The following is a 69,753-nucleotide window of genomic DNA, read 5'->3' as shown; positions in this document are numbered from 1 at the left end:
TCTTTAAAAAAAACAGATTTCAGAACAAGGATCATTCCTGAGAATAAAACAGATAATTTAATAATAAAATGGATAATTTATCAGAAGTACATATTAATCCTAAATGTTTACATAGCTAACAATAAACTTTAAAGTACATGAAGAAAAAACTGATAGATATAAGAGAAAAATAGTCCAACCTACAATTATATTTGAGATTTCAGTATCCTTCTCTCACTAATTTATAGACCAAATAAATGGAAAACAAGGACATAGAAGATTTAACACAATCAACCACCTTGACCCTAATTAATAGTATAGGACATTTCAACCAACAACAGAATACATATTCCTTTTAAGGGCACAAAGAACATTTACCAAGATAGACCATATTCTGCCCTGGCTGGTATAGCTCAGTGGATTGAGCGCGGGCCTGCAAACCACACGACCGCAGTTCAATTCCCAGTCAGGGCACATGCCTGGGTTGCAGGCCAGTTCCTGGCAGGGGACACACCAGAGGCAACCATACATTGATATTTCTCTCTCTCCTTCCTTTCCTCTCTAAAAATAAATAAATAAAATCTTTAAAAAAAAGATAGACCATATTCTGAGCCATAAAAGAAGTCAATAAATGAAAAAGGACTTAAATAATACAAAATATGTCTTCTACCAAATGAAATGAAATTAAAAATCACAAAGATCCAGAAAATCCTCAAATATTTGGAAACTAAACAATGAACTTCTAAATAACCCATTAGATCAAAAGGGGAGAAATCAAACACACACACACACACACACACACACACACACACACAAACCCTCAGAAGAAAACCATTTTGAAGGGAAAGAACGGAAACCAGGCCTGCCAAATTTGTGGGCTCCTGCCAAACAGTGCTTGGAGGGAATGTGTAACATTAATTGCTCATGTTTGAAATGAAGAAAAGTCTCAAATAAATTACCTAACTTTCTTCCTCAATAAACTAGACCCGAAAAGCCAAGTAATCACAGAGTAAGCACAAGAGGAAATAAATGTAATAGCCAATAGCAATGAAATCAAATATAAGAATATACTAGAGAAAAGTTAATTAGACCAAAAGCTGATTCCTTGAGATTGATAAAATTCATAAACATTCAACCAAACTGATTGGGGAGGGGAAGACACATATCACTAATACCGGGAGTTAGAGTGGGGGTGTACCTCAAATTCTGTAGGTATAGAAAGCTATACAGAATCTACATGTGTGTATATATATATAGATATTATATGTGTGTAGGATATTATGAAAAGACTTATGCCAATAAACATGGGAATTTAATTGAAATGGGAAAATTCCTGAAAGACAAAAACTACCGCCATTCAATGAAGAGGCAGCAGGTACCCAAACAGTCCTACATCTATTAAAGTGAATGTATAGTTTAAAACCCTCCCACAAAGAAAACTCCATGCCTAGATATCTTCAGTGGTGGGTGCTGCCGAATATTTAAGGAGGAAATATTAGTAAGTCTCCAACCTTTCCCCAGAAACACAAAAAGGAAACGCTTCCCGCACGGGGCAGCATTTCTGACGCCCAGACCAGACAGACCAGACTACAAGAAAGCACGGTATCCTCATGAACTCAAACATAGAAAAATCTTAAACTTTTAGCAAATTGAGCCCAACGACATACAAGAAGGTTAATACGTCATTCCCAAATGGGGTTTACTTCATGAATACAAGTTTGGATGAACTTTTAAACATCACTCAATGTCATTCATATCAACAGAATAGAGAAAAAATAAATGCAGAAAAAGCATTTAATAAAATCTAATATTCATTCATTATAAACATCTTTCAGCAAATAAGCAATAGAAAGGAACTTAATAGGATGAAGTGCACCTCCAAAAACCTAAAACAATCATTCTACTTAATAATGAAAGAAATCAGCAGAAAATAGGAATTTGAAGGGGAAAAAATGGTGATTCAGAAACCCATGTTCTGGAGTGTGCAGGGATGAATTTTGCTCATGATTCCCCAAATCAACTATGTAAGTGACATTGTCACATTTTTTATCTTACATATGTTTGTGCTTGTAATTATCCTTAAAATCTTTTAGCTATAAAAATAAATTCACAAATTCTAAAACAATAACGACAGAAGAATTTAAATAATGGACTTAATAGATGGAGCGGAATTCCTACACCTGCAGAGAGCTGAAGAAATTATCCAAAGTGCAGCGCATAGAGACAGAGGTGGAAATATCTAATTAAAAAAAAAGAACTTGCCCTGGCTGGTGTAGCTCAGTGAATTGAGCATGGGCCGCAAACCAGAGAGGATGGAGGTTTGATTCCCAGTCAGGGCACATGCCTGGGTTGCAGTCCAGTTCCCGGCAGGGGACACACGAGAGGCAACCATACACTGATATTTCTCTCCCTCTCTTCTTCCCTTCCCCTCTAAAGATATTTAAAAGAAGAAGAAGAAGTAGTAAAGAAACAAAGAAGATAGAACGAGGTCTGAAGGTCTGACTTGCATCTGCAGCTCCCAGTGCCAGCCACTCGGGCTTGCTCTGGGAATCGGAAGAGAAGACGGGCAATAGAAGCCCACACACGCCACGTTCGCCCCGGGCCAAGGATGCCCTGTGTGGGGTTTCAGTTGGCACGACCACGCAAACAAACACGGGGAAGCTAGAGCACAAGGCAGGTCTGTGAGAAGTGAGATCAGGTGACCCTCCGGATCCCGCGTTCACGGGCGAGTGCGTGCCGAGCAGGTGGGACAGGTGGGCCTGTTTACGGGAGCGTGACGCCAACAGAAGCCACCGCCCCTGCACAGGCGTCTGTGGGAAGGTAGGACGCGGGGACAGTCACTGCTCCACGGGGAAGCAGGGCAGGAAGTTAGACTGATGTCCCTGTGGACATGTCCTTTCTTTTAAGAGAGAAAGATCTGACGGCTGCCTCTCGCACATCCCCCAGCCAGCGACTGCACCCGCCCCCCACCCCCACCCCCACCCCAACATGCACCCTGACCCGGAATGGAACATGCAGCCTTTCCCTTAGTGGACCGAAGTCAGGGCATGGTCAGGGCATGCGTGCTTCTTTTCAGTTTGTGTTTTTAAATTTGTGTCTGCATGAAGTAATTAAAAAACTTTCCTAAAAGAAAATTTTGCCAAGCAGTGGGAAACAGCCACCAGAGCCACTGCATGTACACCAGGTGGGGTCCGTGTCCCCAGGGAAGCCCTGTCATTGATGATCAGGGACTCCAGGCCTCCGACAGCCTGGGCTCCTGGCCTGTGCTTCCCGGGGGGATGGGCGAGGCTGGGCGAGGCTGGGCGAGGCTGCGACCCAGACACACCCTCCTGCGGTGGAGAGGGAGCAAGACAGGCGCACCTCCTCCTCTTTCCCACGGAAGGGGATTAAGGTCATAAAAGAGGTGGCTTGTCATCACTCCAGAATGAGGATACATGATGCCGTAACCGTCGGCTGGGACAAAACCCAGGGACGGGCCCGCAGAAGCCTGCATGGAATGCAGAGCAGGAAGCCCAAGTGCATGGTGGGTGCCCCTTCTGGGAGACGGGGGTATCCCCCCTCCCAGCCCACCCCACCCCCCATTTCTGAGGAGCAGAGACTGGAAACAGGGGCCTAAGTACATTATTTAAAGCTAAAGACAGCAACTGGAAAAACTAAGAATGCCTTAGTTTCCCAAATTACCCAGGGGGAAGACATTACAGCCCAAAATAAAGAGTACAGAAAACTAGAAGGGAGCATAAAAAGGGGGATCGTGTGAAAAAGGCGAAAGTTAAGATCACAAATCCGGTTCGAAGGCCGGTGGCATAAATTCACTCAGGAAAAAACTCCTGTTTGCCAGAAGGATAAGTCCAACCACTCAGAAGTGACTCAGAGACGTCCAAAGTAAACACTTAAGATCTCAGAAAATATGCACTCTAAGAAAGCAAGGACATGATAGTTCACATCCAACTGAGCCTAATTTTGGTAAAAGCATGAAGCACAACCAAAGTTTTGTAAAGTTGAGGACTCCAGCCCCCACCGAGTATTCCACGACCCAGCCCCGACTGTGAACCGGGGCTACTCTCACACAGCTAGGGCCCAACACCGGCCCGTCGGAAATTTCTCACACTTGGTGACAGTGTCTTCGGTCATTACTTCCATCATTAAAAATGAAAATATTAGAATCTGGCACCATTAGGAACCTTCAGGAACAAACATAGAGCAAAATGCAAGGCAAGAAACTGAAACAAGACAGACATTAAAATGTGGTTGAATAACCACGCGTCTTCTTTCAGTCCCTAACCACGAGGTGGGGGGCGGGGCGGAAGATGTGACCGGAAGCAGCTCTCCTTGAACACCACCTTTAACAGCCGGGTCCCTCTCTGCCTCTGCCTGAATGACACCGCCCTCACTCCAGCCAGACAAGGCCTCCACCCCTCGCCCACCCCATCAGTCCCTCCCCGGCCCCTGTCCTTTTAACCTCCTAAGTGCCCTTGAGGGTCACCACTCCCCAAACCTGTGTGGAGAGACAGAATGGAAAACGTGCCTGGCTGACCTCCAGCACGTGGGCGTGTAATCCAACGACAGCCCCAGCTGCTGAGCCTGGCAAGCCACAGGCGTCTCCCAGCCGAGGGCATGAGAAACAGGGACACCAAGGCAGGCGGGTGCCTGGGAGGCCCAGGACTCCTCTGACGGCCAAGGGGGGGCTTGCGGATTCCTTGCCGCCTTGGCAAAAACTTCCTTAGGCAGCATGGCCGACTAGGGCGCTTCCCTCTGACTTTGACCTCTGCTCTCATCCACAGGTGTCATTACATCGCCGTCTGATGGCCCTCCCATCCTGAAGTGGCTCCCCTACTTTCTCTCACACAGGTGTTTCCCCCTTAAAAAGAAGCCTTGCACATTTAATCTCATCTTGGGGTGCTGCTTCTTGAAGGTCCTGGACCAAGAGGCAGCCTTCCGAAGGGACAGAACCTACAGAATGTGTGACATGTGTGAACGGGCAGAAAATAGAATCAGAAGAGTTTTTCTTCACGGTTTGGCGAGATTGGGGGAAATAATAAGTGATACGTATGCAGAACCAAACACACAGAAAATGAGGCACTTAACCAACTCCAGGAAAGAAAACATCGTGGTGGTGGGGGGACCACTCATTGCCTCAGCTGTGACGACAATAAGGGACATTGTCACAGTAAGGTCAACCCCGAATCCTGCCCAAGCCAGAAATGGTGACCCGACTGGACTGAGCTTGTGGAGGGAGAGGTGGTAGGAGAACGGGCTGGGGAAGGAATGCTAGCGTCTCACCCTTTTTAACTGGGACATGGACGTATAGAATCTAAGAGCTGTAAGAAAAAGAATAATATACATATATCAACACCAGCCCTCATTTAGTTTCAAAGAGCAAAAAGGAGTAAAGACTGGAAGAGTCTGGGGATGGGGGAGGCAGGGGACTGAGAGTTTTGTTACAGCCTTGCAATACTATTTAACCTTTACACATTGTAACTTAAGGAAAAATGAATATAAAATAAAAGCACTACATACCCAAACCTAAGAGTTGTGCTGATGAAATTTAAGATCCGCACACTTACACGGTCTGTTTGCTAGGAAAACATAAATTAGCAAAATCGATCCTAGAGAAGGCAGGAAAAAAGAACCAGGATAGACTCCCCACGTCTAGAACAAACAGAAAGTTAAAAAAATCTGCCCTTCGTGAAAGTACTCTGTATGAGATGATAAGGGTGGATACATGCTGTTATACATTCGTCCAAACCCACAGCATGTGCACCACCAAGAGTGCATGACCTTGGGGGGCGAAGAGGGAGAGAAGCATTAATGTGAGAGAGAAACATCAGTCTTGCCTCTCACACATGCCCTGACCGGTTGTGGGACTGAACCCACAACCCAGACATGGGCCCTGACCCAGAATCAAACCAGTGACCTCTTGCTTTGTGGAACAATGCACAACACACCAGTCAGGGCGAACAATTAATGTCTTAAAACTGAATTTTAAAAAATGACCTGCCCCTGTCCTTAAAAAATGGCATCTCTGAACAAGTGTCCAGTGTGAGGCTGCGGGGCAGCTGGAACCCTCTGACACAGTGGGCAGGAGGGGGAACGACGTGCAGCCGCTAGGGGGAGATGTTGGGCAGCAGCTACTGAGGGTCGCGCACCTTGAGACCAGCAGTTCCAGTCCCTGGCCTGCAACCAACGGAACTGAGCGCTTGTGTCCACCGTGTGGCGTGGGCAAGGACGTTCACATCAGCTTGATTTACAACACCCACGAAGGCTGGAAACAGCCCCCAAATCCAGCAACAGTAGAATGGGTAAATAGAGTGTGGCACGTTATTATTATTCTATTTACTGGAGAGAGAGAGAGAGAGAGAGAGAAACACCAATTTGCTTTTCCACCTGTACATGCATTCACTGGTTGGCTCTTGTATGTGGCCTGACCGGGGATCAAACCTGCAACCTTGCCATATTGCGATGACACTCTAACCAGCTAAGTTGCTGGCCAGGATTGTGGAATATTATTAAAATGACTATATAGCCATAAAGAAAGAATGAACTTCTGACCATAATTCAATATCGTGGGTAAATCTCAGAGACACATACACATGGAGTGAAGAGTTAGACTCCAGGGGGTTCATGACAAACCATCGTATTCTACGCACCTTGAACGCAGGCAGGACCAATCTGTGACAGTAGGGATGAGAATGGTGGTTACCTGGAAGGATCCCGAGCACTCAGGGGGCACAAGGGAGCCCTGGGGCACGCAGGGGATGTTCTAGATTCTCACCTGGATGCTGGTTATTCAAGCGTAGGCGTGTGCAAACACGCACAGAGCTGTATACTTCACATGTGTGGACCTTACAGGTTACGATTCATTTTTTTATGGAAAAATACAATATCAAGCCTAGATGGTTTTATTGAGAGTTCTTTAAAGAAATTCTATTGCTAAGTAAACGATTCCGGAGCACGTAAAAAGTTGGAAATAGCCTAACTCTTCTCCAATGATGACATAACCCTGACACCAGGACAGAATAAAAATATGGGAACTTTATAGATCCATCATACTCAAGAATACACATGCAAAAATCCTACTTGAATATTAGCAAGCTAATTATCGACAGAGCATAAAGACACCCCACAGAATGGAAGAAAATATTTACAAATTACATATCTGACTACAGGTTAATACCCAGAATATAGAAACAACTCTTATAGCTCAATTAAAAAAACACACCCAAAACCCAAGCCACCAAATTCAAAAATAAGCAAAGCACTTGAATAGGCATGTCTGCAAAGAAGATATACAAATGACCAATAAGCACATGAAAAGATGCTCAACATCCTTAGTTATTAAGTAAGTGCAAATCCAAACCATAATGATAAACCATGTCATACCCAACTATGATGGCTATTATTTTAAAAAACAAACAAAATAACCAGTGTTGGAGAGGATATAGGGAAATTGGAACCCTTGTACATTCTTGGTAGGAATGTAAAATGGTGCAGCCGCTATGGAAAACAGGATGGCGATTCCTCAAAAAGTTAAATATAGAATTGCTATATGATCCAGAAATTTTGCCTCTGGCTATAAACCCAAAAGAATGGAAAGCTGGGGTTAAAACAGATACTGGTACCCCCGTGTTCATGGCCGTGTTAGTCACAATACTGAAAAGGCAGAAACAAGCCAAAAAATCCAACAGATGAGCGAATAAACAAAATGGGTTATATGTCTCTAAAGAAATATTATTCAGCCCTAAAAAGGGAGGAAATTCTGAGACAAGCAACAATACGGATGAACCCTGAGGACATGATGCCAAGTGCAATAAACTGGTCACAAAAGGAGAAATGTTGGGTCATTACTTACAGGAGGTCCCCAGGCGTCAGCTGCGCAGCGATGGACCAAGGTGGGGCCGTTGCCAGGACCTAAGGGAGGAGGGATGGAGAGTTACTGTCAAACAGACGCAGACTTTCAGTCTGTGAAGAAGCGACAGAGCTGTAGGGGGGTGAGTGAGTAGCTGCTCGGTGATTTCCGTCCACAGAATTATCTATCACTGAAGTCCTCAGAAAAGTGGTTGAGATGATAAATATTACGTCACACATATTTATTACCACTCTGTTTTTTAAAAAAAGGAATTTGTGTAGACAGGCTGGCTGGCCCCCACCAGCAATCTCTCGTCTCTCTAGTGGGGGGGACTCTTGGGGGGTGGGAGCAGGGGTGGGGGAGGGGAGAGATCTTTCTGCTCAAGGGAGGCGCAGCCACTCGGTGGGAAGGCGGGAGCCGGGGTCAAACCCGCTACTGGGGCTGAGGCTCCTGCATCTGGTGGCCTTGTCCTGAGCTCCTTCTGCCCCTCCCAGCAAAGCCCTCTGCCTATTTAAACACAGCAGGAGAACACGCTCTTGTCTGTCACAACTGCTGAGACCCTCTGGGACTGAGGGTTCAAAAGCAAAAATAAATAGACAAAAAAAAAAGAGAGAGGGCGAGACAAACTGAACCAGAATGAATGAAACAGAACAAGAACTCAAAACATACATCGCGATGGCCCGCGAAGAGGTGGCCAGGTACAGCGGGGCCAGGCAGTTATGCTGAGAACTAAGTGGAACTTACTGCATATGGAAAGGGACCATAGATGAAATAAGAGAAGAGACAAAATAAATACTGTAATTGGACAACTGCACGGGGGAAATAGTAAAACAGAAGATTCTGGTTGAGAGCGTCCTCCCGAAGGCACTGGAAAATGAAGAGATAGGAAATGTAGGAGAAAATGCTAAGACATATGGAAGCCAGAAGCCGAATATCACCATCCATACAATAGTGCGTAAAAGGAAAAAATACACAAACCAAAAGATAAATGTTTCAATAAATACCATCCGAGGATGCTGTGAAATGAAAGCAAGCTCAAGGCAAAGTTTCCTTCGGTGATAAACAGGCTCCAGGACGAAAACCCCACCTCCGGGTGTGTTATGGTCAAACTTAAGAACACCGAGGGTAGGACTTCCGCCAAGATGGCGGCATAGGTGGAAACACTGTGCCTTCTCCCACAATCAAGTTTGAATACAACAAAGGTTTGGAGAAACAAAGACACAACCAAAGGACAGAAAATTGAATTAGACGGAAGCCCGACTACATCTAACCGTTCAACGGGACGGTAAGAGGGGCGGAGCCAGCAGCGAGCAGGGTCGGGCAGGACAGGGCCCCCGACCCAGGCGCGCAGGCAGACGGGAACCAGTTGGGGTGCGGGGCAGACCGCGGGCGCATATTCACGCACAGTGAGACAGACCACGCAGACCCCAGGGGGCGAGGGCTGACGGCGGTGGCACACTCGCGAGCGGTGGGGCGAAACGCGTGGGCCCAGTGACGGCAGCAACTGTGGCACCGGTGAGGGCCGTGGCGGCAGGCAGCAGACAGGACGCCATAGTCCCTCTTTGACCCCGCCCCCACATGCAACGTCACAACCCAGCGACTTAGTTGACCTGCAATACCAGTGAGAGCCATTGTCCCTCTTTGACCCCGCCCCCACATATAGCATCACAACCCAGCGACTTAGTTGCCCTGTTCTAGTGAACACTTTAGGGCTCTGATCCTGCTATGGAACAGGCACGAACAACCCGAAAGATGGCACAAGAAGAACTCAAAGTCCCAGAGCCAATAACTCTAAGCGACCAAGAAATTGCCAGCCTCTCAGATGCACAGTTCAAAACACTGTTTATCAGGATGCTCACAGAACTGGTTGATTATAGTCACAAATTAGAGGAACAACGTTACAAATTAGAGGAACATATGAAGGCTAAACTAATTGAAATGAAGGGAGATGCACAGGAAACCAATAGTGATGGAAAGGAAACTGGGACTCAAATCAATGGAATGGACCAGAAGTTAGAACAAAACATCCCACCAGAAAGGAATGAAGAAATGAGAATTCAAAACAATGAGGAGAGGCTTAGGAACCTCCAGGACATCTTTAAATGTTCCAACATCCGAATTATAGGGGTACCAGAAGGGGGAAAGAAACAGCCACGAGTGGAAAACGTATTTGAACAAATAATAAAGGAGAACTTCCCCAGTCTGGCAAAGGAAATAGACTTCCAGGAAATCCAGGAAGCTCAGAGAGTGCCAAAGAAGTTGGACCCAAGAAGGAACACACCAAGGCACATCATAATTACATTAGCCAAGACCAAAATGAAGGAGAGAATCCTAGAAGCAGCAAGGGATAAGGGGACAGTCACCTACAAAGGAGTACCCATCAGACTGTCAGCGGATTTCTCAAAAGAGACCTTACAGGCAAGAAGGGGCTGGAAAGAAGTATTCCAAGTCATGAAATCCAAAGACCTACAGCCAAGATTGCTTTATCCAGCAAAACTTTCATTTAGAATGGAAGGACAGATAAAGTGCTTCTCAGATAAGGTCAAGTTCAAGGAGTTCATCATCACCAAGCCCTTATTATATGAAATGCTAAAGGGACTTATATAAGAAAAAGAAGATGAAAAATATGAACAGTGAAAGGACAGCAAACACACAGTTATTAACAACCACACCTAAAACAAAAGCAAACCAAGAGTACAGCTAGATCAGGAGTGGAACCATAGAAATGAAGAACACATGGAGGGTTAGAAACAGGGGGGTGGGAGGGGGGGAAGGGGGGAGAAGGCACAGAAAATAGCATAGATGGTAGGCAGAAAATAGATAGGGGGGAGGGCGAGAATAGTGGGGGAAATATAGAATCCAAAGAACTTGAGACACGTGGTTATAAACTAAGGGGGGGAGAATGGTGGGGGAGGGAGGGTGCGGGTGGAGGGGATTAAAGGGGGGGAATAGAACAACTGTAATGGTATAATCAATAAAATATATTTAAAAAAAAAAGAACACCAAAGGTAAAGAGAGAAACAATGGAAGGCTTTTTAGAGATAACGAGCAGTTCACCAACAACGTGAAAGGAAAATAGGGTCCACATGAGACTCGTCCACAGTGACGTCAGGGGCAGGAAGACAAAGGCGTTCTGGGCTCTGAGAACATTTACTGCACAAAGGAGTCCCGTGAGAGCATCTCGGATGAAGTGGGGATGCAAATCAACCCTGGCAGGTGGGCGGATGGACGGGTGTGTGGGCAATGGGACAAGAAAACATCGGGCTGGCCAAACCGTTCGTTTAGTGTATTCATTTAGCTTAGTTGTTTTTAACTTCATTCAAAGCAATTTTGCTAGACTGCATTGGGTCCTATCAGCGCGCATGTTTTCAAAAAATATATCAAAATTGGGGAGCTTTTGTGCAGCCATTTTAACATTGAAGATGGAAGAAAGTACGCTACGTTTTCAACATACGATGCTTTCTTATTTAATACTTTGGTGGCCCCCTGTGACCGACAGGGAGGAAGAGAGAGTGGACGGGGAGGGGATATCCCTCACAGGCCTGAACCGAAACGATGAGGGTGAGTGTGGACTCACTCACTCCTCACAGGGCTCCTTCGGGGGTGGCGGGAACGTTTAGGGCCTGGGTAGCGGCAGTGACCCCACAACCCTGTCAACATACTCAATGCCACTGAATTGCGCTTTTCTCCCCAAGAAAAGTGGTTAAAATGGCCAATGTTATGGTATGGGCACCTGAAGTGCAATTTAAAAAATTCAGTAACAAAAAATATAGAGGAAAACCATGTTCGTCAGAGAATACGCTTCTAGATAACGGGTAAGTCAAAGGAGAAGAGCACAATGGAATTCAGAAAACTGAGTGGTAATGAAAAACACAATATATCAAAACTTATGAAATAAATCAAAAGCCATGCTTGGAGGGAAATCTATCACTTTAAACTTATTTATTAGGAAAAAAGGCTGAAAAACATCCATGAACATTCATCCCAAGAAGGCAGAAAAAGAACAGCAAACTGAATCCAGAAAGAAAGCAGAAGGAAACACAACTCTGAAATAAAATTCATTTGAAAACACAGTTCTGGGGAGGATAGGTACAGCTTCGTCATGGTAACAACACTGCATCGCACATTTGAAAGCTGCTAAGAGCCCTGGCTGGTGTAGCTCAGAGGATTGAGTGCGGGCCTGCAAACCACATGATCACGGTTCAATTCCCAGTCAGGACACATGCCTGGGTTGCAGGCCAGTCTCCAGCAGGGGACTCATGAGAGGCAACCATACATTGATATTTCTCTCCTTCCCTTCCCCTCTAAAGATAAATAAATAAAATATTTTTAAAAAAAGAAAGTTGCTAAGAGATCTTACAAGTTGTCCCAAGACAAAAATCCTGGACCTATGTGGGGTGATGGATGTTAACCAGACTTATTCTGGTGGTTATTTCACAATACTACCCCAATAAAGTGCGTCATGATCGTTTGCTACTGGAGGCTCTTACCTTCAATTTGTTAAAAATGCAATATCTGAGAGGCTAAGTCAAGGACGTGCAATGAAACGAGGTCCACCTGTATAATCAATATTGAATCACTAGGTTGTATACCTGAAACGAAGAATGTGTGTCAATTTTACCCCAATTTAAGGAATATTAAAAGCACAATGCTGAATGTCACTAAAGTCAAAAGTTCTCTTGAAAGACAAAAATAATTGATAAACCTCAGGTTGATTAAGAAAAAGATTAAATACTAATCATTGAAGTCAGGAATAAAATAAGGACTTCACGGCACTATCGTTGCCAGAAATGCACTGATCACATCTAATCACGGAGAAACGATGAGACTAATCTAACCTGAGGGACTGGACGCCTCAAATGTCAATGTCACAGCCAATAAATTCAGTCTCAGAAACTATCCTCAAGTAAAGGAAACAAGAGACCAAATAAATACAACATGGAAGCCTGGACCTTGAGAAAACATTGCTAAGGTCCTGGCTGCGGTGGTTTGGTGGGCTGGGCATCTTCCAAAAACCAAAAAATCGCTGGTTTGAGTCCCTGGTCAGGGTACCCATGTGCCCGGGTTTCGGGCCAGGTTCCCGAGTTGGGGGCATGTGAGAGGCGACCAATCCATGTTTCTTTCTCACATTGATGATTTCCCCCTCTTCTCCCTCCCTCCCCCTCTCTCTAAAAATAAATGAAACTTTTTTCAGAAAACATCTAAAAAATTGCTATGAAAGACATTGAGACGATTGGCCAATTGTCACCGAGGTCCATAGACAAGCAGTTTACCTCGGGTGAGCTTCCCAATTTGCGTGACCGTCCTGCTGGGTCAGTGACTGTCCTTCTTTGCTTTTTTGTTTGTTTTTTAAAGATTTTATTTATTTTTAGAGAGAGGGGAAGAGAGAGAAATATCAATGTGTGGTTGCCTCTCACATGGCCTCTACTACGGACTTGGCCCCACAACCCAGGCATGTGCCCTGACTGGGAATCGAACTGGAGACCCTTTGGTTTGCAGCCTGTGCTCAGTCCACTGAGCTACACCAGCCAGGGCTGTTTGTTTGTTTTTAAATTAACATGCTTTATCATGTGGATTATGCTTTATTATTTCAAGAAAGGTAAAAATGCAACGGAAATGCAAAAAAAGATTCGCGCAGTGAAGGAAGATTCTGTGACTGATCGGATGTTTCCAAAGTGCTTTGGGAATTTCCTTGGTCCTAGTGACATTTTGGCCAAATAATCCTTTGCTGTGGGTGGGGCTGTCTATACATTGGAAGATGTTTAGCAGCACCCCTGGCCTCTACCCACTAGAAGCCAATAGCCGGCGATAGCCAACATACTCAAAATACCCAAATCAATAAAGTTAGTGGTGCAAATGAAAAATGTGTCTGATTTTATGAAAAAAAACCACACAGATTTCTGGCCAAGCCAACATGCCAAAAATACTGCCTGTCTTCTTCCATCTTCAATTTTAAAACGACTTCGCAAAAATTCACCGATTTTGATATGTTTTTTTTAAAATGCATGCTGACGTGACAGCTGGCACAATACAGTCTAACAAAATCGTTTCGAATGAAGTTCAAGACCACTAACTAAGCGCTCCTAGGGCCGTCATAGAGAAAAAAACGTAACCAACTCTTTGGCCAACCCAGTATTTAGAAAACAAACTCTAAGCAGCTGGTGGGCTCCTTGCTATAGGGTGTTATTATTATTATTATTATTATTTCTTCTAGGCCTTTCCGAAGCACAGAGCAAGAAAATCCACCTGTGCTTTCAAGTCGAACTCGCCGCCACCAGGTCGGTGAGCGGTCTACGGGGAGGCTGCTGAGCTCCTCTCCAAGGCTATCAAGTTTCACAGTATCTCTGATTCTCCTTAAAGAGAACCTTCGGCGGGGGGGGGGGGGGGGGGGGGGGGGGGGGGGGNGACAAAAACTAAGGGGGGTGGGAATGGGAGGGAGGTGGGGAGCACTGGGGGGGTGAGCTGGGATGGGAGTAAAAGACAGAAAACTGTACTCGAACAACAATTAAAATAAATAAATTTTAAAAAAAGAAAGAAACCCTCCAAAACTGTATAAGCTTCAAGTCTCAGGAAAACTGTCTCTAGCCCTTGTCTCCCTGACACAGGGCCTTCCTCAGACTCCGTGGTCCCATTTTTAAAATCTGTGTTCTTCCACAGTGAGGGCTCCCACCCCACCCCCTCCTTCTCAAGGGGACCTGGGAATCAAGGGGAAGTTCACGACTCCCCGCTTTGTTTCTTCCTGGCATCCTCGTATACAACTGTCCCCTCACCCTCCTCTGGGCCCGCAGGCCTCATGGAGCCGCCGGTCAGGGACTCAGGCAGCGACAGGCCTTCATCTGCTCCCAGGTGAGGTGGGTCAAACCTGGCTGCTGCTGGGGAGAAGCCCTGAAGCCCATCCGGCTCCCTGCACCTTCTGCTGGCACCTAAGCCCAGGGCGGGGACAGGGACCCCCAGGAACCCCACAGAGGGTGTCAGCAAGGTGCTTACCTGGAGCAGGAGGAGGCACAGCCCTCGGCCTGCTGCCCTGGCTCTGCAGGACCTTTGGAGCCAAGTCCGACCACGACCACGGGGCAGCGTCTCATTCTCAAAGCTACCCCACCTGTGCACCACGCCCCACCCGGCCACCTCGTGAGCACCTGCCTGCAGGTGGTGGAAATGAGGTCCTCAATTCCCCTGAGGAGCTCCTCCTGCCCTGCAGGGCCCTCCGCCCTCCACGCCCCGCTCCAGGACTCTCAAGGCCAGGTGCTGGCCCAGAGTTTGTGCCAAGCGAGCCCCTTGCAAGGGAACCTTTGCTTAGGCGTGAGGGCACCGCCTGCTGGGGTCTCTGATCCTGCGGAGGTCAAGGCCAGCCTTGCAGCGTGCAGCCCTGAGGGGGTGGAGTGGGCAGCTGGAGGCTGGCGACCGGAGCCTCCTCCCGCTCCAGGTAAGCTGGGAGGTCTTAAGGGCTTCTCCCCAGGAGCAGCCAGGTTTGAGCCGCCTCACCTGGGAGCAGATAAAGGTGACTTCCTGAGTCCCCTGACTCCCTGAAGAGGGAATGTCCAGGTGGCTGCATGGGGCCCCCTGGCCCTGAGGAGGGTGAGGGAACAGGTGCAGGGCTGCAGCTGCCTTTGGGGCATTCTTTCAGGTATCGTGGAGCGGGAGGGGACTTTGAGGCTCAGAGGGAAGCAGAGGGAGCCCAAACTGAGCCTTAGTCCCAGGCAGGACATAGCCAGGTGGGAAGCAGCTCTCCCTGCTCAGGGCCAGGCCTCTCCTGGTCAGGTGGTCAGGTCTGCCGTCCTACCTTTTGGAAAGTTCCTGGGCCTTGAGGGGCCAATGACAGTAGCAAGCAGGGGCCACTCTGTGCCCCCAGGGCAAATGGCTGACCACAGAGGAGTCGGGGGTGTGTGTGGGGGGGAGGGTGATGAGAGGCGGCCGCACAGGGCCTGGCATGGAAACCCATACACGGTAATGGCCAGTGTTTGGTGCCCATTGGGTGGTGGCTTCACATGGGTCATCTCTCCGTTGTCTTCCCCTCCAGAGACCTCAGCAATGACAGGTGAGCCCCTACCCTTCCTGCTCCCGGAGGGCTGTGCCCACCTCCTTGGGAATCTGGGTTTGCTCTCCTTTTCTTGTTGTCCCTGCACTCACCTCGCTGGACCGCACAGATGAGGTGCGTGGGGTCCGGCTGCAGAGGCGCCGCGGAGCAAAGCCAGCCCTCAGGCAAGGGCCCTCACTCACAGACTCAGTGCTGGCCCGCTGTGCCCACTCAGAGAGTAAGCAAAACAGGCGTTTGAAGTCTCCATCTCCTCACATGGGGCTCTGAACCAGCTTTGCTCCTTCCCTGGGGCCTCCTCCCCAGCCCATCTGGCACCTGGACCCAGGCCCAGGCCCACTGGACCCAGCTCTTCACTTGTGTGACCTGGGTCAACCCTGCCTCCGACTGGAGCTCTGGGGCTCTCCCTGGGCAGACAGACCCCCTTGTTGCAGGGCCTGCAGTTGCACACGTGCACATGCACACACACACACTCACACAAAAGCGTGTCGAAAAGTCGACAAAAGGACCCCTTCCCCCGAGCAGCGCACAGACACAAGGCTCAAAGACAGGTATGCTTTATTACTCAGTTCCCACACTCGACTATCCCAAAGCCCAAACCAGACCAGCCAACAGTACATGTTGACATATCACAAAGAACATGTCACGGTGCTTCTAATGGCGCAGCCGCGGGCCTGAGAGAGCACAGCTTCTGCTACTCCGAGGCGTGTTCCTTCTTGCCCCAACCTCCTCCTCCTCCTCCTCCTCCTGGGCCCCCAGCCTCAGGGAAAAAAACAGACACCACCAAGACCCAGGCCCACTGGGTCTCTGGCTGAGCTCCAGGGCGCACGGGAGCAAGGGAGCCCCAAAGCATTCACTTAGCCCTTCCCATGGCCCTGATGAAGAAAATAAGGCACAGTTGTGAGGAGGGAGAGCAAGGCCAAGAAATGGAGCTGCAGGTGGGGGCCCTCAGGCACAGGTCACAGCGCTGGGTCACAGGTCACTGGGTGGGGTGGTGGTCCACCCGGCCGAGGGGCTCAGCTCTGGTAGCTCTTGAGCAGGTGCCCTGCGACGACCAGCCTCTGGATCTCGCTGGTGCCTTCGTAGATCTCGGTGATGCGGGAGTCACGGTAGTGCCGCTCAGCTGGCATCTCTGTCACGTAGCCCATGCCGCCCAGGACCTGGATGGCCTACGGTGAAAAGCAGGGGCTCAGGAGGGAGAAGAGCCCCTGATGTGGGGACAGACAGGGGGAGGATCGGCCGCATGAAAGGGTGGGCCGGGGGAGGGGTGGCTGGCACTTCTCCTCACCCCTGGGGCCTCGCCCGGGCACCCTGTCCGTGCACCAGGGACACTCACCTGGTGGCTGATGGCAGTTGCAGCCTCCGATGCAGCCAGCTTGGCCATCGCTGCCTCCTAACCACAGGGAACAGTGGGGTCAGAAGCTTTACTTTGGGGGGAGCCCCTAGCAGTAGCCCCGCCCAGACTGCTCCCTCAGTCCTCAGCCCACCAGAGGGCCCGTGCTGGGGGAGAGCCCTTCCTACAGGCACCTTGGTGAAAGGCTTCTTATTATCCTTCAACATGGCAGCGCGCCAGGTCAGCAGCCGCGCGCTCTCCAGGGCCAGGGCCATGTCCGCCAGCTTGAACTGCAACAACCAGGCCCCAAACCCCCAGTCAGTAGTTGCCCCTCCCTCCCTCAAGGGACACGAGGGAGGAGAGGCGAGTGTGGGAGCAGTGAAAGCCAGTGCCCTCCCTCCAGGGCCCAGGCTGGGCTGCTGAAGTCTCCATCTTGTTACCTGGATGCCCTGGAGCTTGGTGAGGGGCGCCCCAAAGGCCTTGCGGTTCTTGGCGTAGTTGACAGCACAGTCAAGGGCGGCCTGGGCAATGCCCAGAGCCTGGGAAGCGATGCCAATGCGGCCCATGTCCAGGGTTTGCTGTGGGGACCGCCCGGTCAGTGGCTGGCCAGCTGGGCCCCAGGGCCTCAACCCAGGGCCCCCACTCCCGCTGCCGGGCTCACCATGGCAATCTTGAAGCCCATCCCCAGCTCCCCCAGCAGGTTGTCCTTGGGTATTCGACAGTCCTCAAAAATGAGGTTGGCCGTGGACGAGGCCCGGATGCCCAGCTTGTCTTCCTTCTTTCCCAAGGACAGCCCAGGCGTTGGCATGGGAACCAGGAAGGCACTGATGCCCTGAAAGAGCAGAAAACCCAGGCAGTGATTTTCCCAGAGGCTGCTCCAGGCCACGCCCCTCACCAAACCACACCAGACACAAGCCCCAGCCCTTCCCGCCACTTCCCGAAGGCCGCCCTCTGCTGGCTCCTGCAGGAAGGTGCAGACACCAGCTCTAGGCCAAGGGCAGGGAAGAGAGGAAAAGGGAAACCCCAAAGTGCCCCAGAGCAGAAACTGCTCCATCAGGCCAGGGAGACTTGGACCTAGAAACTATGAAATGACTGTAGCCCAGAGGCCTCACTGGTTCCAGCTCCATCTCTGGGGTCCCCACCTTGTTATGCAAGGACCTGTCGGTGCTGGCAAAGACCACCGTGGCTGAGGCTTCCCAGGAATTGGTGATCCAGGCTTTGGTGCCATTCAGGACCCACGAGTCACCCTCTGCCCTGGCAGTGGTGGAGGCGGCTCCTGCGTCGCTGCCATTCCCTGCCCCATACGCAGATTCAGAATCCAGGGCCACCTCTACCCCCTGCCACCCAAGGGCACAGCTGCCAACTCAGCAGGGAACCCAGCCCCAGCCCCCCACTGGTGAGCACCGTCAGGCTCCAAAGAGTCAGGGTCTGCCCCCGAGAGGAAGCTCCAAGGCCACACCAGCTCCCTAAGCATTCAGAGCAAAGGCGGGGGGAGGGCGGTGTGCTGCAGCTGGGCAGCTTCAGGCCAAAGGGACCCCAGGGCCAAGCGTCCCTCCCAGCTTTGCTGAGGTGACCACCCAGGTCGGCACAGGCCCCAGCTCCTGCCTCTCCCCAGGGACAGCTTGACTCTGTCACCCCGATTCTGAGGGGAGGGGACCGGAGACGGCTGTCCTACTACTGCAGCACCTGGTTCACTGAGGGCAAAGCAGCCAATCTTGTCCCCACTGGTGAAAGGCGTGATCCACTTCTGCTTCTGCTCCTTGGAGCCAAACTTTAGGATGGGCCCCAAGTACAGGGACTGTGGGGACAGAGGGGAGCAGTCAGAGGCCTTCCAGCCCAGGCACACCTGCCCTCCCTCCTGTGGGCCCCACCGAGAGGCCTGCTCTCTCTGGAGCCTGAAGGACCCAGTCCAGAGGAGGCCAGAAGCTGGGAACCACGGTCCACATGTTGGGACGCGTGCCAGCCCCTCCCCGACCGCCTGCCCAAGGGCCCCAGGATTGGGGGGGGACTCACATTGTTGACACTCATGATGACGCCGGTGGAGGCACAGCCTCGGCTGATCTCCTCCATGGCGATGGCATAGGCCAGATAGTCGAGGCCAGCGCCACTCAGCTCCTCCGGCACGTCCATGGCCAGAAGCCCAAGCGCGCCCATCTTCTTCACCTGGTCTCAGGAAAGGATGTTGCAGCATTAGCAGCTGGCAGCCAGTGCCCGCCCTCAGAGCCCCAAACCCTCCTGCCCCTGAGCCAGTGCCTGTGGCCCCACCCACCCATCCCCCCCACGATCCCTGAATCCAGACCCTGAGACCCAGCCTCAGCTAAGGCATGAGTGACAGCACCATGCACTCGGGCCATCCTGTCCCCACACTTCGCACTAGCTCATCACCTCTGTCTGCAGCCACAGCCAGGGAGCAGGCAGAAGGCACAGGAAGCCTTCAGGAGCCTCCAAGGTGAAACGTATGGCAGCGTCATACCACAGTGATATTCTTTCAGTCCCTTCAGCACACTGCACACACTCCCTTCCCCACCACAGGGCCTTTGCTCATGCTGTTCCCTGGGGGTAATGACGTTTATCAACTAGGTGTTATCCACCTCAGCCCTCACTGAGTCAAATCCTGTCACCACACACTCGCTGTGCCCGCACCTCTCCTCTGCAATGCTTATGCAGCAGGAAGGTCACCTACTATTGTGCTCATTTTGTTTTGTCTTGTTTTTTTTTTTAAAGATTTTATTCATTTATCTTAGAGGGAAAGGGAAGGAGAGAGAGAGAAACATCTATGGTTGCCTCTCGTGCGCCCCCCGCTGGGAACCAGGAACTGGCCTGCAACCCAGGCATGTGCCCCAACCGGGAATTGAACCGAGATCGTGTGATTCGCAGGCCCACGCCCAATCCACTGAGCCACACCAGCCAGGGCATGTTTTGTCTTGTTTTTTAAATATATTTTATGGATTATACCATTCCAGTTGTTCTATTCCCCCCCTTCATTCCCCTCCACCCTGAACACCCCCTCCCCCACCACTCCCCCCTTTAGTTTATGACCATGTGTCTCAAGTTCTTTAGATTCTATATTTTCCCTACTATTCTCGCCCTCCCCCTATCTATTTTCTACCTACTGTCTATGCTACTTATTTTCTGTACCTTCTCCCCCCCTTCTCCTCCTCCCACTCCCCTGTTGCTAACCCTCCATGTGTTCTTCATTTCTATGGTTCCACTCCTGATCTAGCTGTCCTCTTGGTTTGCTTTTGTTTTAGGTGTGGTTGTTAATAACTGTGAGTTTGCTGTCCTTTCACTGTTCATATTTTTCATCTTCTCTTTCTAAGTCCCTTTAACATTTCATATAAGGGCTTGGTGATGATGAACTCCTTGAACTTGACCTTATCTGAGAAGCACTTTATCTGTCCTTCCATTTTAAATGAAAGCTTTGCTGGATAAAGCAATCTTGGATGTAGGTCTTTGGATTTCATGACTTGGAATACTTCTTTCCAGCCCCTTCTTGCCTGTCTCTTTTGAGAAATCCGCTGACGGTCTGATGGGCATTCCTTTGTAGGTGACTGTCCCCTTATCCCTTGATGCTTCTAGGATTCTCTCCTTCATTTTCTCTTTTTTAAAAAATATTTTATTTATTTATCTTTAGAGGGGAAGGGAAGGAGAGAGGAAGAGAAACATCAATGTATGTTTGCTTCTCGTGCATCCCCTGCTGGGAACCGGCCCCTGCAGAGAACTGGCCTGCAACCCAGCATGTACCCTGACTGGGAATCAAACCGCAATCATCTGGTTCGCAGGCCCGCGCTCAATCCACTGAGCTACACCAGCCAGGGCTCTCCTTCATTTTCATCTTGGCTAATGTCACTATGATGTGCCTTGGTGTGTTCCTTCTTGGGTCCAACTTCTTTAGGACTCTCTGAACTTCCTGGATTTCCTGGAAGTCTATTTCCTTTGCCAGACTGGGGAAGTTCTCTTTTATTATTTGTTCAAGTAAGTTTCCCACTTGTCGCTGTTTCTTTTCCCCTTCTGGTACCCCTATAATTCGGATGTTGGAACGTTTAAAGATGTCCTGGAGGTTCCTAAGCCTCTCCTCAATTTTTTGAATTCTTGTTTCTTCATTCTTTTCTGGTTGGATGTTTCGTTCTTCCTTCTGGTCCACTCCATTGATCTGAGTCCCAGTTTCCTTTCCATCACTATTGGTTTCCTGTGCATTTCCCTTCATTTCAATTAGTTTAGCCTTCATATGTTCCTCTAATTTGTGACTAAAATCAACCAGTTCTGTGAGCATCCTGATAAACAGTGTTTTGAACTGTGCATCTGAGAGGCTGGCTATTTCTTTTTCGCTTAGAGTTATCGGCTCTGGGGCTTTGAGTTCCTCTGGAGCCATAATTTGGACTGTTCGTGCCTGTTACGTATGGGAAGCAGAGCCCTAGGAGTTCACCAGGGCGGGGCCACTCAGTTGCTGGGTTGTGACGCTGAATGTGGGGGCGGGGTCAAAGGGGAGCAATGCGGTCCCCTCTGCCACCTCCCGCCACCTCCAGGCCACACAGTCCGTCCCACTGCTCGCGAATGTTCGTTCGACTTCGGTCCGCCCGTCGCCTTGTGTACTCACTGGTTTCGCCCACTGGGGCCTGCGTGGTCCGTCTCACCGCTCACCGCTCTGCTGGCTTATCTTCTGCGCGCGAATGTGTGACCGCCGCAGTCAGCCTGCCCTGCACCCTCACTGGGTCCACACTGCTGCCCCAGCCACTGGTGTGCCTGGGTCGGGGGATCCTTCCTGCCCGACTCCTCTCCGCTGCTGGCTCCGCCCCTCTTACCAGTCCCGGTTGAACGGTTTGTTGTTGTTGGACTTCCGTATAGTTCAATTTTCTATTCTTTGGCTGTGTCTTTGTTTACTAAACCTTTGTTGTATTCAAACTTGATTGTGGGAGAGGGCACAGTGTTTCCACCTATGCCTCCATCTTGGCAGAAGTCTCCCTATTGTGCTCATTTTGATGAAGGTCTTTCTCCCTGACCACGAGGGCAGACTGTGTGTCTTTGCTCACTGCTGTGTTCCCAAGGCAGTGAGAGAATGAACAAACAGTAAGAGCTTGGGATTTCTGATGTGGAGGAACGATAACAATAATGGTGAACCATCAAGTGCCTACAATGTGCCAAACTCTGCCTAAGTGCTTTGTACACTTCCGTGTCTCTCTGTGAGAATGGTGCTGAGTCAGCCTCCTGTCACAGGTGAGGAAAGCGGAGCTCAGAGCTTAACGTGATGCAGCTGGGACTGAAACCGAGCAATGACGCCAGGGTTTTAACCAGCTCAGCACACGGCCCAGCTCTGCCCTTCTGACCCAGAACAAATTCCTTACCCTCTGCGAGCCTGAGAAATATGTCGCATAGCAGAACCAACCTGGCTTCAAGAAGAAACAGCTGAAACCAACTGCCTCCAGGAAGCAGGGCTTGGGGGGAGAAAGTGGTGTTGATTTTCACTTGCCTTGATTACAGATTTAAGATGTTCCTGCTGGCGCTGGTGACAGAAATGCCAATCGGTTGCCTCTTGCACACTCCCAACCAGGGACCCAGCCTGCAACCCAGGCATATGCTCTAAGCAGGAATCAAACAGGCAACCTTTTGGTTTGTGGGATGATGCCCAACCCACTGGCTAATTCTCTTATGTGCCCTGATGGGGGATTGAACCCACCACCTTGGTGCACTAGGACAATGCTCTAACCAACTGAGCTGCCCAGCCAGGGCCAGCAGGGACATCTTAACCCTGCCATCCCAGATGGACTGACACAAATGGAGGACACACAATGGCAGGGGAGGGACAATCCTGACTGGGACCCTAGTCTAGCAGAAGATAGACTTGGATGCAAGCCCTAGCCCCGCAGCTCATTGGCTGCACGACCTTGGCCATGTTTTCTAGCCCCCTCACCAACCTGAGTTGCATCAACTGTTCCTTAGGGTACACAACAACAGCACCTTCACCTCGTGGGACGGCTCTGGGAAACATGGGCAGACATTTCCCAAGGCCCGAAGACAGTGCCTAGCACATGGCAAGAAGCTGACATTTTGAATATTATTATTAACACAATGCCTGCCATGGAGTAAGCATGTCAACCATTCACCATTATTATTGTTATTCCAGAAGTTCAGTCCTGCTACAGACCTCATTCTGGACAAGGGAAACTTCAGAGCATTTCCTGGGTCCCCAGACCTGCGTTAGGGTTCCCTGACTGGATCTCAGTGTCCCAGGCTGTCCCTGTCACCACTCACCCAGGAGCCACGGGCAGACCTCCATTGTGGGCGGGTGAGGTTGAGACTCTCACCTGAGCCGCAGGGAAGCGGTGCTCCTTGTCCACCTCGGCTGCAATGGGAACCAGCTCCTTCTCAGCAAAGTCCCGGCATGTCTGGCGCAGCATCTGGTATGTCTCGGGCAGCTCCACAGTCTGGTAGATGGTGTGCAACTGACGCCGGAGAGCTGCCGGCGGGAACAGTGGGGGTCCGAGGAAGGGGCACGCAAGGTCTTGCACAATTACGATAACAGTGATCCACTAACTCACTGGTCTGTCACCAGGGATGGTTTTGCCCCCCCACAAGGGACATTTGGTAATGTCTGGAGACATTTTTGGTTGTCACAGCTGCATGGGGAAATGGCATGGAGAGACTAGAGACCAGGGATGCTGCCAAACATTCTAACAATACACAGGACAGTCCCCATGACAAAAAATTATCAGCCCAAAATGCCAATCAACAGTGCTGCTGTTGAGAACCCCCACAGTAACTGTTTACAATGCTTGCTAAACACTTCACATACACCCTCCCAGTCAGTCTTCAGTACAATGTTGAGGAGAACAGTCAGAGTGCAGCTCTGTGACCTTAGGCAAGGGTTTTAATTTCACGGAACCTCAAACCTCGGGCTAACATTCAGCGTGGAGGACAACAGCTTTGAGTATCTGGGGATAGGAGGTTAAAAGATACTAACTGTAGCATTTAGCACAAGGCCTGGAATAGACAGTCTCAGTGAGGGTTCCCTTTCTTGTTATTGCCCAGGGCGACTGGGTCTGACCAGGCAAAGGAAGCCCTAGCCGTGGGTGTCACGGAAGCTCCAGCTGGAGAGAAATGGTAACATGGGAAAGGAGGTAACATTTACTGGGTGATGTTTTGTGCTGGGCACTGTATTTAGTGTTTTACATATCATGTGATCTAATCCTTACAACTCTGTAAAAATAGTAAGATATTACTGTGGTCATTTTACACAGGGGCCAACTGAGGCTGGTGGAGTCTGTGTGTCTTGCCCAAGGTCATAGATTCAGACTGTGGCTTCAATCCCAAGCTTGGCTCCGTTGGAAGGACGCACCCTGAATCTCTACTGGGGGGTGAAATGAGGGGAGAAAATGCAGCCGCAGCCCTGAGAACTGACTGGGCTGCGGGGTGGGCGTCTGAGCAACAGCTGCTGTCACTTTGGGGCCCGGCTGCGCAGGCGCGAGATGCAACCGAACTGGGGCAAAGGCCACGCATGTTTCAGTGGGGGCCCCGCCCACGTGGCCAGACTCGGGCCGCGGCGCCGCTGTACAGAGTCCGAAAACACTCACCTCTGCGGATGGGGCCGTAGGCCCGGACACGCAGCGCGGCGCAGGCCATGGAGGACGGGGAAGGCGCAGGGTTATCTCCTAGACTTCCCCCGCAGGCGGTTTCCGGCTGCTGGGGCGGGCCCTAGCGCGTCACGAGCCCCGCCCCTCAAGTTTAGGGGGCGGGGCCTGCCGCGGCCCCTCCCATGCCCCCCGCCTCGCTTCGTGGAGATAAAACCAACCAGTCTGGTGTCTGATGTCTGTGACGTCTCGGAGGTAAGATCCTCATAATTTTTTTTTGTTTGTTTTTTCTTTTCCTGAGATACTATGGGAAAGGCGAGCGGCAGCTGCAGGACAGCTAGCCGGTTAGAGCCTCTGGGCCTCTGTCATCCCCGTTCTCTTGGCTGGAATGTTCTTCCTTCAGATCCCATTCACCGAAGCCTGCTCTAATCCCAGGAGGCTAGTGTAGCTCCCACGCACTCTTTAGCCATGGTTGGCTTTTTTATATTCGTGACACTTAGCATGTGAAATCTTATCGAGTCCCCCAGTAGTCTGTGAACCCCAAGAGGGGCAAAGAGTTTTGTCTTGCTCTGGTGCTTGATATTTAGGCCTTGAGAATTGGGTTACTGGAAAGATTTCTTTCCCCCATAAGCTGTGAAGGTGGAGGGGCACTGCCACTTCCCTGTGCCACGGTAGTCCCATCTGTCTTAGTCCCAATCGTGGGACAGAGTAGCCTGGGAGCAGGGGACACTGCCTCATAGTGCCATGCATTTGGTCCTCAGCATCCTCTTCCGGATACCTTCACGCTGCCCAAGAAGCTATGGCAATTTCACTTGACAAAGGTTTTCCCCAGGCACAGGTGGGAGTCAGAATTCCAGACCCTCCCAGGCACCACACATCCCTCCCGCTGCCTTTCTCCCCCCATAACTCCCCCAGGCATCTTTTCCCAGCACTAACCCATAAGCCAGAAATGGTCTTCTGCCATCCTTCCACCATGTGAAGACACAGCAAGAAGACACCAGATTTGCTTGCATACCTTTCATATGAAATGTCCCAGCCTCTACAACTGAGAAGTAAATTTCTGTTGTTTATTAAAAAAAAATTTGTCTCCTGCCAAAACCTTCCTCTACCTCCTGGAGATGAGTCAAAAGATACAGCAAAGTCGTTTAATATGTTACCTCTCATTTAAAAGAAAGGCTTAACCTTGGCTGATGTGGTTAAGTGCTGGCCTGGGAACCAAAGGGTTGCCAGTTCGATTCCCAATCAGAGCACATGCCTGGGTTGCTGGCCAAGTCCCCAGTTGGGGCACGTGAGAGGCAACCACACATTGTTTCTCTCCCTCCTTCCCTCAAAAAAAAAAAAAAAGGCTTAAATTTAAAAGCCTCCTCTAGTCCACAGTACTGTAAAGCCAAACAAATAAGGTCTTCTCCACCTTTCCATCACCCCACAGGGCCATTGGCCCTGGGGAGAGGAAAGTGGGAAAGGAGTGAGTGGTATTTATGGACAGAAGCCAGTGTTCGCTGCAGGTGCCCCAGACCATTTAAACTAGACATATTTTAAAACTGAACTGTTGCCCTGGCCAGTGTGGCTCAGTTGGTTAAAGAACATCTCCTGTAACCGAAAGGCTGCAGGTCTGATTCCCAGTGAGAGCACATGCCTAAGCTGCAGGTTCAATCCCAGGTGCAGGTGGCCCTGGGATGGGCAGGACCCCTGATCCAGGCTGTGGACGGGAAGGACCAATCTGCTTCTTTCTCCCATTGATGTTTCTGTCTCTAAAAGCAATTAAGTCCTCAAATGACCATAGGGTTGTTTTCTTTTAATAAAACTGAATTATCTGTGACCTTAAACACTGACATACATTTCATATGAAAGGCATGCAAGTTCTCCAAGACAGATCCAACAAGGATTTTGAGGGGCTGGGGTGGAAGAACTGGCCAGACACCAGGGATTTGAGGGAACTTTTGGGGGTGACAGAAATGCCCTGTATCATGACCATGATGGGGGTAATAAAACTGTATGCCTTTGTCAACCCTCATCAAACCGTACTCTTAAACTAGGTGAATTTTACTGTAGTTAAAGCACAGCTTAAGGTTTTTTTTAAAAAAGATTTTATTTATTTTTAGAGAGAGGGAGAGAAACTTTGATGTGTGAGAGAAACATCCACAGGTTGCTTCTCGCGGGCCCCCAATCAGGGACCTGGCCCACAACCCAGGCTTGTGCAATGACTGGGAATCGAACCTGTAATTTTTCAGTTGGCAGGCTGGTGCTCAATCCACTTAGCCACACCAGCCAGGGCTTAACTTTTAGATATGTATAGAAATTTTTAATTCTCAAAGGCCCCCAGCAAAATAAAGCAAAAAAATTAAACCTAAAGCCCAATACTGTTCCCCAATCACCCTAAACCAGCCTTGTTCAAACTACCTGCAAAGAGGCCACCCTGTCCCACACCTGCTCCCCCAGCAACCAAAGGGCCCAGTCCGGATGTGACAAGAGTCACATACTGTGAAAATCTTTCTTTTATTTCTGTCTCTTGTGGCAAAATAGTTTTATACAAATAAGTCATCTAGTTTACTTTGGGCACAAAGACAGTGAAAACTGGAATGAGGGAGAAGGCTGCGCCACAGCAGTGTGGGCTGAGCCTCGCCAGCCCCTCCTCAGCAGACCTGCCGGCCAGTCAGCCAGCCCTGCTCCGCTGTTCCCACGTGCGCCCACAAGGCGGTGATCAAAAATGTCAATGTATCAGAGGAGAGGCAACAGGACTCCATGGAATGTGCTACTCAGGCACTGGAGAAATATAACGTAGAGAAGGGTGCCGCAGCCCACACTAAGCCACATGGGAAGCCCTCTCCCCTTCTTGTGTTGTCATCTTTCTCCTGTTTATTGAACTTATTGGGTGGCCCTGGGTAACAAATTACATAGGTTTCAGGCGCATAATTCCAAAACACATCATCTGTATACCCTGGCGTGTCTTCCTGCTCCTGGGCACCTTCCCATTGCCTTTCTCTCTCCTAAGGCCCTGCTTCAGCCTCTGGAACTTGTTTCCTGGGCTTCCACAGCCCAGCTGGCTCACTTCTACCACCTCTGTAACACTAAATAAACCTTCCGTAGTAATTTGGAAAAAAAGGGGGGAGTTTCACAAGAAGTACAACCCCGCCTGGCACAGCACCCTGGGGAGGAACTTTGGTAGTTACGTGACACATGAAACCGGACACTTCATCTACTTCTACCTGGGCCAAGTGGCCATTCTTCTGTTCAAATCTGGTTGAAGTGGACTGCACCACACCTGCAGTGGTCCATCCAAAAACGAGGACTGCAGCCTAAATTCCAAATACCAGAGACTGAAATCTTCAGCCCTGCCTAAAGGAGCACCTTGATCTTGAACTTTTATCGTGTTGTTTTGTCCAGGGCGTTCTCTGTACTCATTTGTTGGTTATAACCCAGTTAGCAAAACAGAAAAAAAACAACGAATGAGGTCCTTCGGTGAAACGGAAAGAGGAGGAGGGACAGATCGGGTCACTGACGTTTCTCGTCGTCTGTGAAAACAGATTTACAGGAAAAACAGACTTTCACATCTTCGGTGCCTCTACACGATCTTCTGTAAAACACGGGAAATCTGCCCGTGGCTCAGATGTTCCACAACACGGGGAGTCTGTGCTGTGATTCTGGGGACAGACGGTCCCCATTCCCCAGACCCAGTGACAATGACCCTCAGAAGAAAGTGTCTTTACAGAGGAAAAAAGAGAGCACCCTGGGAGCCAACCAGGGCGGGAGAACACACTACGGTAAGACTCGCCCTATCCGCACCTTTGGCACAGCCTGTTAAATCCACTCCACGGTGAGCTCCACTTCAACGGGAAAAAGACGTGGAAGGTTCCCCAGTGACTGCCGTTTCGAAAGTGACTAGTCTACGGTCAGACTCGAAGCACTGCCCGTATCCGGGAATCAGAGGCCGAAGATGGTGGGTGTCTTCAGGCTGCACCGCCTTCTCTGCAAGGCAACTTCGAGCAAATGCATGTTGTTGGTTCCTCTTGACTCTTTAGAACACAGAACAAAACAAACCGGGACTGTCTCTGGGGCAGCTGGGACGTCTTAGCCCAAAGGCTTCACAGGAAAAGAGCGGCTCTCCCCCAGGAGGTGCCAAGGCAGAGGGACAAGAGCAAAACAGGCAAGGAAGGGGCACAGGCAGCGGGCCCTGTGGGCTGGGCGGCCAGCCACCTGCTGGACTGTGCTCTCTCTGGGAGCTGCCTCTCGGATGCCAGCTCTGAAAAGAGGGTGTGGGCTCCTAAGCAGGGAGCTTTTTCCTCCCAACATATCACCCACGAAATAATGGCTACCAATAGTCCAATTCCTCACTAACACGGCTTCTGTTCTGATTCCACTGTTGACTGGTTTAGATACTTTCAGAGAAAGCTTCCGATTCTCTCTCTAGTTCAGGTACAAAATTTCAAACCCACCCTGGTTAACACCCCAGAGTGGTAATGCTTCTCGAGATTTCCTGAGTAGCTGGACACAAGGACCCAGAGTCGCAGGTAGAGACCACTAGACCTTCAGGCACAGAAGATGGCATAACCCTGTCATGCGGGGCAGTCTGAGCACTTGGCCTCAGAAAGGTCTCCAGGGAGACTAAGGCAAGCTGCAGGGGAAGAGGACACAGCACGACTCGAGCCTGCCCCTCTGCCCTGCTGGCCCTCCTCCGCACAAAGGCTAACACTGCCAGTAAGAGCCGTGGTACACTGGGCGCAGACTGCCCTGGGACACAGTTTCAAGACGCGCTACTGAGCAGAGCTCTGGGCAGCTCCAGAAACCACATCTGAGGTGCTTATTAAGGATCAAATAGAAGCCCCGATCAGGCTTCTGTACAGACAGAGGGGTTGTTCTGAAGCTCAACAGGAACAACGTGCTGGAGGAGCCCCAATGAGAAACAGCACGGGAGCAGTGCTGATGCCTGCCCACCAGTGGGGAGGGACGAGGGTGAAGCAGCCTTCCCCAGCAGCAGAGGGGACAGAGCCCCGTGTAAGGCACCTGGGTTTGCAGTCCGCTCCAGTTCTGAGATACCCCTGGTGTGCAGGGTGCCTGGGGTCTTCCTTCCCTCAGCGGCTGGATCCAGTGCCGGCACCCAGGGCTAATCTAGGGCTTTCTTGGAGAGAACGCCATTGGCATCTGGCACAGCCCAGACCCTGGCCTGGCACAAGGCACTGGGCCGAGGTTTAAAACCATCATACTCTAGAATCCAAACCACGAGTGACACTGGTCAGTGAATACAGGGGCTCTCTGGCCACATGCTGGCCCCTCTCCCTGGCCCCACACGGCCTTCCCCCCAAGCACTTTGGGAAACAGCTTTCCTGTAGCCGGGAGCTTCCTACAGTTATTGATACCTTCCTGTCAATGCTAAGTCCTGGCCACAGCAACAACCTTCAGGGACTCTGGGCGGACCATCTACGGCTACTGCACAGTCAGACGGCCGCAGGGAGGAGAGGAGAGTCTGTCCGACAAGGGCCTGGGGACGCAAGTGGTGGGCTGTGCAAGGAAGCTTTTCTGAGAACACATCTCTCTGACTCACACAGCTGAAACAGGCTGAGGGCCTCAGACCCCAAAAGTCTGAAGGATCAAATATGCATTATTCAGATCGACCTGCCAGGAGGGTTCTCTGAACTACTTCAGTAGAAAGGTAGATAGAAAAATCCCCCTACGTGAGAAATCTGCGAAGTTTTAGAGGCAAGACCCCATCAAAAGCCAATCCCCTAGGCTATGCTGCGCAGAGAAAATCAAAAGCCTCCTTTACACAGCTGCTGCTTCGGAGCTGCACCAGCCCGGACCCGAGCCAGAGTCACCCCGAGAGCCTGAACTGCACACTGTCAGAGGTCTAGCGGCACATCACACACGCTGGGACCACCGCCGACTCTTCACAGAACCTCCCATAAGGAAGCCTGGAAATTAAAATACAATGACGCCTGCTCTGGCCTTGAGAGATACTACTGTTCCAAGAGCCAAACCGACATTCTATTTCCCAAGATGCTCAAAAATTAGGAGGCAATAAAAGCAGACTGAGCTCTTCTCTCCTGCTCATCTCTCCTCCTGAACAAGCACAGGAAGGCACTGCCAGGCTGCATCCTCGCTGGAGCCCCATGGGGCTGGCTGAGGATCCTGGAAGCCAGACAGTGAGCAAGCCTCTCCAGAAAACAGATCTTTCAGTGTGGGCAGCCGTATCCAGCCCAAGTGCCTCACCTCTTCGCACCCCTCCTTCCCTCTGCACCCTTTCAAGTTTCTTTCCAACTGGTTTACAACTATGCACAGGCTGAGGTCAGACTGTGCTGATGGCAACACAGGAAATAAGAGGAGATGCCTGGAGAGGCTGACCCTGCAGCTTCCCACCGCATCTGGGAACCTACAGAGGGGCTACTCACCTGCAGGCGGGCCAGCCAGCGCCTCCCCTCCCAGGCACAGAGACCCAAGCTTGTCAGGACAGCCGGACAGCCAGTAGGCAGCTATGACTACGTGAAAATAAACTTTCTTTTTTATCTGGATTCCAGGAACCTTAACCTAATCTTTTACTTTACTGTACAGTACCTCTGTGGCCTAAGGGGCAGGGAAAAAAGGGGGAAAAATACTGGGGAAGGAAACACAGTACTGCTTGGCACCTCTCTTGGAGCACAGGCAACTGCCACCCCAGCCTCGGCTTCCTGGGGCCAGGTTCCAGGTGTGTGCTGCCACACAGCAGCTTTAACCACTTCCGTGTGCCAGGACCACAGGCCACAGCACGGCGCCTCCCCTGTCCAGGCCCACGCCGTTACTGGCCTCCGTTATAGGCATAATCGGCCTTGTTGTGCATTATCAGCTTGTTGTCAACAAAGTAGAAGCTGTCAGAACGGGTCTCGTAGGGATTTTCAATCATCAGACGAACTGCAAGTCATGAAAAGGAGAAAAGCAAAAACTTAATATGGGCTCCCCCATGGGCTAGGTAGGCAAAAACTTAGTATTCCCTCTAAAATTTGTAAGCTGGTCCTTCCAGAAAATGTGAGTACACTCTCCCAGAATAGTGAGGTCAGAACAGAGAGAGCCAGCCCTTGACAGCTGGAGAGAACTGGGGACCACAGAGGGCTCGAAACTGAACATGAGACCCTGGCTGGGTGGGTCAGATGGTTAGAGCATTGTCCCGATATGCCAAGGTTGCAGGTTCAATCCCAGGTCAGGGCACACACAAGAAATAACCAACAAATTCATAACTAAGTGAAAGAATACAGTGATGCATGTTTCTTTCCCTCTCTCGCAAATCAATAAATTAAAAAAAAACTGAACATGATACCATTTAAACACACAGATGCAATGAATCTCCAACCTCGGTCATCCCCGGTCTGGGTTCGGAGTCAGCACTCAGTGGAATGTGCTTGCCTGTTTGCCAACATGGACTACAGCAATTTATTAACTCTGTGTTTCTGGTCTGTTCCCCCAGACATCCTGGTCCCAATACAAAAAGCTGTGCCTCACTGTGTCGCTGCCCACAAGCACCCCTGGCAACCGGAGGAATCCTCAGTGAACATGAGTGCAGGGGGGAAGGGGCAAGGAGCCTTTTCCAGAAACAGCTCAGGGCATTCACTTGGAAATAATGCAGAAAAAGGTGTGTCTGTCCTGAGATCCAGATTTAAATCTTCCACCGTTTGCTCAGGCAGTTGCCCAGACCTCTTTAACCCTGCAGGAAAGTTAAGCTAACTAAACAGGCACTACCTTTGACCAGCTTGGAGTTAATTATTACATGCTATTTTGAGTCCCCTGGAGGAAATGTTACTTTTCAGTACAATCCTAAAAAGGTAACTGATTGTTTAAAAAATTTTTTGAACTTACCCAGGCCAAAGTTATTTTGTTTACATAGAATGTTGGCCTCAGCTTATTTGGTTTCAAGAGGAAAAGTTACCTTGCCTTGGGTAAACTTGAAATCTATAATGTTCTCTTGCAAGTCCACAGATTCCAGACCATTTTAGGGAACAGGGCTCAAACCACGATCCAGTGCAGGCGTAAACACCCCTCCCCAAGTCTCAGCCATCATTTCCCTGGGACCAGCATGGCCACACCAGGAGTACCTGGTTGTCAGAACATGACAAATTTAAGGACCCAGGGCTCTGAGAAAACTAGTCAGTATACGTAACTCCTTCCCTACAACCAAATTCTACCACTAGACACAGATCCCACTCACAGCTTCGTTGTTCTGGAGCAATTTCCCCTAATTACTAAATGAAGAAGCGAACCTGAAAGCTAGACCAAAGTCACAGAAACTGCAAAAGCCTGTTCTGCCTTGGCCGGTGTGGCTGAGTGGACCGAGTGCCGGCCCACACACTGAGAAGGGCCACCAGCTCAATTCCAAGGCACAACGCCACATGCCTGGGTTGCAGGTCAGGTCCCCAGGCCCCGATTTGGGGCGTAGAGGCAACTGATGGCTATTTCCCTTTTTTGCCTCTCCTTTTCCCTCTTTTTAAAATTAAATAAATATAATCTTAAAAAAAAAAAAAAGCCTGTTCTTTCCCTTTCAGAGGTCCATCTCTTCCTTTGCCTCAGCTGCTCTCTCTGGTGCCTTCGTAAGACATTGCTTCCACGGGGCTCCTCCTGCTCCAACGCCTCTAACAGTCCCTACTTCCTGCTGGCTCCATTCTAGTAGTTTATCTGGTCAATCTTCTGCTTGCAGGGAACAGGCAAGAGGGGGTCCTCAGACCTATGATTCCATTTCATTTAGCCCACAGTTGCCTGTCTAGCTGTGACTAAGGAAAATGTTAGAGTGCGAGCAGAGGCCGAGAACCCAGCGGGAAACCACGAATAACAGCGGGTGGGAGAGGCGCTTTATCTCACCAGAGTCCCAGGAATTGTCTGGCCACCTCTTATCTCCCTCAGCCACTCTCTTTCCCACAGCAGGCGTCTAAACGGGATGTCCTGTATTATTAAAACCTTCCATGCTTCCATACAGGCGGTGACAGGAGCAACAGGAAATGAGAAGCCTGGGGTTAAATGACTAGAGATGCATTGCGTCACTATCTCCCTCCTCTGCAAAATGAGGGCACCAGACCAGGTGGATTTCAAGGGTCGTTCCTTCTGGCCCAAGGATCTAGACTGCTGTGCCCATCGGGATACGTACTGACATCCTCGGAAAGCTGGGGGAACTCATAGATATGTTCACAGGTGTTCCTGCTGCTGGGGATGCAGAAGCCGAAATCAAAGTCAAAGTTTTTCAGTAAGCGCTCCCGGAAATAGTGCCGTTCGATCATCCGGAAGTTTGACACAGGTTTGTCTCCCACAGTGAACTCCACCCTGCAAAATGAATCTGTCAGTCCCACTGTGCCCCCTCCCTCCTCTCCAGCCAACCCAACAGAGAACATTCTGCTCCGTAAACACGCAGATGTGCTCCCCTCCCGAAACACTGGTACTCACGTAGCCCCGACCATCCGGAGCCGGAGAAACGCTGGTGTGAACTGGTATCGGACGAAACGCCCTGCGCTGATGTCCACATCGCCACCTTCCTCCTCATCGTCCTCCTCGTGGTCTGAAAGTGCACAGAGCGGGGGCTTAAGTGCACCATCTCGCACCACCAGTCCGAACTGCACAATCAGTTAACAGCACGAACACCAACGGCGGGGTGGGGGTGGGAGGTGGCCGGCGTTTGCTGTGCGCTTGTTACATGCCAGTCCTGTGCTACACGCTACAGAGAACCCTCACAGCTGCCCTGTGACATGTTATTATCACTTCCACTTTACAGATCAGGAAGCTCAGGCCTAGGAAGGTGAAGGAACAGGTCCAAAGTCCTCCAAATGGGGAGCAGAGGGTTGAATCCAGGTCCATCTGGCCGAAGTCCTGTTGACCAAGTCGATGTGCTGGCCACTAATGGAAAGGATGAAACCATGACAGTTGCAGCCAGTCAGAAGGCTCCCTCAGAGAGCACGACATTTCTGACCGCAGCAAAGGCAAACCCCTGAAGAGCTCTGTCCCTTAAATGGAAGGCACTGACCTACAGCCTTGGAGTACTATACTTCCGTGGATTAATGCCTGTTCCAGGCCCTAACAGGCCCAACATGGACCTGGGAAAGGGGGAAGTAGATTAGCAACGATGTGTGGGACGTGAATGAGGGTCCATGAGGGTAATGACGGTCTCTGGTCTCGTCCATTCCTGAACCCAGGAGACATCTGCAGAATGAATCAGAAAGCCATCCTAATGTGAACAAAGACAGTTCCCTCTAGTAGCCACCCAGTGTCCAGCAAGGCATTTTCTTGAGGTCTAGGCTGAACATGGGTACAACGTGAGAGGTGTTTTTAGCATCGAACATCTCTGGCTGTGAAAGCCCAAGAGCAATGGGCCACAGGCCTGAGTGGGGTCTGCGCCCAAAAACTCTGGAGCCCTGACCGCAACCCTGTGACCCAGAGGGTCAGACCAAATCTTCTCAGAACAGGCGCAGCTGGAGGAACTGCCTCCCTGTGAGCACACTCCAAGTGGATCCAGACCCTTAAAGCCAAAGACTGGACAGTTAAAAAGCAAGGCATAGTTATAGTATCTGAAGCTGACATTCTTGCGACAATTCAGTTTTGTACCGAAATAACTACTCTGAGCCCAGTTTAATTCAAATCTGCACACGGGAAGTAGTCCCAGAGTCCTTGAACCATCCTAAGAACTAAGACATGTGGTTTAGGGATGTGAAATCCAGACCCAGGACCCTGGGCCCTGACGCTCCCCAACAAACTGAGTGCCCACCAGCTTGGGCCTTACGTGCCTTGGTCAGTACTAGATGATGCAGCATAAAGAACACTGGGCGGCCTGAGGAGACCAGGGCTCTAACCTTGACTATGAAGTTACCCTGAGCTGAGACTCTCTCAGAAGTCTTTTGAGTTACCAAATTTACACGTTCTTTCTGAGTAGTAAACCAGATGAGAAAAGCTTTTTGCAGAAAGATGTGTTAACATAGCCCACAGGTTGACATTCTGAAGGGTTATCTGTCCTGGTGTTCTCAGGACTAGCTCCAGGGGGCACTACATCTCCAGTGATTCGCTCTGAAGACAGTGTAGTCCAACAGCCAGGAATGAATCACCCTGCAGCTGCATCACAAGCCCAGGAAGGGACTATTCAAGGCTAATTTAAGGAATCCCAAGTAGATGAGTTCATAGACCCAGGCTTTCTGTTCACCCAGAAGATGGTGAAGATTAAAATCCAAACCAGGACTTACTGGGAAACAGGAGTCACTGTTTAAAGGAAAGAGAGTGAGAATCCGGGTGGAACCACCTCCTGATCTGGACTGGAATGCACAGTATCACCTTTCTAGTGTCCGCAAGACTCAAGGCTCAGGTGAGCTGCTCTCATTACGGTTTAATTGCAAGGATTCCTTTCCTAAGTGAAGGCAATACAGTAAGATCAAAGAGCACGGGACCTTAGGAAAGCCACTTGGAAATTCTGGGCCTGCTTCCTTTATCTGTAGAAGGGAGACAGTAACTCCTCCCAGAGGAGTGAGGATGACATGAGCAACATAAACAGAAGGCTGTGGAACACAGTAACCAGCACCAACTGCAGCCTCTCAACACAGCTTCAACCCAGCACGCTCAGCAGCCCCAGCTTCAGGAAGAGGTCACGAAAGTAGGACACGCCGAGTCCACGACACAGGATGCAGTGGCACACAGAAATTCAAGCTCCCAAGGCCGTGTGACCATCACAATACAGAGGCCTACCTGAAACGCAGGGTTTGGCGATCTCAAAAAGCACCGTCCCTGTCTCCAAATCTCGAATTTTGAAGCGGGTGAAATCAATACTGTAGATGTTGTCTTCCGGTTTACACAAATAATCTGAAAATGAGATCGAGAAAGATCAATGCCATTAACTAATTCTCCAAAATGACCATTCATTCACTTCTCAAGTTTTGAAGCAAACTCAAGGGTTTTTTTTTCTTACACAATTTACTTGAAATATATACAAAAGCATTTCTTATGTTATAAGCAAAAGTTGTGTGTGAAGAGAGCTAGGGGATCCAAGAAAGAAAAAAGGACCATAGGTGGGGTATGGACAAAAGATGATCACAACAGTTTTAGACACAGGAATAAAAAAAGATTTCCTTGGAAACACCTCAAAAATGGCATACAAACTGTTTGTGATCTATCAACTTGGATGGCACAAAAGAGACTTTTCTTACAATTCATTTAGGAATACCTATGCTAATCTCATGGCTAACACAGCACTTGTTTGCCAAAGCACCACAAAGCAGAGATCAGCCAACTTTTTCTGCAATGGGCCAGGTCGAGAACAGTGAGGCGTTGCTGCCACTCAGGTTCTGTCACTTAGTGCAGAGGCAGCCACAGACCACACATCCGTGAATGCGCAGGGCTGTTCTGGAGTCAAACCATTTATGGACACTGACACATGAATTGTATAGAACCACGTGTTGCAGGATCTTCCTTCCCCACTCCCCAACTCTTTAACAGTGGAAGAACTTTTTTTGCTTGTGGGTTGTACAAAATCAGGTGGCCAGATGGTGGGCCACACCTACACAGGTGGCGGGGCAGATTTGGCGGTGAGGGCATTAGGCCAAAGTGAAGTAAAGCCCACAACTACCTGAGCAGCTACTCAAAAGAGTATCTATCGATCACAGAAAATTTCAGCTTTCTTTCTGCAGTAACTCCTGACAGCATCTTCTGCACAACTCATCGGGGCACTTCACCTTACTTCACCTGTTTGTTAGTCGTTTCAAGTTTTACCAGCTGTCTCTCCATCCAGTAAGATGGCAAACTCGAGAGCGACTGGTTTTTCTGTGACTCCTAAGAAGGCTGAAATCAGCTCTGTATTTTTAGAGGGCACTCACTGAATAACCTGCTCCCATGGCTGGTGGGGCTCCAGGGGTTGGACATTGTCCCACCAGCCCAAAGCTCGAAGGTTAGATTCCTGGGGTCAGGTCACAGGGACTGGGTTGCAGGCCAGGTCACCAGTTGGGGGGCATGAAAGAGACACATTGATATTTCCCTCCCTCCATTCGCCTCTCTCTAAAAATAACTAAAAAAATTTTTTTAAAGATTTTATTTATTAATTTCTTTAGACAGAGGGAAAGGGAGAAAGAGAGGGAGAAAAACATCCATGTGTGGCTGCTTCTCCTACGCCCCTTACTGGGGACCTGGCCCACAACCCAGGCATGTTCCCTGATGAGGACTCGAACCAGCAACCTTTTGGTTTGCAGGCCAGCACTCCATCCACTGAACCACACCAGCCATGGCTAAAAATAAAAATCTTTAAAAATAAATAATTTGCTAAAGGAGAACAGATTTTAAGAAGAATAACAAAATCCAAAGGTCACCAAGCTCTGACCTGTGGCTTTCTCTAGTGAGCCGCAGACCACCAACCCCAAGCTGCCACACAGCACCTGAGTGCCTACCAGGACTGCTGCTCAGGCCAGGCATGGGAACGGCCTAATTCACCCTTGGTATCAGGATAAGGCACGAGGTTTAAAAAACCAGGCGTTGAGCAGCACTTCTCTACCTCCAGAGTCAGAACAGAAGCGGCTCTTTCACGTTTCAATGAAAGTGAACAGTAAGACCTTCCGAAGATATACTCAGGTACGCAAAGCCCAGTCCCAACCCAAAAGAGTGATGAAAAATGGGGAATCAGAATATCCAGAATCAAATTAAAACTATTTTAGGAGATAGGAATTTCCTTTTATACAGTCTGGACCAACCCGCCCCCCAGGCTCTCATCTCCAAATCACTGGGGCAGCCACCTGCTGCCCAAAGTACCAATAAAAAGCCCAGGGTTGACAACTAAAGCAACTCAGCAGGTAGCGCTGCAGCAGCCTCAGATCCATCGCTGGAGAGCTGGTGTTGCAGGGTCGGAAGGCTGGAGGGGTGGGGGGAGGGGCAGAGCAAGCAGGGCCTAACCAGGTGACTGTAAACTCTTGCAGGGAAATAACAAGAGAAAGGACGTCATGCCAGGGATTGGCTTGGAAGAAAACAGAAAAAGGGGAAGAGATCCGGGTTAGGGGTGGGCAATACATTTCTTCCTACCCTCCTTTGTATCGTTGAAAAGGTGAAGGGTGGTTGCATTTTCTGCCAGAAACGCACTTCTGAAACTGACGTAATTCTTAATTCACTCGAACAAGTGTCAAAAGCAGGATTCACATTTAAGATGTTGTACATAAACCGAAACTTTATTATTATTTTTAAGCAGTGGTACTGTTTTAAATTTGCATGAAATGCCCCGGCAATGTGTTTGAGGAAGGAAGAGCCCACCTGCACACAAAGGGGCAACCCTTGGGGCCACCAGGGGTGGGGGGCCGAGGCGGGCCGAAAAGGGGGGAGGGGCTGGCAGGGGCCGCAGGGAGGGAAACGCAGAGAAGGCAGGTAGGGTCTGGGCTGCGGGAGCTGCGAGGAAGCAGGGTGAGGCAGCCAGCTAAGCAGGAACTTCACTAATGGCTTGGGGGCTCCCAAGATGGGGGGGGGGGTGTCTGGAGGATGCGGTTAAGCTAAGGAGTCCCGTACTCAAGCAAGTCCAGCTGAGAAGGGGAACGGCCCAGCCTGAACGGCAGACAGGCTCAGGGGGATGCAGGCAAGCTCAAGAGGAACACCTTCCCACCCCCGCCTAGGTGGCGGTGGGGAGCGCAGGCCCGACCCGACGGCACTGGGGACAGCGCGGCCTGGTGGGCCGGAGGGAAAGGTGGCAGGGCGGACCCCGGGACGAGCGGCAGGCTGCGCTGCAAACTGCAAGGGGCCCGAGTCCCAGCGCGAGGGGAGGGCGCGGCCGGCCCCGCACTCACTCTCGGTGACCCGGCTGAGACGCAGGACGTGCTCGGGCCGGATGGCGTCCAGGGCCAGCAGTTCCTGCTCCGTGACCGCTGCCCCGAGGCCGTCGTCGGCTGCGAGGTGGGGCGCCTGCCGCCGCGCCTTGAGCCGGTTCAGGACGCCGCCGCCTGCCTTCTTCTTCTCGTCCTTGCCAGCCACCAGCCCCCGGGCCCCAGCCGTCGACCCCGCGCCCGCCGCCTTCGGGTTCGACCCGCTCATCGCTCCGCCGCCAAGATGGCCGCCGCCTCCAGGGCGCCGTAACTATGGAGAGCGGGGGCGGGGCCGGGCGGACCCCCCGGAGGGGCGAGGCGGGGCCAGCGGGCCGTGCCTGACCGCCCTGCGCCAGCTGTTCCAGCCAGGTGGTGGGCACTAGGCGTGTCTGCGAACTCAGTACCCTCGTAGCCGATCAGGTCCACCAAATCACCCCAGATGTTTTTAAAAATACCTCGTACGGTCGAATGATTGTCATACAAGCTGTGGACAAGGCCTCTTGAGAAAATGTTTTTTAAATCTGTAGCACACAAAAGTTAAAAAGTACTTGCTATACAAAGGCAGCTTTCCAATTACATTGTCATTCCCAGCTACTACTGTGCGATACTTCAGGCTAGACACTGGGCTGGGCTACAGGGAACATAAAACGAACGAGGTTAGGGATTTGAGTCTGCCATTTTCACCACTGTATTGGGTAGTGGGTTGCCAATGGTGATTACTGATTGGATGAATGAATGAGAGAAGGAAAGCCAGAACAACATTCTGCTATGGAGAAGTTCCCAGTTTGTTGGTAAGACTGTGAAGTACCTAATTTGTCACGTGGCCCTTCCTCTGGGCCAGCCCACTAAGTATGAACCAGGGGACAAACCAGAGTGCTGACGGCCTTCAGAGGTTCATACGGCAAAGGTGCTTACCTGAGTGCACAGGAAGGGGCTGGGGGATCAGGAAGAGGCTTCACAGGAGTGACCTCTGCACTGAACCTTGGAAGTTAACCATGACTTCACCAACTGGAGGTAGGTAGGGGTGGAGGGAGGCTGCCCTCTCACGGACCAAGTGGCTCCTCTAGGCATTCTGGATCCACACTCTTCCGTGTTGGACGCCTGCGCCTGACTGATGCGGTGTGCCTGCCAGGTCTGGCTTCACCTCCCCGTCAGACAGGCCAGAGTGAAACTCCCCTCTCCTGCCTCAGGACTTGCTGGGTCCCTCTCACCTGATGGGAGGAGCCTGGGAGGGGTTGACAGGCCTAGCCTGGTTCCCGGACAAAATACCAACTTTGACTCCAGTCCATTTGCCCAGCCTGGTGGGACAGTATGTGGCTAAGGCACTATCTAGATGCTGACCTGTCTTTGAGAGATTACCACTGAGCAGCACTTACCAAAGCGTTCGGGAAATTTTTTTTTAAGATTTTATTTATTTTTTAGACAGGGAAAGGGAGGGAGAGAGTTAGAGAAATATCAATGCGTGGTTGCCTCCTACATGGCCCCCAGGCATGTGCCCCAACTGGGAATTGAGCTGGCGACCCTTTGTTTCACAGGCCCTCGCTCAATCCACTGAGCTATACCAGCCAGGGCTCAGGAAATTTTAATAGAGGTGTACAAAGAATGAAAGTCTTGCGCTTGGTGAACAACTCTTTTTAAACCACTCAGCAGTGAGTGGTCACTGAAAAATTTTCAAAACTTGTAGTATGTTCCTTGATAGTGAATCACCAAGAGGGGGTTTCCTATGCAGCCCCCTCCCACTCGTTTGCTCCCTGGACCTTCGTTCTCAGGGCACCAGGACTAGAGTTACCTGGACCCCAGCTTTTCTCTTTCTAGGAGTGGTAACAAGTGTACTGACCCCTCTTCCAGCAATCCCATACCCAGGAACTTAGCCTACAAGCAAGCATGAAGGTTTTTACTTCAGGACCATCTGTAGCATTTAAAAAATTATCATCGATTACAGTTGTATTCAAGTTATGCAGCTGTTAAAAGAATGAGATCCATGTGTATGGACTAGTATAGAGAGGTCTCTCAAAGATATACCAGGAGGGGCAGGAAAACAGAATCCCACTTGTTCAAAGTAAAAAGCATATAAATATGCAGATGTGTATCTGGCACTGCAAAGGAAGGGGTTTAGATATATATGAGTGTTCACCATGGCTCCCTCTGGGAAGGAGAGTATCAGAAGGTTGGAAGGCACTACAGGGGGGTCTATTTGTGACACTATTTGGAGCTACTTCTGTGCTATTTTACCGTGACAAGCATGTGATCGAGGGCTGCTGCTGTATTTATACGTGTGTGTGTGTGTATATGTGTATATATATACACATATATATACACACACACATAAAATATCTTAGGACCTATTTCTGGAAGGCAGAGGCTCTTATTTTCTCCTAAACTTAAAAGCAACCTCAATCTCAATCACTTTTTTCTGTTTGAAGAAATAAATAAATAAATACTGCCCTCTAAGGGAGTTGGGGCCTGTCCTCTGTCTAGTCATTACCCATGAATTGTGGTTAAGAGAAAAAGACTGTGTCTTTAAGAAAGCAGAAAACACACACAAAGAGAAAATGTATTTCATCACCTTTTTAAAAAGGAGTAGGAAAAATTAGGACTGTCACTTCCACTCTTCCCAAGGTATGTCAAAAGGCTCTTTTTAAAAAAGTGTTCTTATGCAGAACTTAATCATTTGATAACATTGTTGATGATCTGGAGGACAAATTATACACATTGTAAATTTGTAAATCAAGAAATAAAGATGAAGAAAAATGTAAAAATTAAAAAAAATTTTAAGAGAAGTACGTACACTGACACCCCATTTGAAGGAAAAAGGAAAACTGGTATTTACCACATTCAGTAACAACCCCGAGGCTCCCCAGGGCTCGACCTGGGAGGACTGGAGGAGAAAGGCTGGCGTCCCTTTCACCAGGCTGGGTGCTCTGCGAGTCCCTCTCTTTACCAGTTCTTTTGTCACTGTGAGAGGTGTGACAGTGCCTGTTTCCAGGGCAGTCCCAAAGCAGCCAAGCAGCCTGCCTTGAATCAGGCCAGGCAGGTGGGGCCCGGAGCTGGTGCAGCCAAGTGGAGCAAGGTTATCAGAGAGGATTTTTCTGCAGAGGCTGGAAAGTTCAGGTGCCCTCCGACTGCCTCCCTGAGCACGCATGCATGCATGCACGCACACACGCACGCACGCACGCATGGCCTCTGTGGTTCCTGGCTGGGGCTGCGGGCGGCCCTTGTGAGCCCCATCTGGGAGCCAGAATTCCCCTAGTGCACAAGTCACCTCTTTCCCTGACCAAGGGCTGTTCTGAAAACGCATGCATTTATTATTTTTATACCACCTGTTTCCATAAAGGATTTCTGGCACATTCCAAAGTCGTAGCATAAGACTGGTGAGTGAAAATTCATATAGCCTTGTTGATAGCAGCACTTTCAAAATTTTAAATGAATATATTGTCTGATCCAGTAATTCCAGGATGGAATTTTTTTTAATTTAAGATTTTATTTATTCATCTTTAGAGGGGAAGGGAAGAAGAGACAGATAGAAATATCAATGTATGGTTCCCTCTCTTGCGCCCCCTGCTGAGAACTGGCCTGCAACCCAGGCACGTGCCCTGACTCGGAATCGAACCGAGATCCTTTGGTTCACAGGCCCGAAGTCAATCCACTGAGCCATACCAGCCAGGGCCATGATGGAATTCTAAAGAAACACTTGCACGTGTGCAGAGTAAATACATGTTTAATATATGTAAACGTGTATGTGCAACGAAAGACACACACCAAACTCACCTGCACTATCTTCCAGGGACTGGAGTAGTGGGAATGAGAAAGATGAGTTTTCACACTTTGCACCCCATATTTTTTTTCTAAATGTACTTATGCATTTTGTATCGCTAATTCTTAAAAGGTTACTTTCTTTCTCAGAGCAAGACTCTTATAAACCTCCATGTAAACGTCACCCAGCTTCATCAGTCATCCACATTGGAAGGTTCCTTTTTAAAAACAGCACGTCCTGGCGTTTAGAGCACAGGCTTTGTAGTTAGTTAGACGGAGTCGATTTCCAGTCCTCACTCACTCTGTCACTTACCAGCCAGGGGACTCTGGGCAGGTCATTGATCCCCTCTGAGCCCTTGTTTCGTTTATAAATCAGGCTAGTCCCCGGTCTTCCCTAGAGGTGTGAAGAGGATATAAAAAAAACAGCAATAAAAGCCCGAGGGTAACACCTGGGACAGCATCTGATGAATGGTCACTAAGGCGATGTATTTAAGGGGCCTCTTTCCCCAGGGCCACTCTGCTGAGGGCAGGTCCATGGGTCAGGGAGAAGCCATAGCACTGGACTGGAAAGTGCAATGACTGAAAAGAACACTCAGTCAGAGCTAAGAGGAAGCAAGCTGGGCACCGGGCCTTGAGGAAGCCATAGGCGGATTCAAGTGGAAGCTGTGAGGAAACCCAGGAGAGTCAGTCTTAGTACAAGGCCAAAGCCAAAGCAAGTGGGGGTATTTTTTACTACTTCAAGTGGCTGGCAACAAAGCACAGTCAACTCTTCTTGGACCAGAGTGGCAGTGAGGTGCCCTTCGACTCCAGCTGCTGCAGAGCTGGGGGGGGGGGCCGCTCCTGAACCTCCCTGCCCCACCTCCTTTCTACCCTTGACCCCTGACCACCGCTATAGCAACAGCTTTCCAGTAAATGCTGGAAAAATTCATCTCCCTTCCTCTGTCGGGGGTGGGGGGTGGGGGCTAGGACACTAAGTGTGAGGAAAGGTCCGACGCACGGGCTCCAGCCGCCCGGGAGCCTGATTTCCTCAGTGAGATTAAGATCTGGCCCCACGGAGTGGCTTAACCCAGGCCCCGGCATGCGGCCCAAGATCTTCTGCCAGACGGTTTCCCTGCCTGCTCTCCCTAGAGCAGGGCTTCTTCAGGTCCCTTCCCCAGTTGGCAGCCAATGCAGAGCGCCTTGAAATAGCAACAGCTGAACCCGAATTAGTCCAGAACTCCAGTTCTAGATGGGCTCAAAGCTAAGAAAGAGGCTCTGTGGGCCTTCTGGCTTGTTTGGGCCCCAAGAACAGACTCCACTAACACTGGCCTCATTCTTTGAGCTCAGCGCTGAATTCTGCCCTTCAAGGGATGGCTGAGGGAGGCCGGCCCAGCTCTTCCTCCCTCTTCCCAAACCAGCAGCCTCGGTTCCTGCTGGGAGGGGTACAGCAGGTGGGCACCAGAGCATCGTGGGGAAATGGAAGAGTCACGACTGGGAGCAATCTTGAGTAAAATCCCAGCTCTGCCTTCTGCTAGCTGTGTGGCCTTGGGCAAGTCACTTCTCCTCTGAACGGCTAATACCAACTGGTTTGTTGAAGATTAAACGGGGGTAACATCTGTAAAAGTGCTTGGCACTTCCACCTACCCATTTCAAGGACTCAGTGAAGGGTAGCTGTATTACTCTGACGGCTTTAGAAAGAACACGGGCTTCGCAGGCAGGCAGGCTGGCTAGGTGTGAGCCCTGGCCCCCTGCTTACTGACTAGCCTGGGATAAGTCACTGAAGCGTTTGTGGAGTTTCTCTCCCTCAGCTGTAAAATGTGACAGATAAATTACAGGGAGGAAAATCCTTCCTGCTCCTTCTGCCCCTTCCCAATGCGTACTCAACGCTGGCAACGCACCAGAAAAGAAGGAAGCAGGGAAACCTGTCCCATGTGTCCTGTGTCCACAGGCAGTGGTGGAAGCCGAGGGAATGAGGAGAGGCAGCCAGGTTCGGCTTGCCTCATAGCCAGTCGGCCATGGCCTGGTGTTCCAGTGAAAGTGGAAACAAAACAAAATGTTTCCTTTTCCTTGAATGTGCTGTTGGTTTAACTGGCCAGGCACGGTTTTACAGAGTTTCACTTCCTTAACCAAACACCCCAGTGCAAAGAAAAGCAAGAGCTATATGGCTAAATGCACCCTGTGCTAAGTGAACACCTGGGTCTGCCTTTTCCCACCCCATCACCTCACCTCTTTGCAATCAAGGTCAAACTCAATCCCAACACAGAGTGTCACTGCAAATTGTTTATTAAAACACAAAGCAATGGACAGTGAAAAACATCCTGATTTTTTTTCTTTTTGGTGGGAGTAGGGTCGGGCACGGAAGGGGGTAGGGACAGGTGGAGACAGCCCAGAAGGAAAGACAGCTCTATCCACCCCTACTGCTTTCCCGGGCCAGCCAGGGTCAAAGCCCCTCAGTCCATCTCACTGCGCCGCTGTAAACGTGCACTGTGGCTATAGAGTCACTTTAGCCTCTGCAGGGAGAGGATGGGGATCTAGAACAGGAACTACGAAGGGCTACTAAGAACTTGACACTATTCTCCAGCACTTGGTATACAGAACAGAGCAGCCAGAACCCATCAGGAGGGGCGGGGTGGGCTCCCAGACAAGCCAGGCGGGTGGATGACTGAAGAGGCCGCCCTGAGCTCAGAACAGGCAGGTGGCCCCAACGTGGGAGAACTTGGTGGAAGAAAAACCCAAGGAGGAAACGAACCCAGGGTCAAATTTTCTTTTCATTCCCTGGATTACAACACGTCAGGGATGAGGAATCAAGAATGTTTCATCCCTGCTTTCACCGAACCGTCTCCTCCCTGCCAGTTCTCCCCTCCCACCCGGCAACTCAGCCCTCCTTTCCCGACAGTTGTCCTTTGGAAAGACGGAGCGCGCACTTCAGTTTGTTATTGTTTCTTCTCTACTGAAGTAAAGCGCTGAAGCTCAAAATAGAGGCGAGAACGGAGTTCTGCTCTGCCTGGTGCTGCGTGCCCCCCCACCCCCACGACTGCCTGGATGGGAGCGGCGGCGCCAAGGCCCTCCCTGCCAACCCTGCCAGGCACCACTGCCTGCCTGGCTGCCAGCACAATCCTGGCTCCTTGCTCTTATACTCCTGGGGGGAGCCCATCCCAGGAGATCTATCCTGCTCTTTTTCTGCCAACCCAGCCAGTCCTCAGATCATCTGCTCTTATCAAAAAAGATGTGGCAACCCAAAGTAGGCTAGCCAAAAGGCAGCTGGGGAAGGACAAACCGGATCGGCAGCAAGCCACCCATGTGCAGAGGGGAAACCCGCCCTCACTGGGCAGCTGACCTGTCGGTGCCAATCTTGTCTTGTAACAAAACGAGGAAGCCTAGCCCTCTCGTGCCAGGAGCGGCCTCAAGGCAGAAAGACTCGCAGCTCAGACTGAAAGGGAAAAACCACGGAGCTCTCTGAAGCTCGAACATTAAGGCTTCTTTGCAATTTTCTTAGAGCTCTTTGATCCCTAATTACATCTTTCCATAGAAGAGAAGCAGATTTCTCCTAAGATTTCTGAATGGACCCTAGGTGTTCCCGGTTCTGCTGAGCCCCGGCTTCTCCCCCTGGAGCCGCAGCAGAAGGCCCCCAGCCTCTCCCTCCGCCCCTTTTTAAACAGAAGCATCTGGTGTTAGTCTCTCCCTTCAGAAAGCTCGCCCGCTCTCCTCAGTCCTTCTGGAGAGGCATGGAGGACAGTATTCCTTGGTGCCACCTGATGCCACTCAGGCTCCTCGGGGCAAGAAGACGCTTGGATTGGGTCAGAGCTGGCCAGCCAAGGGGGAGGGGAAGAAGGGAGGGGGAAGCAGCCCCAGGGCAGGGACTGAGAGACCCCTGCCCAGACCTGAATCAGAGGGAATGCCCACCCTGGCTCAGAGCAGGCGAGGAAAAGGCACTGTGCTGACCCGGGTGGGTCCTTCCCCGACCCCCAGGGAAGGCAGAGAGCCTGCTGACTCCTTCCCTGGGCTTCTCAAGTGGGCCATTTCTAGGGAAAGGTATGTAAGTGCTGCGAGAGGGAATGGACTGCTGCTATTTTCTGACTTTCGACTGAGATTCTAGAAGCCCCGTTGGCCAGGCCTTCCCAAGAGAGGGTACAGGCAGGGTAAGAAGGAAGAGAAATTCCTTAAAACGGAAGCTTCTTCAAAAAGATAAAGTCAAATCACAATTCTGAAACTGGATTACACAGTTCCCAGGCACAGAAAGAGGAAGGTAAACTTAACTCAAACACGGCGCTCTCTCTTAAAAGCCTAAGAGACTTGCATGTGATCCCGGATTTCAGGCCGGTATCTTAGGCAAACAACAGGAACAAGAGAATTAAGATCACGCTCTCAAACCACAGGTGGCCCTGCAGGCCGAGTGGTCCTCCCAGGAGTCTGACACCAGTGACACTCAACAATGACAGTCTTTCAAGTCACCAGAGCTTGGCGTATCCACTGAGCAGCTTCTCCGTAACAGGAGAATTTTTCCAAGAATGGGTCTACTTTAGGGGACATGGTCCCACAGACTTTCCTGGGTACAATGTTTCGGCATGAGAGAAGCCCCAAAAAGTCCCGCTGGAGGCCGGCTGGCCCCTGACCCAAATCAGAGCGACACCACCGACTCTCTGGCCCTCTTCAGCAGACACCTTTGCGTGGTCCGCCCACGAGGGAAGCCACGCTTCTGACAAAAGGAGTTCCACCCCAGCTGACTGTTCTCAGCTTTGGCCAGCTGGTCTCAGGGGCCCTAAAAAGCCCAGGGCAGAGCGCAGATGCAGGAGAAGAGCCCAGGCCCCTGCTCCCCACCCTGAACCCCAAACCCCAACAGACCCCCTACCACACAGGCTCTGCCCTAGCACTAGCTCAAAATACAGGCGTGGGAACGAACAGTGCAAAAAGCAAAAGATGAACTACTGAGTAATTCTTAGCCCACACAATACAAAAATACAGAGTGCCCCATCCCACCGCTTTAACCTAAATTTCGCGTACCTATATCATCTGGGAGGAAAAAAAAAAAAAGCTTTCAAGTTCAGCATTGTGAGCCAGCTGTGACCTGCCCTTGGCCCAGGGGACTCTACCCCAGCCCCCACCATTTCTTCCTGTTACCTCATTTCCCCTTTAGTTTTTGTCAGCCAAAGAAAGATGTTCCTTCCTTTCAGATACAACCAAAGAGGAAAGTGCCCATCCCTACCCCCGAGCTCCGGGGAAAAGGGTGGGCTTGGAAACAGAGGCAGAAACTAAGCTGCTTGGCTTACAGTACCGTTAGGAAATGGCCCCAGGAGCCAGAGTTTCCTTCTGAGACTCTGAGTCACTGAAGGGATGCGCTGAGGTGAGGAGGTGGGGACCCCTCCTTCCTCAGTGAGACCCAGGCAAACTAGCAAGGCAGAATGGAGGCAGCGAGTCTTCCTTTCTTGGCTGGTCAACTGTCCTGGGCGCAGCCCACAGCTCTGGGGAGTTGTGATGGAATGAGATGTGATAGAATGGGAGCCGAAGCCACTGTCAGAAGCCCAATGAATAGTCAGGACGTCCGCTGCCCCAGGCAGGTGGTCCCAGGATGGAGTTTATGCCACCCTTTCAGCAGGGAGCTTTGTACAGCACTCCACCTTCCCAATCTCGGCCTTAGGTCACAACCACCCGGCTGCCTGACTCAACAGCCTAGTACTGAGGCTGAAGTCACAGCCGAAATAAGGGACCACGACAGTCAGAGGACGAAATGTCGAGCCAGGCTCACTCATGAAAAGCCAAAACCCAGGACGTGAGCACGAGGACTACTTACTTTGTCACATAAGAAGTCGTTCAAACAGATGGAGCTCTTTACAAAACACAGCCAAAAAAAGCCCAACTCGAAATCAAACATCTTTACAAAAGTGCCCTGGCCTGAGAGTCTTTGCTGCTCCAGCCGGAGCAGAAGCCAGGCCTGCTGCCTTCCACCCACGAAACTCCTTGCAGCTGGGAAACAGAGGACAGTGACCAGAGCCAGGGCAGCAGGGAAGAGTCACTTTCTGCAGGAACCTTCCCAGGGAATTCAAGACGGACACTTAGATACTACGGTTGGCTTCAGAGCCACGCCAGGATGACGGCTGCCTGGAAATCTGTCCCTGCTGTCACACCAAGAACCTGACTGCTACTGGCAGAGGAAAATGAAAGGACTGGGGGCATATTATTAAGACCAGCGAGCAGCGGCCCTGGGCCAGGTACAGACAGTCAGTCCAGTTCCTCGGGATAGGCAGGACCCAGAACTGGTTGAACTGTGACATAAAAGGACAGAGGAGTAAATGAGCATCAGATACCAGACATTCTCAACAGTGGTCAGTCACTTCGTGGGGCTCAAGTCTCTGAGGTTGCTCCTAAGTTATGCTTACATAAGCCTTTTCTAATCCAAAGACCAGAAGAGACTGTTAAGGTCAAGTGTTCTGTGGCTGCAGGTTGGGAAGCATCTCTGCCCCCGGGCAGCGAGACCCTGCAAAGGGGCCAGTGCAAGGACTGCTTGGGTCAGGTCTTCCTGCTGCTGGCTCAGAGATCCAGGGAGGGAGGTACCGTCAAGGTGAAGTGGCAGATGATAAGACATTCAAGCAGAGGGAATCCCAAGTCCTCATGTCTTCTCCCCTTGGCAATAATTTAGTGAGATGGTTGAGAGAGGATTCAAATGAGCCAGATGAAGAAACAAACAGAGAGAGAGAGAGAGAGAAGAAATTAAGTCCCCAACACAAACTGGAATCAAAATGATTTGTTGTGGTAACAAGTCGGAGGCAATCTGAGGACCTGACATAAACCAATCGTCTTGGATACTAGACAGCCCTCTAACCGGCCCGCGCCAGGGAAGCAGGCGACGACAAAGAGCTGAGACAGGAAGTTGGAACCGTCAACGGGCTAAAACCAGAAAGGCTTCCAAGTAGGAAAGTATCTACTTTTCTTTTTTTTAAAACCCCCCCTTCTGTTTTCATCTGTATCATACGAAGTACACATCTTCACACACACGCAAACCACACCCGCTCTCAATCCCAGGGCAGCTGGACACGCGTTCAGGACATACCCAACTCCCATGCTGGTCTTCTCAGGTAACAAGACGACTTTGTCCCTGCTGTTAACTTCAACCCTACAAACGGGGTCTGCTCCAAGTTCAGCGTCCTTTCCACTAGGTAAACAGACGAGGATCCCTGACCAGGTAGGACCCATCTACCCGCGGCACCTCAAAGAGGAAAGAGACAGCTGGGGGCCGTCCACGAGCAGAGGCCCTGGACTGAGCAGGTTTGGGACCAGGTGGTGGTGAAGGAGAGCTGCTCTCTACTCGCTCTGCCTCTTTTTATCTCCTTTAATTTTTTTGTGGTGTTTTTAGTTTGTTTGTTTGTGTTAATCACTGTGAAAAAGACAGAAACCAAACCATCACGTCTGGTCTCTTTCCCACTCCCCTCCACCCTGCTCTGGATGGCGATTCGCTCTCACAACCGGCAGAGGCAGAAGAGGGTCGGGATGAAGACCCCGAAGGCCACCAGGATGGGGAACATGAGGCTGCTGTTGTCCGAGGCATAGGGGTTGGGCGTGCGGGGGCCTGACTGCACGCGGTTCTTATTGGTCTGTCTTTTCAGGTTAGATCCTTCATCGTATTCTTCTTCCTCCTCTTCCTCCTCCTTCTTCTCCAATCCTGGATGAGGCTGCAGCTTTGGTACATCTGACACAAGAAGGAGGATACCTTTTAATAAGACCCGCAGCATTTATGGGAGACCCTGAAACGCGGTAAATGAGTCACAATAAAGAGACGCTATGACCTAACCAGGGGCCGCGGGAAGGGGCAGAAGGAGCAGAAGTAGCTTCTGGCCCAGAGAACGGCAGATTGCGGAATACATCAGCCTTCGTTAGATTCGGCTAAGAAGTAGTAAAAGCCTGCACACGGGGAGGGTCACTCTCTCCCCTACCAGTCCTACTTCTCCAGGGCCCCAAGAGGACGGACTGGACAGGGACGATAACACAACACCCAAACCTGAGCTTTCCAAACCCCTCCTCCTCCCTGCCATAATTCCACATTCTCTTTTGATTCACAAAGCAGCTGAGGCAAAGCCGAAGCCCAGAGCCCTGGGCTCTCACACACATTACCCCTCTTCTATCTCCTCAGGGGCTTGAACCGTGAATCTGTGGGCTGCAAGACACCTTCCTGGGTGTCGTCATATTAGCATGTGGGGGACGTCAAGACAACAGATGAAACCCTCAGTGCCTTCAGGCTGAGTTGGGAAAAGGTACAGAGGTGGAATGGGGGAAAAAGGGCACGGAGACACTAGCTTTCTCTGCAAAAATTCGCCTGGGAAGCTGGCAGCCAGCATAATCTCAACCTTGAGAAAGAAACGTACCCTGGGGCTGGGTCACAAGGACAAGGAGACAATAATAAATGAACTTCTGCCCAGTGCGGCCTAGCAATACTGGAATCTGGGAGCAGACGGAGCAGATGGCGCAGACCAAAACAATGAAGAACTCCTCCTTTTGTGCCCCCCCCCACCAGGAAATAGGTATTAAAGACACAGAATAAGGACAAGTTTTAGACAATTCCAAACGACTACGAGGGTCGGAGCACACCAACAAGTGCCACTATTCATCACAATGTACAAGGAAGTTAAAGGAATTCGTCCAAAACCACGTGGTGGGTTAAATGGCAGCAACACAATTTAAACACAGATCTGGCTCCAGAGCTTATCCCCAGCACCACGCTACACACCATCCCCAGCCTCCCGACCCTGGGGCCCCCACAGTTTGGCTTCAAGTAATAGTTCCCAAAATATTGAGCAGCTAAATTATCCCAAGGGTTTTCTCAACCACATCCTTCAGCCCAAGTCCAAAAGCAGATTGAAAATGACTCACCATCCACCGTCCCAGCCATGATGTAGAGTGCACAGACTTTGGGATTGTCATAGTACCCCTGTGGCCACACGGGAGGGAACAGGAGACAGCAATCAGCCCCACACAGCAGCACACGCCCCCTCCCCCCGCCCCCCAACCCCACTCTCGTGAGCTCTCCCTCAGCACCGAGGGCACAATAAGGGCGATACCTTGACAAACTCGATGTACAGTTTCCCCGTGAAGGTGGACACCTCTCCCTGGACACTCAGCTTCCCTTTTCTGATGCTCATCGGGATGATTTCATCGTGAGCGGTGCTGTGCCCAACACGATCGAAGATGTCCAGGTCCTTCACCACAACGTGGCCATTCAATCGCACGTCAAATACCTTCCAAGACAGAAAAAGGAGACAGCGTCAAAACCATTAGCTTCGGGCCCTTTCGGCAGCTGGACAAACACACCTGCCTGGGCTTCAAGTTCAAAAGCAATTTAAGGAATAACAGGGCTGGATATACTCCAGGGTAGCTGGAGTCCTTCATCTGAGACATATGAAGTCCATGTTCCCTCACTCTCAAGGAGGCCTCATACTGGCCTTAGGGAACAAACAAAAAAGTTCAACACGGAAAGGAGGAAATTCACAAGAAGGGACAGGAAAAGAACAAGGCAAAAAACAAGAAGGTGCAGACACCAAGAAGAAAGATAACCCAAAGGGCCTCGATGGACAGGGTCGGTTTGCTGTGAAGAGTCCTCTGTCCCGAACTCTGGGCAAGTGCAGCCTCGCAAGCAGTGGGACACGGCTTCTCTAGCCGCAAAAGGAACCCAGCTTCCCCCTCACAGGCCAGGCGTCCCTCCCTCCTGAGGAGGTCTGCACGCTCTCGGGCCCACCTCGGAGGACTGTCCAAGAGTGGCGCCGTCGCACTGGTCAGGGGGGCGGGGCGCCAGCCAGGCCTCACCTTCTGCTGGGACTGTGCGAAGTAGACCTCGGCGAACTTCAACACCAGCACGTAGTCCCCCTCGTCCTTGATGGGCACTTCGTAGCCGAAGGTCTCCTCGTTGTAGCGCTCTGTCTGATACAGGATCTGGTCCTCGGGGTTGGAACGGAGGATTGGCAGTTTCATGCCATAGTCAGAGGCTGGGGACAAAAGATAAAGAGAAATCACATCAGAGGCAAAACATAAAAGAAGAGCAGGGACCCCAGAATGGCCAGAGGCCTTTCCAGGGCAGTGCTAATAACCCCCCAGTGGAAGGGGCCGGCCCCTCTGCGCCAGCCTCCAAGCAGCAGACCAGACACAAAGGCAAGAAAGCCACTACTAAGCCAGAGTGAAAAAATGAAAGCGACCGAACCCTAATCACCCCAACAGCTCCCATAACCCCTAGAGCAACCCCCAGAACGGGATTTTCTTAAAGTTTTTCTTTTAGAAATGGCTTTTTCAAGAGAACAGGTCTAGCTCATTATTAGAACAAAGCACTATGCCCCAGCCGCCTGGTTCCCCCGTGAGGGGGCACTTCAGAGAAACCTCATAAAACAAGGGGGATGGTCGGGAACTCTACAAGCCGATTAAGTTCAAAGAATGTTTTCTTCTTATTCAGAAAAGCTCCCAAGTCTAGAAAACAGGGCATCTGTTAGGGAAGTCATTCTTCATTGTCTTTACCACAAACAAGTTGCCCGGCTTTAGTTGCTTTTATGATTTTTCACTGAAAAAGTCTGAAGGCTCTCAAGAAGGGTGCGATGCTCTCCAGTTTCCTTTAGGTCCAAGTACCTTACTTCCCACAGACTCACACAAGTCAGCCTCACCTCCTCTCTTGAACGTCCCCCCCCCCCCNCTTGAACGTTCCCCCCCCCCCCATTAAACAAAAAGGACGAAACTTCCTACTGTACCACCAGCACCTAACATGGTTCCTGCAAAGCAATGAAGCCACGCGCTTCTCCCCAGGGAGGGCTAGAGCCACCCCGGCGGGGAAAGAGAACCTGCCCAGGTCCCACGGGCACCTCTGGCCTGAGACTACCAAGTTCTGGGGCAGCGGCCCTCCCATCTCACAGACTGACAAGGGGTAAGGCGGGGTAAGAGCAAAAAGATACTTGCCTCAGGTTGGTATCAGAACAGTGGAAAACCCCTGCGGCCCCGGGTCCTCCCCCAAACTTAGTAGGAGACGATGCAGCATGAGGTGTGTCTTCCCGAAACCTAACGAACTAAACCGGGGTCTGTCCTCAAACACAAGACACTGCACTCCAGCCCCAGAGGTGAGTGGTCACGCTTCCTTCTTCGGGGAGGGCCTCTCCGACTCCTTCATCCCGGGGATGCAGGAGACTTCCGAGGGTTCCATACATCTACCTTCTGAAGGCCTGGTTCACCTCCAGCTCAGAATTCAGATTTCAAGGCCACCCTCCCATCCCGCACAGTGACTCTGGTGACCCTGGGCCCCCAGATCCTTTGGGAGGTGTCTGAGAGTGACCATCCCTGGACATTATCTTCTGAATCATCCAAACTCCCAGAGAGAGACAGAGAGAGAGAATCTGGAGATAAAAAGGCAATGGAAAGACCCAGTGGCTAAGGTCAAGCCCTCACAAAAATAAACATAACTATTAACAGTTCCTGTAAGCCTAACAGTAGGCTGAGATCAGATGCGCTAATGAGACAAAGTAACAGGAAACTCGGTGCACTTTTGTCTCCGGGCATTTCTTCTTCCTACTTCTCTCCCGAAATCAAAGAGGCGCAGCACTACAAAGGAGGTACTGCGAGCAGGCCCCAGGCTCTCTCCCGGGCTCACGTGACATGACGCTGGGGCATACACCTACCAAGATGAAAAGGCTGCTATTTTTCATTCAACTGAGTTCTAAGAATTTCCTTCTTCCGTGAGGGACCGTGATCCTTACAAATTTAGAAAATGAACTAGATTTGCTTTTTAGATACACAGAAAATTCTGTGCCTGTGTGGGAAATCGTGGTGTGTTTTTTTTTTTGTTTTGTTTTGCTTTGTTTTGTTTTCCCCTTGCCAAGTGGAAAAAGTGAGAAACTGACAGTAATGTAAATCTCTGGCAGTCTCAGTCCCCCAAGAAAACGCAGCCATGTGAAAAAAAAAAAAAACAAAAACTACTGATAACCTGGGAATTACCTTTAAATATTTTCCCTTTGAAGCCCAAGTGGCCTGCCCAAGAGATCTGCCACATGCAAAGCTGAATGTGCCCAAGTCCCGAGAAGCACAGCAACAGCAAGGATTTCTTTTCTTCCCTCCCGTGCCTTCATGCAAGCACAGCCAGACAGATTCCTCTAGAACACAGGCGAAGTGTGCACAGCACACTGCCAAAGTCGGCACACCACAGCTCAGACAGCCACGGAGGAAGCGGGTCTCGGGGCCTACATTTGCCCACTGCTTCTTAGTCCTGGACAAGGGAGTAGCCAGCCCAGGTTTCAGAGTGACAGAGACGAGGATTTCAGTCCTAGAGCACGGGATTCAGGAGAAGTATTTCCTCTGGGTGTTTTCTCACCTGGAAAATGGGGGCATCGCCTACCCAGATTCTCCGTGAACTTCTGCTACTTAGAGGGCCTGCAGGTGAAGCCTGCATCTTAGGTGACAGTATCAGGGCAGGAGTCTACACAAATCTGCGTCCTAAGCAAACCACAGGCATCCTATCTTTCAAGCTCTTATCTCACCAAGGCCAAATCCTTCCTCGGCCAAAAGGAGAGCTACCCAGAAAAGGGTCATCCTTAGGCCCACAGAATTAGTAATGTGACAGGCTCGGGCCCCTGGCCAGCTCTTTCCCTTCTGCAGCCCTCTTCTGCCCTACTTTTAATTCCCTGTAAAAGGTCATCCAGNCGGCGCACCACAGCTCAGACAGCCACGGAGGAAGCGGGTCTCGGGGCCTACATTTGCCCACTGCTTCTTAGTCCCGGACAAGGGAGTAGCCAGCCCAGGTTTCAGAGTGACAGAGACGAGGATTTCAGTCCTAGAGCATGGGATTCAGGAGAAGTATTTCCTCTGGGTGTTTTCTCACCTGGAAAATGGGGGCATCGCCTACCCGGATTCTCCGTGAACTTCTGCTACTTAGAGGGCCTGCAGGTGAAGCCTGCATCTTAGGTGACAGTATCAGGGCAGGAGTCTACACAAATCTGTGTCCTAAGCAAACCACAGGCATCCTATCTTTCAAGCTCTTATCTCACCAAGGCCAAATCCTTCCTCGGCCAAAAGGAGAGCTACCCAGAAAAGGGTCATCCTTAGGCCCACAGAATTAGTAATGTGACAGGCTCGGGCCCCTGGCCAGCTCTTTCCCTTCTGCAGCCCTCTTCTGCCCTACTTTTAATTCCCTGTAAAAGGTCATCCAGCAAAGAAAAAGATAGAGACACTTTAACCTATCTGGACAAGGGAGTTCTCAGATTCATGTCACTGATTTCTGAAGCACGAGAAGTTTTATTAAGGAAAATAAGGCACAGAGAGAGGTCAAGCAAGTTCTTCCAGGTAATACAAAGCATTAGCAGGTCACCTTTCTACAGAGAGAAAATTGCCTCTCCTAAAACCAAGCCAGGCACTATGCCCTCGGGCCAAATAACCAGGTCTTCTCTGAGGAACTCAGAAGCACCCAGTTAAAAAGAACCCAAAATGTACGGCATGCCAAAATCCCAAATCGAGCGCTTCTGAGCCACTCTCCGTAATGGTACTTTCATCTGTTGAAGCGCACAGGTTGAGAAAGCCTTTCCCAGGCTGTCAGTATCTCCTGTGAACACTAAGTATCCTCGCGGGTGAAGTTCAATAAACATTGCCAAGCGCCTTTGAATGCTAAAGCCACTAGGTGCCCTGGGCCACTCACAGTGATATGAATGCTGAACTACAAAGACACTACAAAGAGTGAGCAAGTTCAAAAGCAGGCCAAACCCTTATCTGGGTTAACTTGGCAACAAATACCTGGAATCGCTCAACATAAAATGAACTTTCTTTAACGCGCTGGAAACAGTATCGCAGGCATGTGGGAAAAGATATAAGCATACAGCTTCTACTGCAATCAGTGTGAATAGCTACACGAGGCACAGGTCTCCAAATCGCTGGCGCGCCCTTATCCAAACAGTGCCAGAGAAGGAAAGCAGCGTGAACAGCTGCGCTTCCCTGGGTGGTGCCACACTCCTTAGCACAGAAGAAACTAGAGAGCTGCCTCCTGAGAGTGGAAGCTTAATCACATCTCAGCCCCAGACCTAATGCCAGCAAAATGCTCCTCTCAGGCACCCAGAAGCATAATATTTGCAACAGGCTGGTCCAAGCAGCAACAGCAAAGCATCTTCCACTCTTCACACACACCTTAATACTGCTCCAGTTCCAACCCAAACTGATGGACTGGAGCAGGGAACCTCCAACGGCAGACTGGCTCAAAGGCCAGGGATAGGACTCCAGTACCCTTGAGCTTTGTTAGGTCTCGTGTAACTCTACTTGTGACAAAAAAGAACTCAGAAGGAACTGCAACATGGGCCAATAACCCAAGGATAGGGAGCCTGGTCACTGCTGATCAGGCCAAAAACCAAATAAATAAATAAATAAATAAATACAAATTCTAAAAAAAAAAAAAAACCCCACCACGTGTACCAGCAAATTAAAACCAGGGTTTCTGAACAAGAGAGGAGTGAGGAACCAAACCTGTGTGGTCCTAACTTCCTCCTCTGTACAACGGACTTAAAAGCCTGGTATCTGCTTCAACGAAAGGAACCATCTGCACACAGTCCTCACCACAGCTATCTCAGGAGGCAAAGTCCACAAACGTTTGGTCTCTAATTTCCTCAAGGGCCCAGGCTCACAAAGAGGAAGGGTCCAGATGGAGATAGTAGCACTGCCTGCTAGGAAGTCTGGCTTTGGCGGCTGTTACAGCTGCTAAAGATGGGCCCCTGACTCAGCTCAACCCAGCCTAGTGAGACCTACATGCCAGGGCTACATAAATTCCAAGACAAACACAGAACTTCAGAAAACAGCTCTTTATCCCAACACCCTCACATATATAGACTCCCTAATATACTGTGGGTATAGAATATAGCAAATCCCAAGACACTGTAATTAACTTGGAATAGTCCAGTTAAATACTTTAGTCAAGACAAGAGTTTAATCTGGGCATCGTGCATCGTGGAAAGAAAGAGTTCGAGAAAGTCTGTCTCCTAGTCTTCTGGAGATGGCATATTGCCAATCTGTCAGCCTCTGTACCCAGCATACGGCATATCCAACCTTATGAAGTAAGGGACTCCTTCTTAAACCTGTTTTCCAATAGTACTTAGAGAAGAAACAAAGTCTAGAGCAGATTTGCCCAAAGAGTGGTGTGGCCTGAGGATGACTTACATCAGAAGCCTCTGGTACAGAAACCTGGGTTTCATTTCTTAGGTCTGGGACAAGGGAGTAGCATTTTTAACCAGCTCTCCTGGCAATTATTCCACCAACTTGGAGAGAACTGTGCAGCTCTGCAAAAACCACTATTGCTCAATCAGTTAAGTCAAAATCATTTTTCCCATAAGCTGGAATCATACCTCTCTGGACCACTTAGTGTAAGTTCTACACACTCTCAACATATTCAGAACTTAGGCTGGATGACCCAGCGGACACAGCACGAGCCTCCAGAGCAGGATAATTTCGATAAAACCATCCTCTGGGGGCGGCCTGCAGCTTCTACTTTTAAGCACACATAGCCCTCGCTCCAAAGCGGGGCGGGGAAAGGAGACTGTGATCAAACTTTTCTGGCTCGTCCTCTTCAAAGATTCCTTTCTATTCTGGCTAAGTATCAAGCCCCACTCCTGCAGAACGAGTAAGGAAAGCGGCCGATGTCTGGGGTCGGCAAAATTCCACCAGGAACTGACTTGAGCGGAGAGAACCACCCGGGCCAGGGACACCGAAAACCTACAACCGTGAGGCCTCGCGGTGGCAATAGGCCGCCCTCGTCTTTACTTTTTGCCCAGCTCGGGTGGAGGCGAGGAGTTAGGAAAATGCAGGATGCGAGGTCCAACTGTAACTTCTCGCTAACTCTGTGCCTCAATGGCTTTTGCTACCTTCTCGAGCCAGTGCCAGGCTATGAGCTGTGATTGGGTCCCTGTGGAAACTGCAGAGAGAAACTTTGCTCCAGAGACGTGGCCCCAGGGGTCGAAGAAGGGGGTTCAGGGCCCGCAGCCCTTAGCCGGTTGCACCCGGCAAGGCAGGCCTGGGATCCCGCGGCTCCGCGAGAGGTTCTCACCTCGGCCCACCCGGCCTTCCAAAGGGTCCTTGCGGAAGTGGATCCCGTGCACGTCCACATGCGCTTCGCCGCCCGCGTTGACTGCCCAAATAACGCTCTCGGGCAGCCCGGCTTCCACCAAGCCAACCATGCCGAGCCCCGGCCCGCTGAAAGCCGGCAACAGCAGCAGCAGCAGCAGCAGTCGCAGGAGCGCCACAGCAGCTCCCTCAACCGCCCGGGCCCCCAGCATGGCGGCCACCAAAGCGGGGGCAGCCTCCTCCAACCCTCGTTCTCAGCCGGCCTCCAGGCCGCCCTGGGCTCAGAGAAACAGCGCCACGGGCCGCTCTGTCTCACCCGCCGGGGACATATCGATCTCAGGCCTCCTTCTCAACGACCGCTACCACCTCCCACCTCGGGAACAACCTATCTCATTGCCCAGCCCCCGGCCACGATCTGCAGCCAATCAGCGTCCGGTCCTCATTAATTAGCCAACACCTCGCCGGGGTTCGTGCATCTATTGGCTGTCAGGAGTGGGGAAGGGCGTGGCTACTCTCAGGCGCCGGCCCAACCCTCAGGCACAAGAGAGAACGCGCGCAGAGGTTCGGAGTTCGGTTGAAATGGTGTTTCAATAAGGAAGTGTCGGGGTGCAGCGCCCAGGCGGCCCCGGAATCTTGCAGCTGAATAGGAAAGGTGGCCGAGGGAGGAACGTTTAGGGTAGAGCGCACCGACACGTTGCCAGCACTTCCGGTGCTCCAGATTCTAGGATCGAATGGGCTCCAGAGGGGGCGTGGCCGACTTGCCCTCACCTTATGAGAGAGACATGAACATAAGCTCTAGCAGAAGCAATGGACAATCTTCCAACATCAGAGTCTTTGTCCCTGAGTGAATCAGGAAACCCATCCTCCTATAGAAAGCCACATACACTGGTCTTGAGAACAGGACTCCCACGGGGACAAGACCCCGCCCCCACGCTCTAGCGGGCTCGGGCCTGGTGGTAGAGTCCAGATGACCAACCAATCAGAAGGCTCCAACACAGCGGAAACGCGTGGCTTAGTGGGGGAGGGCCTCCAGGCTACCCTTGTCTCCATGGCAACGGCCTCAGGCCAGCCTGGCGTCGGAGGGGGCGGGTCCGGGGCTTCTAGCGGGAGAGAGAAAAGTGGCGGGTGGAAGCCAGTTTGGAGACCCAGTCTGTTCCGTCCGCGCTAGGAGGACCAGAGCACCCTATCTGCTGTGTGACAGTCCTCTCAACGTCCTCTCAAACTGGCGACCCCTGCGCTGTGGTCGCTGCTGGAACTCCCACTTTTAAGATGGTAAAACAGGCCCAGAGAGGGGCAGTGTTGCCCAAAGGGTCACACAGCAAGTTTAGGGTGCAGCCAAGGCAAAATCCCATTTACCTATTTATTCCACAACCATTTATGGAAACCCTACAAATTAAGGTTGTCAAATTTAGCGGATAAAATACAGAAAGCTTAAATTTAAATCTCAGGGTAAACAAATGGGACATGCTTATACCAAAAAATAATTCGATGTGTGAATTCAAATTTAGCCCTGGCTGGTGTGGCTCAGTGGATTGGGTGCTGGCTTGAAACCAAAAGGTCTCCAGTTTGATTCCCAGTCAGGGCACACCTGAGTTACCGGTAAGGTTCCCCAGTTGGGGGTGTGTGAGAGGCAACCAATGGATGAATCTCTCACACATTGATGTTTCTCATCCTCTTTTTCTCCCTCCCTTCCTCTCTCTAAAAGTAAATAAATAAAATCTTTTAAAAATAAATAACAAAGTTAAAAATAAAATAAATAAAATTCAAATTTAATGAGGCTTTTGCATTTTCTCTAACAACTCTGACTACTGGGCACCAGGCAGCGAGCTTTGTGCAGCAGTGAACAAAAACACACCAGGCATCCTGCATGAGAATCACGGTCCCATGATTCAAATATTTAGAATGATGGTGAGTGCCGCGAAGGAACGAAATGGGGTGCCGAAATGGAGAGCATCAACAGGGGGTCTAATTTAATTTATTTTTCAGAGAGAGAAGAAAGAGAAACATAGATTGTTTGCCTTTCACATGCCCCCAAGTGAGTACCTAGCTCACAACACAGGTATGTGCCCTGACTGCCCTGAGGGGAAGCCAACCTGTGATGCTTTAGTTCGAAGGTCGGTACTCAATCTACTGAGCCACCAGAATTCCTTCCCTAGTCCCCAGGTTCACACAGAAGTAGCTTTTGGTCTGTCCCCTCCTGGTTCTACTTTTTCCCTTTTTGCAAGGATCTGGACGTGCTTCCTGCTACGTGTTTTCCCTGGGGGACTGTTCTGGGGCCCTGCACTTGGGCTTCTAATCCCACTTTCTTCTCTCTGAAAACTCATTTTTTGGAGGAGCCAGGCAATTTAGAGCTTGAATAGCTCTCAGAGCAGAGGTTATGGGGGCTTCCTACTCCCAACCACCAGATTACCTTCAGAGCCCATTGTCCTACCACACACTCACTTCCTCCAGAAACTCAGGTTTATTTTATCTCCAAGACAGTCTAGTTCAGGAGAAAACTATAACAGGAGTGGATTAAACCTTCCTCAAAAGGCCTTAACTTTAAGCCTTCTCTTGGCCCCCCAGATCCTTGGTCACTGGAAGGAAGTGAACAAGATTCCTGACTAACACCCACTGGGCTTAAGTTCTATACCTGCCTGGGTCATCCTTGTACCAAAGAGCTTTTCTTTATTTTTGAGATTCAGCTGCTTGTGGACAAGGCTACCTTTCAGGTAAAATGAAATTTCAGAGACCCTGGAGGCAGGATGAGCGTGGAATCTAAGTCAGACTGCCTGGGTTCCAAGCCCTGCTCCACCACCTACTGCGTGGCCTTGAACAAGTAACATACCTCTCTGAACTTCAGTTTTCTCAACTGCAAAAGCCATAGTGATACTTCCTATTTCAAAGGATGGATGTATGAGTAGAGAAGGTAATACAACCATGCGACCTAGCAATTTCATTCCATGTCTCCCAAGAGAAATGAAAACGTATGTTCACACATTAACCTGTGCACAAATGTTCATAGCAACATTATTCATAATAGTTGAAAAGCAGAAGCAGCCTGGATGTACAGTACAGCATAGGGAGCACAGTCAATAATACTGCAGTAACTCTGTGTGGTGCCAGTTGGGTACTGGAAGTATCAGGAGGAACACTTTGTAAAGCATATGGTTGTCTAACCACTAGGTTGTACACCTGAAACTAATACAATATTTCTTCTCCCTGGGCCTCAGTTTCCTCATCTATAAAATACAAATAAGAAGACCCACCATATAAGGGTGTTAGGAGCCCTTAACAGAGTGGCTGGCCTATAGGAACGCCCTCAGCACGCAACGGCTATTAATCATGTCAGAAGAAATAATTATAGCGTGTAATGCTAGCACTTGGTAAATAGCAAAGGCCTCGGTGAAGTGCTCAGGCCAAGAAGTTGGGAAAAGCCAAAGGGAACCTGGTTCAGACGTGGAAAACGAGCAGCTGCGTGCGAGCCCCCAGAGGCGGTTTCACCTTGACCCACAAAACTGAAAAGGGGTGTGTCTTCCTGTACAGATAAGGATCAGAAGAACAAAGCATGCTATTAATTGTCTTGCCTATTTTAAGTTTATGAAATATTTTCCCCCTTAAAGATAAGCTCACAATAAAAGTTCAAAAGGTAAACACAGAAAGGGGGTGGAGGCCAGCCTTGGCTACTACCAAACCCGCCCTGCCAGCCCTTGGACTCAAAAGTGGGTGGTGTGGTACCAGAGCCAAGTTTTCTAGCCCAGGGCCTACAGCAGTGAGACAGCAAGGGGACCAGAGCCACCCAGAGAGTCAGAGAACTACCGTGTTGCCCGGTCCTGGTGCCAAGTGGGCCTCTTGAACCGAGAGAAACCTGGCTGGGTCTCGAACTTCATGGGAGGGCGAATGGACTTGGATTTCTTTACTTCCCCCAGGAGGATGTGAGTCACAGGGAAGAAGCCAGCCAGGCCTAGGACTGCCTAGGACAAGGACAGAAACACCAAGCATCTTCCCATCTGGATGGCCTTGGGCAAATCACTTCCCTTCTGCACCACAGTTTCCTCACCTGCAAAGGACGTGAGGAGAATTTTCAGGCTCCCAAAGTTAGGATGAAGATCATGTAAAGCGAACTTCAGGAGAGTGACTTAGGTGACCATGATATGCACTCAGTATGTTAGCTGTTCTCATTATCTCCCAGACTCCTTTAAGTGTGTTAAGGATACAATTTGTGAGATCAAGAACACCAAGGACAGTCTCTATTATCTACTGCAGGGGCAAGCTTGGTGAGTCACACTTCCTCTCTGAACCTTAGTCTCCTCATCTGTAAAATAGGGTGAGATAAGGAATAAAAAGGACGTAACATGAAACTGACAATAGCTCACAAATTAATGACGCAGCTGCTTTGTTTTCTCCATTCCCTTCCCTAGAACTGGGCAAATTAGGGGAGCAACAGGAAGAAACAGAGTAGCCAGAGCTTGGCCACTGGATGGTAAATGGCCCGTCTGTCAGCTGTCCCTTTAGGCTGGAACTTTCTGCCGTGATGGACATACACCATAGCTGTACCATCTAGTACAGTAACCACCAAGCATACGTGGCTACTGAACATACAAAACGTGGCTGGTATGTCTAGGGAGCTATATTTTTATTTAATGTTAACTAATTTAAACGTCAATAACCACACGTGGCTAGTGGCTACCGTGCAGGACAATGCAGCTTGGACCGTGAGCTCCAGGAGACCGGTCGCCAAATCTGACTTTTTGTCCCTGTTCCTAACACTCAGCAGAGGACCTGTGTTCAGTTAATATTTGTTGAATGAAAGAATTAACAGACGCCGGAACCGAAAAGCGAACATTTCAAGAACTGTCTCTCTCCTCTTTCCCATGAAGTTTCCAAGACTTACCTGTGAAGTGGGAATAATAGTAGTTCCTATCTCACAGAGTTACAATGAGAATTAACAAGTGAGTATTTGGGAAGGGCTTCACAGAATGCCAGCAACACAGCTGGTGGTATACAAGTGTTTACTGATTAGAAATAAAACTCATCTGGCCTGTGCGAACTCTTCCTTTTTGGAGAGTCTGTCACATTTAAATTTGGTTGCAACTGCAGGAAAAATTCAAAATAATGATGGCTGTAATGACACAGGAGTTTCTCTCTCTCTCTTTTAAAGGAGTGTGGAATAAGGCAACCCAGGGCTTTTGGGGTGTCTTCCAGCAGGTATCAGGGGTATCCAGGCTCCTTCAGTTGGTTGTTCTGCCATCCTCAGTACTGACTTCCTCCTCCTGGTCCAAAATGGCTGCCCTAGCTCCAAGCCTCAGGGTCCCATCCCAGCTAGCAAAAAAGGAGGAAGAAAGGCAAGGGAAACCAGGTCTCTCCTTTTAAGGACACTTACCAGAAATTGCATGCACCTGCTTCTATTCATGAGCTAGAACTTGGTCACAGGGCTACAGCTAGAAAGCAAAGGAGGCTGGGAAATGTAGTCTTGATTCTAAATGTCACGGAAAGTGGGAATTTTATTGTTAAGAAAGATGGGAAGAACGAACGGTGACAGAAACTCAGCAGTCTCTCCAGAACTCCAGTTTCACCCTAGGATTCCGTTCTCCGTGGCTGTTTTAAGCATTTGTAGCTATTGAAACTAGTGGCAACACACACGTGTACCCGACTACACACACGTGTACGTGACCCACATGGGCATTCCTGTTACCTGATTTGATCACTAAAAGTCTTCCAAGCAGGTGTGGTGGTGGTGGTGTTATTCCCTTTGAATAGATGAGAAAACCAAAGCTAAGACCAAAAGGCTCAAGGTCCCAGAGATTGTAAACGATTGATCAAGAAATAGAACCTAGGTCGGTCCGACTCCCAATCTTTTCTGTCCTATTCCATGGCCCTGCCTGCAACTTTGAAGCTTCTGCAGCACAAGGAAATGGTCCCAAAAGACCGGGCACCAGAGCAAAGGGAGATCTGAGGTCAGGAGGCCACCAGGGACGGGCCTGGAGCCCTTCCCGCACCTGAGGGCGGCAGTCACAAATGGCTGCCTCCCTCTGCACCCCCAGCGCACACCCATCCGGCCAGCACCCACCGACTGTGCGATGCTGAGCACCCAGCCAAGTGAGGGGCTTCGGGAGACACAGCAGAGGGTAAGCCCAACGAGGTCTCCGCACGGTGTCCTTCGAAGGCCCATCAGGAAAAACTCACGATAGAGAGGTGAACAAATGTGTTCATTTATATATTCGTGGATTTTGTTCATGTGTTCGATAAATAATTACTGAGTACCTACTAGACGCTAGAGAAACACTACAGTGAGCAATGCAGAAGTGGCCTCTGGCGATGTGGAGCTTCCATTCTAGGGGCAGATGGGGGCATCAAACAGTGAGCAGGCAAGCAGAAATAGATCATGATGTAATAACTATATCAGGTCATAACTTTCATAGGTGCTCTAAAGAATATAAGTGAGACGCGGCTGTGGCTTCCTTTCTTCAATAGGGGAGTCAGAGACATATTTAATCCCAGTCCCAAGAACAGGGGAGGGTCCAGCTATTCAAAGAACACAGGGGAAAACATTCCAGGAAGAGAGAAGAGTGTGTGTGAAGGCCCTCTACTAAGTGTAATGCCTGGATTACTTCACCACAATCGCCCCACCAGGGAGGTGCAATAATTATCATGAATGGGTGATGAGGCTCAAAGAGGAAGAGGGACTCTCTTAGCACACGCGCCCCTTAGTTCCCTTCTGCGCCAGAGCTGGGGTTAGACCCGAGATTCACACTGCCCCTGAAGCTCCCGCCTTGACCATGACACTCAGCCCCGTTGTCCTCTCTCTAGGAAAGACAGGCGTCAGCAAGGGAACAGGAGCAGGTGGCAGGCACCCCAGAGGGTGAAGGGATATTGTGTTCCTGCAACCCGAGCCTCGGGCACGGCCAGCAGGATCAGGGCCACCTTGCAGGACCATTCTGTGTGGACGGTCACTCCCGCATCGTAGAGCCAGATCCCAGATTTGAGCTGCGCTCACTTTGTCGTTGAGCACAGCCACTGGAGGCTGTGGTGGCTGGCTCTTCCTTCCCCTTTCCTTGAGAGAGGGATCCCAGAAGCTTGAGAACTCACGGGAGGGGGGGGGCAGGAAAATAGGGAATAACAATATAATAATCACTGCAAAAAATTTTATCATGCCTACTGTGTGCCAGGCACTTTTCTAAAGGCTTCGAGTAGGCTGACTTGTTCAAGCTTCAGAACAACCTAAACATCATCCCCAGATGAGGAAACTGAGGCTCAGAGGGTTTTAAAACTTACCCAAGATGATACAGCTAATAAGTGGCAGAGCCGGGTTTTGAATCCAGGTGGCTGGCCCCCGAGTTCACCTTTTAAAAAAAGCTTTTTATTGTAAAACAGGACAAACAGAAGAAACATACAGAACAAATGTACAACTCAGTGAATTATTGTAAGGCAAGAAAACCCCGAGTGAGTTGAGAAATAGAACTTCACCTGACACCCCCTCTCTGTGACTGTCCCAATCACAGCTCCCCCACCCCCACTCTCTGAAAGCAACTGCTATTTGGACTTTCACGGGCCTTGTGTTTCTTTGTGTGTTTTTTTCCACCCTAAATACTGCTCAGTCAGGCCCATTTTTCCTAACTTGGTTTTTCTAACTTGATTTTTTTCTCTCCTAAATCTCTTTTAATCTACACGTCCTCCCTCCGTCTCTCACTTTTTCTTGTCATTTGCCTGTTGAAGAACTCGAGCACTTGATCTGGGGGTTTCCCAGTCTGATTTTGCTGATGCAATACAGTGCCACTCAATGTGCTCCTCTGTCCTCTGAATTTCCTGCCAATTGCCCGCTGGCTCTGTAGGCGTGATCAGACTCAAGGCTGATCCTTTGGGCAAGACCCCATGGGTTGTGTTCTTCTCTCAGGGGCACAGAATGTGTTTTCTCTGCCTTTTGATCATAGCCCTGTTCTTGACCACAGTGCCGCAGGCTGCCCTCAGCTGCCCTGTGACTTGCTCCACCCTCTGGACCTACCTGCCCCAAAGGCAAGCCTGCCGTGGGCACCAAGGCTTCTGCTGCCATGGGCCTGGCTCACACAAGGACATAGGCCCTCAGAGGTCCCACCTGAGCCTCCCCACACTCCCGGGCCTGTGCTGGGATCGAACCCTGCCCCTCTGATGAGCGTCATCTCTCTCTGCATTTCCCCCCAGCCCAGAACACCAGGCAGATGGATTGCTTCATTTCCCAAAGGGGCCATGTTCTTCTTTCCTCTGGGCTTTGCTTGTGCTGTTCCCTCAACCAGAAACACTCTTCCCCTCACCTCCTCCAGGCACAGCTGGTCCTTTAGGCCCCAGCAAATCTGTTCCTTCCACACCACCCCCACCCAGCCAGATTGGACTGGCTGACTTTTATGTACCCCCACTTCTCCTAGGCTGATCTTGGGGAGCAACCCAGTGAGCAGTACTACTACATCATACTTGTCTGTTTTCTTATGTTTTCCCTCCTAGAGTCTGAGCTCCTTGAAGACAGGGACCTGGGCACAGGACCTGGCACATAATAGGTGCTCAATAAATCCTGGGCCACATGTCAGTAACTATCAGTTGCACACAGGTATGAATGAACTGGACTTGATAGGTCACTGGGAGGCAGACCCAGGCCCCGTGTAGGGCCTTTCGGACAAGGAGAGTTCCTTTAAGATGACACACGGCAAGGGCCCCGTGAGGGGGGTGTCAGGCCGTTGTGCAGTACGGGGTACAGGAAGAATTCCTGCCTGGGATAGGGTCCTTCGGGGAAAATGGGCCTCAGTCTCAGAAAGTAACATGGCCCTTTCTTCAATCAATCTTACTAGGCACCCCTCAATTTAAGACAAGTTCAAGGTGAGGAGTTCTAGTCTCAGCCTTGGAGGAGGCAGAGGCCCACCCTGCCCCTGGGCCTCCCCTTGTCCTGGGCATGAGGGCTCCTCTGAACAGTTCCTTGGCTACATCGTCAAGTCACTTAATCAAAACCATGTGTCTGTTTTCCTAAGAGGTCACACTAAGGACAGAAGTGTCCTAATATCCCAAGTCCACTCTCTCCCTATGGTGCCCCAGGGGCTCACCCCATCAGCTAACTGATACCCCCACAGAAGCCCTTTGCCACAGGTTGCTCCTCCGGCCCTGCGAAAACACTGCTTTTCTGAAACAGTGGAGATCTGGGGCCTCTGAGCCCAGCTGAGTGGGCACGGGAGCAGCAGGGCTGCAGGCTGCCAGGGGGCACGGGGCCAAGGGCTTAGCCTCAGAATTGGATTAGTTGAGTGAATGTGGAGCCCTCGGCCCTCCTGCCTTCAGGAACATGGGGATTACACAGGCCTCTGGCAGGGCCCACAGTCTTTCCCACACTTCCTGCCAGGTCTAAGAACAAGGATCGTCCGTCCCTGGGCCACAACACACGGGCACGGGATAGTCCACTCACCTCCCACTTCCAGGCTTTAGTCTTCTGCACCCCTCCCCCTCGGCTGCCTGGAAGCACACCTGCCTCCCACGTGTCTGGAATTTATAGCTCTGTTACTCAAATTGTGGTCCACAGGCTGGGCAGCGTCAGCATCCCCTGGGAGCTTGTTAGAGATGCAGAGTCATGGACCCCACCCCAAACACTGCATCAGAATCACCAGAGTAGGCCCCAGATCTGCGGCTTCACAAATCCTCCAGGAGATTCTTACATGCACTAGAATTTGAGAACCACTGGCTTGGAACACCTGGCTCCGTCCCACAGCCCTGCTGATTATGCCCCATGCCTGTCAAAGATTCTGGGCACCCTCCACCCACAGACTGCTCCTTCGGACTCCTTCAACCCTTCACTTAGCTGAATTAATTACAATGATTGTAATTGGCTGTGAAATAATCGTGCCACATGGCAAAATCCCACTGCAGTTATGTCAACAGCGGCCCCTAGAGGTGTGCAACACAACGCCCTGAGAGCACTTACTGTGAACTTCATTAGCCTTTATTATCCCCACATTACATTGGAGGAAACCGAGGTTCAGAGAGGGGACGTGACTGGCCCAAAGACACACAGCAAATAAACCCAGAGCCTTGCCACCCTACAGTTCTGCTTCTTGCCCGGAGGAGAGGACGGCAGCTGTCTCTACATCCGTCCCCTCACACACACTTGGGTGTCCTCCAGGGCAAAAACCTTGTCCTTACCTCCTCAGGAGGGCCTCCGAGATCTCCCCAGAGAAGGCCGGTCCTCCCCAGTACACCCCATCGAAGGTCCCTTTTTCCTTAATGGTAGCATCACATTTTGTAGCCATATAACAATGTGATTATTCCATGTCTGTTTCCCTGACCAATATGAAAGTGCCAGTAAGACAGGAAGTGGGGCAGAGCCTGCTACATGCTTACCCAAAGCCCATTCTTTTTCTTATGCAGCAGGTCCTGGAATAATGAGATGCTTGGGAATTTAGCTCTTGTTTGTGTCGAACAGTCTCCGATAAAACTGGTTTCATTTTATGTCATTTCACTTAAACATTGAGGCCTTACTGTAGAACCTGACTTTA

At 50.4% G+C, this 69,753-nt stretch overlaps 3 protein-coding genes across 6 annotated transcripts; all 3 read right to left on the bottom strand.

Moving 5' to 3' along the window:
• Positions 1-16,398: 16,398 nt before the first annotated feature.
• On the bottom strand, positions 16,399-24,896 carry ACADS (acyl-CoA dehydrogenase short chain). 4 transcript variants are annotated; one of them, XM_037052269.1, is made up of 11 exons: positions 24,759-24,896; positions 23,493-23,647; positions 19,576-19,632; positions 19,204-19,353; positions 18,877-18,988; positions 18,333-18,484; positions 17,852-18,022; positions 17,631-17,768; positions 17,385-17,480; positions 17,194-17,250; positions 16,399-17,026 (listed from the first exon to the last, which is right to left on the bottom strand). In XM_037052269.1, the coding sequence occupies exons 1-11, from the start codon at positions 24,805-24,807 to the stop codon at positions 16,874-16,876; spliced, it is 1,290 nt and encodes a 429-aa protein (XP_036908164.1). In that variant the 5' UTR covers positions 24,808-24,896; the 3' UTR covers positions 16,399-16,873. The 4 variants fall into 4 exon arrangements, with proteins under 4 accessions (XP_036908164.1, XP_036908165.1, XP_036908166.1 ...); XM_037052270.1 differs by having other exon boundaries at positions 23,493-23,644; XM_037052271.1 differs by lacking the exon at positions 19,576-19,632 and having other exon boundaries at positions 24,759-24,895.
• A 3,504-nt stretch (positions 24,897-28,400) lies between these two features.
• Positions 28,401-39,775, bottom strand: UNC119B (unc-119 lipid binding chaperone B). Its single transcript, XM_037052268.1, has 5 exons — positions 39,485-39,775; positions 36,423-36,536; positions 34,146-34,257; positions 33,853-34,025; positions 28,401-31,634 (listed from the first exon to the last, which is right to left on the bottom strand). The coding sequence occupies exons 1-5, from the start codon at positions 39,726-39,728 to the stop codon at positions 31,522-31,524; spliced, it is 756 nt and encodes a 251-aa protein (XP_036908163.1). The 5' UTR covers positions 39,729-39,775; the 3' UTR covers positions 28,401-31,521.
• Positions 39,776-45,496: 5,721 nt separating this feature from the next.
• On the bottom strand, positions 45,497-59,689 carry MLEC (malectin). The gene is made up of 5 exons (XM_037052266.1): positions 59,256-59,689; positions 53,021-53,199; positions 52,279-52,455; positions 52,091-52,148; positions 45,497-50,912 (listed from the first exon to the last, which is right to left on the bottom strand). The coding sequence occupies exons 1-5, from the start codon at positions 59,482-59,484 to the stop codon at positions 50,683-50,685; spliced, it is 873 nt and encodes a 290-aa protein (XP_036908161.1). The 5' UTR covers positions 59,485-59,689; the 3' UTR covers positions 45,497-50,682.
• Between the last annotated feature and the right edge of the window lie 10,064 nt (positions 59,690-69,753).

The sequence above is a fragment of the Sturnira hondurensis genome, unplaced genomic scaffold (assembly GCF_014824575.4).
Source record: "Sturnira hondurensis isolate 20B ecotype Veracruz unplaced genomic scaffold, ASM1482457v3 Scaffold0007406, whole genome shotgun sequence".
Lineage (NCBI taxonomy): Eukaryota > Metazoa > Chordata > Mammalia > Chiroptera > Phyllostomidae > Sturnira > Sturnira hondurensis.
This window is presented reverse-complemented; position numbering and strand designations above follow the sequence as displayed.

What these genes read in the sequence shown, in the direction of transcription:
- ACADS (XM_037052269.1), bottom strand. Translation starts at nt 24,807, where the DNA reads ATGGCCTGCGCCGCGCTGCGTGTCCGGGCCTACGGCCCCATCCGCAGA. An exon ending in CTTTGCCCTCAGTGAACCAG is followed by an intron (nt 18,485 to 18,876) that starts GTGCTGCAGTAG and finishes CGTATGGGGCAG; the next exon opens with GGAATGGCAGCGACGCAGGA. An exon ending in ATAAGAAGCCTTTCACCAAG is followed by an intron (nt 17,251 to 17,384) that starts GTGCCTGTAGGA and finishes CCCTGTGGTTAG; the next exon opens with GAGGCAGCGATGGCCAAGCT.
- UNC119B (XM_037052268.1), bottom strand. Translation starts at nt 39,728, where the DNA reads ATGAGCGGGTCGAACCCGAAGGCGGCGGGCGCGGGGTCGACGGCTGGG. An exon ending in TCTCAGCCGGGTCACCGAGA is followed by an intron (nt 36,537 to 39,484) that starts GTGAGTGCGGGG and finishes TCTCATTTTCAG; the next exon opens with ATTATTTGTGTAAACCGGAA. An exon ending in CCAGCTTTCCGAGGATGTCA is followed by an intron (nt 31,635 to 33,852) that starts GTACGTATCCCG and finishes CATGACTTGCAG; the next exon opens with TTCGTCTGATGATTGAAAAT.
- MLEC (XM_037052266.1), bottom strand. Translation starts at nt 59,484, where the DNA reads ATGCTGGGGGCCCGGGCGGTTGAGGGAGCTGCTGTGGCGCTCCTGCGA. An exon ending in TCGCACAGTCCCAGCAGAAG is followed by an intron (nt 52,456 to 53,020) that starts GTGAGGCCTGGC and finishes CTGTCTTGGAAG; the next exon opens with GTATTTGACGTGCGATTGAA. An exon ending in TGTACATCGAGTTTGTCAAG is followed by an intron (nt 52,149 to 52,278) that starts GTATCGCCCTTA and finishes GTGTGGCCACAG; the next exon opens with GGGTACTATGACAATCCCAA.